At 39.2% G+C, this 72,089-nt stretch overlaps 3 protein-coding genes and 2 long non-coding RNA genes across 8 annotated transcripts in view; 4 read left to right on the forward strand and 1 right to left on the reverse strand.

Annotated features, from left to right (window-relative positions):
- LOC149397907 (auxin-responsive protein IAA31-like) overlaps positions 1-1,582 on the forward strand; it is a 1,907-nt gene extending 325 nt beyond the window's left edge. Inside the window, exons 2-4 of the mRNA XM_089615043.1 lie at positions 607-851; positions 950-1,031; positions 1,359-1,582. Coding sequence (XP_089471169.1) covers positions 607-851; positions 950-1,031; positions 1,359-1,410 — 379 coding nt within the window. The 3' untranslated portion in view covers positions 1,411-1,582. The remainder of the gene's footprint in view (positions 1-606; positions 852-949; positions 1,032-1,358) is intronic.
- Positions 1,583-18,551: 16,969 nt separating this feature from the next.
- On the forward strand, positions 18,552-21,993 carry LOC149397908 (uncharacterized). 2 transcript variants are annotated; one of them, XR_016297134.1, is made up of 3 exons: positions 18,739-19,313; positions 20,630-20,760; positions 21,774-21,993. It is a non-coding gene; the product is annotated as an uncharacterized LOC149397908 (long non-coding RNA). The 2 variants fall into 2 exon arrangements; XR_016297135.1 differs by lacking the exons at positions 20,630-20,760; positions 21,774-21,993 and adding an exon at positions 19,589-20,307 and having other exon boundaries at positions 18,552-19,313.
- Positions 21,994-23,761: 1,768 nt separating this feature from the next.
- On the forward strand, positions 23,762-27,449 carry LOC149397909 (uncharacterized). 2 transcript variants are annotated; one of them, XR_016297236.1, is made up of 3 exons: positions 24,195-24,769; positions 26,086-26,216; positions 27,230-27,449. It is a non-coding gene; the product is annotated as an uncharacterized LOC149397909 (long non-coding RNA). The 2 variants fall into 2 exon arrangements; XR_016297237.1 differs by lacking the exons at positions 26,086-26,216; positions 27,230-27,449 and adding an exon at positions 25,045-25,763 and having other exon boundaries at positions 23,762-24,769.
- Positions 27,450-43,477: 16,028 nt separating this feature from the next.
- Positions 43,478-45,015, reverse strand: LOC149397910 (ABC transporter I family member 10-like). The gene is made up of 4 exons (XM_089615465.1): positions 44,723-45,015; positions 44,564-44,650; positions 44,051-44,176; positions 43,478-43,923 (listed from the first exon to the last, which is right to left on the reverse strand). The coding sequence occupies exons 1-4, from the start codon at positions 44,765-44,767 to the stop codon at positions 43,675-43,677; spliced, it is 507 nt and encodes a 168-aa protein (XP_089471591.1). The 5' UTR covers positions 44,768-45,015; the 3' UTR covers positions 43,478-43,674.
- A 759-nt stretch (positions 45,016-45,774) lies between these two features.
- On the forward strand, positions 45,775-49,871 carry LOC149397911 (beta-1,4-N-acetylglucosaminyltransferase family protein). Of its 2 annotated transcripts, none has more exons than XM_089615042.1 (4): positions 45,775-45,925; positions 47,653-48,408; positions 49,130-49,483; positions 49,667-49,871. In XM_089615042.1, exons 2-3 carry the CDS (start codon positions 47,669-47,671, stop codon positions 49,479-49,481), a joined length of 1,092 nt encoding a protein of 363 aa, XP_089471168.1. In that variant the 5' UTR covers positions 45,775-45,925; positions 47,653-47,668; the 3' UTR covers positions 49,482-49,483; positions 49,667-49,871. The 2 variants fall into 2 exon arrangements, with proteins under 2 accessions (XP_089471168.1, XP_089471167.1); XM_089615041.1 differs by lacking the exon at positions 45,775-45,925 and adding an exon at positions 45,932-46,535.
- The last annotated feature ends 22,218 nt before the right edge of the window (positions 49,872-72,089 follow it).

A 72,089-nucleotide genomic window follows, 5' to 3' on the forward strand; every position in this document is an offset into this window, starting at 1 on the left:
TAAATATATATATTCAATGACACATGTTAGTATCAGTATACGTATATATAGTACTGTTTTTTTTTATCTCTTTTAGTTTTAGCTGCTCCCTCAAATTATTTTCTTTATTTCTTACTTGTTTTAGTATTGATTTTAGAGACTCTAAATAGTTTTATTTTTGTAACGGAATCATTACTCTCATGTTGTATGGTTATAAATACAGAATATGCCAAAAGTTTATTAGTATCAGGCAGCGTATAATACTATTTTCTATTTCTTTTTTCTTTATGATTCATTTAGCTGCCCCTCAAATTATTTTATTTCTTTCTCTATATTTTTTATTATTGATTTTAGTGGCTCTTCTTAATAGTCTTATTTTTGTAACAAAACCACTCTTATGTTTTATGGTCATAAAATTACATCAACAAAATTCTAGAAAGTGTTTTGAAAATCGTTTGTATAAAATAAAAAAATAAAAAAATAATAAAAACAGGTTTTTTCAAAATATTTTTTTTTAAATATTTTTACCGTAATTTTTATTTACAATTTGGAGAGATGGCCCTTAGTTTGGTCTTTAGCTCGTCCCCGTTTATAAGTAATTTAATATATCTTTTATTTGTGTTTCAGAAATGAAAGGGAAGAGAAGTTGGATGGGATTGTGGGATGGCCACCGATAAAGCAGCGGAGCAAGAGAGATTGCTGTGGCGGAAATCGGACGGTGGAGAATGGATGTGGGTGCGGAGAGAGGGTTTCGAGGTTCATGTATGTGAAAGTCAAGATGGAAGGTGTGGGAATAGCTAGAAAAGTTGACCTTGCTCTTCATGCTTCCTTTGACACTCTTGTCACCACCTTGATGAATATGTTTGGCAAATGTGAGTTTTATTTTTAATATTTCAAACTTAATATATTAATCAAACTATATGTACATGTTATAATATTTATGATTTTTGGGGGATTGTTTGGTTGGCAGGTCATGGAGGTTCAGAAAATTATAAGCTAACTTATCAAGATAGGGAAGGAGATTGGTTACTTGCCCATGATGTGTCTTGGAGGTAATAATATAGTATTGTATTTAATTTACTCACCTTGTTTTTTATGGGAGTAAAAAGGTAAGATTATTCTAGTGATAGATGTATAATGATTTTTTCTTGCTTAAATTTGAGGGGTATTTTGATATGTCTTTTAATTAGTTTTCGCAAAATAATGAAACTAGAAAACATAGAAGATATAGGCTGCAGAGAAACTAGGATGCTTGTACATTATTTTGTTCAAAACACTTTGTAATAGGGTTGAATTGAACTATTTAGAAAATTAATTTTTTATTTTATTTTTATTTATGCTATTCATTTTTCTCACTTGATTTCCTTTTTATTTTGCAGAACCTTTATAAGAACGGTGCAACGTTTAAAATTGCTGAAAAGGAGCCATTAGTAGAAAGCATTGATGTTTTTGCTCGTTTCTATGGCAGAACAAGTCTTAATCAAATTTTAATTTTTTTTTGGGAAAGTATATGTAGACTAGGCCATGTAATAGTCTTTTTAATAGATTAACTGAGACGAGATTAGTACTGTTATTAGACTCGTTTATAAAGCCTTTCTTATAATTTTTTTAAAAAAAAAAAATAAAAAAAAAAAAAAAAAAAAAAAAAAAAAAAAATCTCCCACGTGCTATGTATATATACGTAACTGTATTTCTAAGAAGCCACTAGTTCTTATTGTTCACTCGAACAATATGATAATAAGTGCGAAATCTTAATAATGAGTTATGAAAGCTGGCAATACTAACAAATTAACACTACATGGAATTTTTTGCATAGTAGTTCAGCTGAAAGATGATATTTCGCTGCATCCAAATCGTATGTGACTAAAATATGATATTAGTTTTGTCACGCCCCGGTAAAATGGGGTGTGATTATTGAATAAAATTAAACACTAATAAATTTTACATAATTATCCCGCGGTGCATACTCAGTTATTTACTTTACAAGTCCAAAGATAAAAGAAAGAAAACGAAAATAACCTACCTCGAGATTAAACGTCTATATCCCTCGTCCACGAGACGTTCGCTCGCTCCGTTTACCCGAACGTTCACTAAAACCGAGAATCCAGACGTTCACTTACACCGTGAACCCTCTAAACGACTTTCAGTCTCGAGTCCTATCACGATAAATCAAACCGATACTGAATCAGAATCCTATGAGTAATCCACAATACTCAAACTCAAACATACGATTTAAAAATCGTAAGACCCAAAAACATTTCTAACTATAAAATCCAAAACTCGCATTCCTTGAACGAGTCTAATTTCATTTCCATAATGAAATCTGAAAATAATTCTAGCGAAACAAGTATCATTCTTTTCTTTTCCAAATTCAGAACTGTCAATAACTTATCTCAAGTATATATTATTTTCAAAATGAAAATTGTTGTCGCTGTTTTTCGGACAACTATTTAGGAGCCAAAGACGGTTAGACCCAAGGCCGGACCAAGTGGTCTCGTCTTGACTCGAGCGTGTCAGACTTGGTATCCCAAGTCGTCCCTTAGCTGTGGATGTCCCTCGAGTTCGTCAGAGTACCTGAAAAGGAGTAGAGAACACGTGAACTACAAAGGGGAAACAGGGGGGGTGCCCCTGTTTACCTCTCCGACGCTCAACATTAGTGGGATTGAGGTGGAGTATAGAGGTTTTAGGGGTGTTTAGAGGCCAAAGCTTGAGAGAAACGAGCGAGGTACGAGTTCGGCAGCGTTTCAGTACTCAAGAATGGGTTCTAAACACCCCTAAAACCTCTATACTCCACCTCAATCCCACTAATGTTGAGCGTCGGAGAGGTAAACAAGGGCACCCCCCTGTTTCCCCTTTGTAGTTCACGTGTTCTCTACTCCTTTTCAGGTACTCTGACGAACTCGAGGGACATCCACAGCTAAGGGACGACTTGGGATACCAAGTCCGACACGCTCGAGTCAAGACGAGACCACTTGGTCCGGCCTTGGGTCTAACCGTCTTTGGCTCCTAAATAGTTGTCCGAAAAACAGCGACAACATTTTGGCGCTAGAAGGAGGGGATCTCTCGACCTTGGCAACACATCCCCTCTACCAGTCTTCTTCTCACTTCTACGGCTCTCGAGAGATGAGTCGTAGCCCCGCCACCTCCGTGGGCGCCCGAGCGACTAGCTCGAGGCGCGACCTCCAAAGCTCCGCACACCGCCTCGCAGGGCAACCTCATGATAATGAGAGCCAGCCCCGAGACCCGGCGAATGACCCCGAGGTTGCAGTCCGAGAGGACACGGCTCGAAGGCTCGCCGAGCTCCTAGACCGCCCCGGCGTCACCGGCGCGCTCATCGCCGACCTCCTCGACTCCAATAAGGTCAATGACGTCAACCACGAGACCAACCTCGACCACGCTATTCACGAAAGTGGACACGCGCGCACGCTTCCAAGGGGACACCCTCGGGCGGCCGCGTCGAAGCATCAACCTTTTGGTGAGCACCCACACGCGCCCTCGAGGGGACACCCTCGGGCGATCACGTCAAGGCGTCAAAACTCGCGCAATACGCGAGGACGCTCGGTCTCGAGGTCCCGGAAGGGACGCTCCAAGCTCACCGTCCGCGTCCAAAACCCTTGTGAAGGTGACAACGTCGATGGTCTCGGCCTCCGCCAAAGGCGACGCCTGAGTGATGCGCCCTTAACAAGGGTGATAGGGACGGCCTCCGGAGACTTGAGAGACCGCCTCAACTCTCAAAGAGAGGATCCCGAGTTCGACTTGAGAGAAAAACTCGACGCTCAACGTGAGACCGCGATCGTCTTGGGGCAGCGACCACCCAACATTGATCAAGCACCCAACCAAAAGCGCGCAGCCGTGGGTGTGAAACCGGCCGTTGGTCCCGAGTCACGAAGGAAAAGGCGCCGGAAGGGTCAAGTCCCTAACGACCACCCTTCTCCAGCCCCGAAGCAAACCTTCGTCCCGCTCGACGCAACGCCCGACCGGATCCTGTGCTTACGCCGCAATGAGCTGGGAAGCCCCACCCCACTCACAAAGGACCCCGCGAAGCGAGATCGAAGTCGTTTCTGCGAATACCACAAAGATCACGGGCACGTGACGATTGAATGCAAGCAGCTTAAGAAGCGAATTGATTCCCTAATTCGAGGTGGGGATTCCAAGGAATTCGTCGCGTCTGCTAGCAAGCCATGAGTATCGTTACTTCGACCCTTAAATTCACGCCCGAGCTCGATCGGCTTCGTGGTCACTTTCATTTCGAAAATGTAATTTCCTTTTTTCAAAGAAGGCCAAGTGCCATGACAAACTGTAACGACCCCCTTATTGCAATAAAGAGTTATTTCACACATGAAAAAATGTAGCGCATACTTTTGTATACCTCTAACGCAAGAGTTTCTTGGCCTTCGTCTCACAAACGCAAGAAACTTGGGGGGCTAACAGGGATCAATGATCAACAAAAATAACTCAACAACAACAAAAAAAAGAGAAAATATATATATAATAATAAAGTCTCGAGGGGTCGATGGTTAAGCCGGAGGTCACAAAGAAAGGCTTCTCACGTGACTCCTCGAGATGAGTTCATTCCTCGAGTCGAGCTTCGAGTCCGCGAGTCGATCGATACTCCTCGCGACGACTCTTTACGAAACTCCTCGTGCGGGCTCCACATGTCTCCTCGAGATGCGTTCATTCCTCGAGTCGAGTTCGAGTCCACGAGTCGACTAATGCTCCTCATGCCGACTCCTCACGCAACTCCTCGTGCAGGCTCTACGTGAGCCCTCGAGTCGAGTTCGAGTCCACGAGTCGACCAATACTCCTCGTGCCGACTCGTCACATGTCCCCTCGGGATGAATTCATTCCTCGAGTCGAGCTTCGAGTCCGCGAGTCGATCGATACTCCTCGCGACGACTCTTTACGAAACTCCTCGTGCAGGCTCTACATGAGTCCTCGAGTCGAGCTTCGAGTCCGCGAGTCGATCGATACTCCTCGTGACGACTCTTCACGAAACTCCTCGTGCAGGCTCTACGTGAGCCCTCGAGTCGAGTTCGAGTCCGCGAGTCGACCAATGCTCCTCGTGCCGATCCTTACGAATTTTCGGGATTTCGAGCTCGTCAGCGCACCTCGCCCTGGCCGAGCTCATCAGCTCGCCTCGCCTGGCCGAGCTCATCAGCTCGCCTCGCCTGGCCGAGCTCATCAGCTCGCCTCGCCCTGGCCGAGCTCATCAGCTCGCCTCGCCTGGCCGAGCTCGCCAGCTCGTCGCCTTGCCTTGGCCGAGCTCGTGAGCTCGCCCCACCTGGCCGAGCTCATCAGCTCGCCTCGCCCGGCCGAGCTCATCAGCTCGCCTCGTCCGGCCGAGCTCATCTGTTCGCCTCGACTGGCCGAGCTCATCAGCTCACCTCGCCCTGGCCGAGCTCGTCAGCTCACTTCGCCCCGGCCAAGCTCGTCAGCTCGCCTCGCCTGGCCGAGCTCGTCAATTCGCCTGGTTAATTTCGCCTGGCCAAGCTCGTCTGGTCGAGCTCGTCACCTCGTCTGGTTGAGTTCGTTGCCTCGCCTGGTCGAGCTCGGCACTTCGTCTAGACGAGCTGGAGCGACTTCGTCGTTCGTCCAAACATCTTTGGATTCGGTTCATCAGTTCGCCCAACCGTGTTGGGCTAACTCTCTCAAAAACAAAAAATAGATAAAAGCATAGTAAAGTCCCAAGGGGCCTGTGGTTAGGCCGGAGGTCCCAAAGAGAGACAACCGTCACATATTTCCTCGAGACGAACTTGTTCTTCGAGTTGGGTTTGAGTCCACGAGTCGACTAATACTCCTCGTGCCGACTCATCACAGATCCCCTCGAGACGAGTTCATTCCTCGAGTCGAGTTTGAGTCCACGAGTCGACTAATACTCCTCGTACCGACTCTTCACATATCTCCTCGAGACGAGTTCATTCCTCGAGTCGAGTTTGAGTCCACGAGTCGACTAATACTCCTCGTGCCGACTCTTCACATATCTCCTCGAGACAAGTTCATTCCTCGAGTCGAGTTTGAGTCCACGAGTCGACTAATACTCCTCGTGCCGACTCTTCACATATCTCCTCGAGACGAGTTCATTCCTCGAGTCGAGTTTGAGTCCACGAGTCGACTAATACTCCTCGTACCGAATCTTCACATATCTCCTCGAGACGAGTTCATTCCTCGAGTCGAGTTTGAGTCCACGAGTCGACTAATACTCCTCGTGCCGACTCTTCACGTATCTCCTCGAGATGAGTTCATTCCTCGAGTCGAGTTTGAGTCCACGAGTCGACTAATACTCCTCGTGCCGACTCTTCACACATCTCCTCGAGACGAGTTCATTCCTCGAGTCGAGTTTGAGTCCACGAATCGACTAATACTCCTCGTGCCGACTCTTCACACATCTCCTCGAGACGAGTTCATTCCTCGAGTCGAGTTTGAGTCCACGAGTCGACTAATACTCCTCGTGCCGACTCTTCACATGTCTCCTCGAGATGGATTCATTCCTCGAGTCAAGACTCCGAGTCCGCGAGTCGACCGATGCTCCTCGCGCCGACTCTTCACGAAACTCCTCGTGCAGGATCTGCGAGAGTCCTCGAGTTGAGCCCGAGTCCACAAGCCAACTAACCACTCCTCGTGCAGGCTCAACAAGAGCCCTCGAGTTGAGTCCCATGTCCACAAGTCAACTAACTATTCCTCGTGCAGGCTCTACATGAGCCCTCGAGTTGAGTCTTGAGTTCGCGCTCGCCGCCCAGCTCGTCGGCCGATAGGCAACGAGTTACAAATGGGTTCAAGGCTTGCGTCCGCAGGGCGTATCTGGTCTAGCCAGCGTCCACGGGAAACCTCGCCACACAAATGTGGCATCGCGCTCGGCGCCCAGCTCGTCGGTCGATAGGCAACGAGTTACAAATGGGTTCAAGGTCTGCGTCCGCAGGGCGTATCTGGTCTAGCCAGGGTCCACGGGAAACCTCGCCACACAAATGTGGCATCGCGCTCACCGCCCAGCTCGTCGGCCGATAGGCAACGAGTTACAAATGGGTTCAAGGTCTGCGTCCACACAACAAAGACGTGCAAATTGATTACGCCTTCGGTGGCAAATCGAGGACATAAGACGAGCACAATACAACAAAGACGCGCAAATCGATCATGCCTTCGTTGGCAAATCGAGAAAACAAGACGCGCATAACACGACAAAGACGTGCAAAACGATCGCGCCTTCGTTGGCAAGTCGAGAAAATAGGCCACATACAATAAAGCCCTGCTAATCGATCATGCCCTCACGGGTAGATCGAGAAAATAAGCCGCACACGGTCAACCCGAAAACCCGAGAGCGTTCGTCCTGCATCCGTATAAAAACGTAGATTTTGAGTTTCCACTCGATCTACGCTCGACCAGAAACTCGGGGGGCTAATGTTGTCGGCCCGTCTCGGACCGACGAGGAAAAAGACATCGCTTCGACCCGTGCGACCGGCGCGAGGCCTTTGACGACGGAGCCTTGCCTCAGCCCTTGGCCGGCCCAAACCAATGGCCGGCCCAAGTTCCAGCCGGCCAATGGCCGGCCATATGCTCAGCCGGCCCATGGCCGGCCCAAGGGTCTCACTCGGCCATTGGCCGAGGCAAAGCTTCAGCCGGCCAATGGCCGGCCCAGTTCACTCGGCCATTGGCCGAGGCAAAGCTTCAGTCGGCCAATGGCCGGCCCAGTTCACTCGGCCATTGGCCGAGGCAAAGCTTCAGTCGGCCAATGGCCGGCCCAGTTCACTCGGCCATTGGCCGAGGCAAAGCTTCAGTCGGCCAATGGCCGACCCAACATGCCCACTCGGCCATTGGCCGGCCCAACCCTTCAGCCGGCCAATGGCCGACCCAACCTTGCTCCAGGGCCGGCCTTGCCTAGAGCCGGCCTTCCTCCAGCGCCGGCCTTGCTCCAGAGCCGGCCTTGCCTGGAGCCGGCCTTCCTCCAGCGCCGGCCTTGCTCCAGAGCCGGCCTTCCTCCAGCGCCGGCCTTGCTCCAGAGCCGGCCTTGCCTAGAGCCGGCCTTCCTCCAGTGCCGGCCTTGCCCAGAGCCGGCCTCCCAGCTCCAAGGCCGAGTCAGAGCCGGCCATGGCCGAGTCAGAGCCGGCCATGGCCTCCGCGGCCGAGTCAGAGCCGGCCATGGACGAGTCAGAGCCGGCCATGGCCTCCACGGCCGAGTCAGAGGCGGCCATGGCCGGGTCAGAGGCGGCCTTCGGCCAAGGGGATGCCCAAAATGCCCCTTGGTCGCCTATAAATACCAAGGCACCCCCCTTAGTCCAGGTAATCCATTCTTGAGCACTGAAACGCTGCCGAACTCGTACCTCGCTCGTTTCTCTCAGGCTTTAGCCTCTAAACACCCCTAAAACCTCTATACTCCACCTCAATCCCACTAATGTTGAGCGTCGGAGAGGTAAACAGGGGCACCCCCCCCCCCCTGTTTCCCCTTTGTAGTTCACGTGTTCTCTACTCCTTTTCAGGTACTCTGACGAACTCAAGGGACATCCACAGCTAAGGGACGACTCGGGATACCGGGTCCGACACGCTCGAGTCAAGACGAGACCACTTGGTCCGGCCTTGGGTCTAACCGTCTTTGGCTCCTAAATAGTTGTCCGAAAAACAGCGACAACAAAAATGGTTGCGAACGTGCCATGAAACCTAACCCGTTTTTAGAAAATGTGGCGGAACTTCAACTCGGGATATCCGATTATGAAGTTGAGAATACTTTTGATATTATACATATATCCCGTATTTGCGAAATAAAATGTTTTGTATCTCCTGATAGAGCCGGAAACGTATATATATGAAGCGGAGAGTGCAATCGTATATATATAAGGGTGTGGAGAGTGCACCATTCTGATCAGAGGACTATCACGGGTTATGTTGACAGGGGCTAAGGAAATAATATACGTTTAAATGGGCGTAGATGCACATTTAAATCCATTTGCATTTCTTGCATTTACATTTCAAGCATCAGCATTCCGTCATTTACATTTTTGTCATTTACATTCATGCAATTTACTTTCCTGCAAGTTATACTTGTACGTGTATGGTGATTTACACGAATAAGAATATTATTATACTTGTACGTGTATGGTGATTTACGCTTGACAAGAATATTATTATTATAAAGTAAGTATTATTTTCGAAAATATTTTTACTCAAACCATTACTATAGCACCTACTGAGCCTCAGGCTCATCCCTATTTCTTCAAATTTTTCTTATAATTAGGAAGTGAGAAGGAGAAGGGTTAGGAAGACCTCGGGGTTAAGTGTGGTCGAGAGTTTGAAGGTTTTCGCTGGATAGACTATCAAGTATCGAAGGTTGGTTTTATTTCCGTTTTCTTTCTTTTATCTTTAGACTTGTAAAGTAAATAACTGAGTATGCACCGTGGGATATTTATGTAAAGTTTATTAGCGTTTAATTTTATCTAATAATCACACCCCATTTCCCCGGGGCGTGACAAGTTTCCTTTTCTAAATATAAAAATTTATATATTAAAAAATGTAAGCCCACCAACAAAAAAATTATGCAGTATCTTATAATCTAAAATACTATTTATTAAATCGAAAATATTTTATCCCCAACCTAATACTTAATTTTGAAAACCAAAACACATATTTATCGTCTACCAATTATTTTCATAATTGCAGAAGTTTTTTTGTATTTATTACATTATAGTGCTTATATATTTTACTTGTGTATTTTATATCAAATCTTAATTTCATTTTTCATATATATTTCACAAAAAATTATGATGATTTTGTTAACTTTCAAACAAATATATGACCTACACAAATTTTTGTATATAATATATTACAATTAGAATGTATATGCCGTGTAGTTTATTTTCTAGTTTATTTGCAATGGATATTTAACTATTTACTTAATTAATTTTTATGTAATTTTTCTCTATCATATTAAATTTAATTTGTATAACATAAATAGAAATAAATAATATAATTCGGAATATATTATTTTTTTACGGTACATTAGGTATATAGCTATATTTACACTTTCACATTGCTATATAGCCAACCTATCGTAAATTCTAGGAAAATGGTCATCTCCATGTATTTACACGTGTAAATTAACGTAAATACTCCAACTTTTTATTTTAATTAAAAGGCAAACCAGAAATGCAACGTCATGTTTGTGATCATTTACTTAATATTTACGAAATGATGGCTATATAGGAATGTGAATGATTAAATATGGCTAGTTACCTAATTATTTGTTTTTTGTTTAATTGATACAGTTATAGCTAAAACTATTTTTTTTTTAAGATTTTGTGAAATCTTATTTTGTTTTTGGATTTTTTTAAGCAATCTTACTTTTTAATTTTTTAAATTTTAAAAAAATTGATTTTATTTTAAAAATATTTTTTATTGGATTATGTTTTCAAAACTGTTATTTAAAGAAGAGTATTATACCACAACCTTGATCTTCCCAATAGTTTTTTTTTATACCAAAATTCAATAGTCTATATTAATCCAAAAGTATGACTACTCATTTTGTGTATCCATTTCTTCTCTTTCTCTCTCTCTCTCTCTCTCTCTCTCTCTCTCTCTCTCTCATGCGTGGCTGATTTTTTTTGTATTTAAGTTTCTAAATCCTCACGGTGTTTACTTTCGTTCTCATAGAAACGTTTGAAGAATTTTTTTTTCATTTGAAGACTCTGAGAACTTGTTTGAAGATTTATTGACATTTTGTCAATTTATTGACATGGATGACAATAAATCTTCAAAGATTCTATTAATTTGTTTGAAGATTATAAGTATTATGGGTGTCTTGAAGATTTATTGACATCCATGTCAATAAATTGACAAAATGTCAATAAATCTTGAAACGAATTTCTTGATTTTTCAAATGAAAAAAAAAAAAAAATCTTCAAACGGCTCTATGTGAACAAAAGAGAAAGCTATGAGGGTTCAATAACTCAAAATCAAAAAATCAACCACGCATAAGAGAGAGAGAGAGAGAGAGAGAGAGAGAGAGTATAAAATAGATAGTCATAACTTTGGATAAAATAGACATTGAATTTTGGCCCAAAATTATTGGGAAGATCATAAAAAAAAAATTATAAATAAATAAATAAAAACAGGTTTTTAGACCAAAAGTCAAGCAGCATATGTGACCTAGTGTTGAAAAGGCCATACGACCATGACAATAGAGGAGCTGGGCCTTGAGTCCAGCAAGTGACAATTTGTCACAAGGCCTCACGGTCATGAAGGAACAACAACCCCTTGTGGGCTGGTGGATGATCGGGCTGAGCCTGAGTCAATAGGCGGGTCGGGCCTACGGAGTATTCTGGGCTGGGCCTAGATTATTTTGTGCCCAGGTCCATATAGCATAAAAAGTTAATGTTAGAAATTAGTTATGAGAAATTGACCATTCTACTAGCATTTAATAACTCATTTCTCATTTTCTACCAAAATCATATTTTGGACAAATCTACTAGAAAATCTTGGAGAGAGAATACTTTTGATCCATTTTTACCTTCTTTTTTTCTTAATTTTATTTTCTCTGAGTTTCGTCAATATTTTTTTTTAAGTCTGGGTTTGTTTGACGATTTGTTGACATATATATGTCAACAACTGTCATGATTTGTTGACATATATATGTCAACAAATAACAGTACTAGAAAGCTTGTTGATTTGTTGACATAGATGTCAACAAATGACATAATTTGTTGACATAAATGTCAACAATCGAAAAAATTTGTTGAAATACATGTCAACAATCAACATGAATTATTGACATAATTATTGATAATCGACATGATTTGTTGACATAGAGGACACAATTTCTTCACTATTTATGCTAAAAAAAATCGAAGCTAAAAAATAAAATGGATCAAGCATTTCATCAAACACTAAATTGATTCAAAATGTAAATGATTCAAGCATTTCATCAAATACCTAAAAATTGAAATGTATGTTTGTTCTTCATTACATCATTCTTACGTATATCTTTTTTTATACGCTCGACTCTCGATTTCCCTGCAACATCATTTTTTTCTGCAAAAGAATATAAATTTTATACCAATTTATTCTCAAAATAATCCTACTTCTGAGCTTACATATGGTTGGTCTTTCACTTATTCCTTGAAAAAAAAAGAACTCTAAGAACCTAAATTTAGTGAAACAACAATGAAAAACACACGGCGGCGATGTTATATCTCAGTCCCTATATGCTCGGACATAAATAAAATGATACAATCACAACCTATTTTTTCATTTAACTTCAAGATTTTGAAAGTCTGATAGTATAATTATAACATTTAAAATAAAAATGAATTTAATAATTATAGCCAATAAATTTTCTCTTCTCCATATCATCGAGCCTCATACCATGACCAATCCAAATTAAATTGCTAATTTTTTCATCACTAGGAGTTTCTCTTTCTCTAGCCATGCTCAACAAGCACGTACAACATTACCAATCCGAATAACAACACAAAAGTTTCAACTGTTCTAATAACACACCATATACTCTATGCAATCACAATTGCATGCAATCATCCCACAAAAAATTGCACAATAATCTCCAACTAAGTCCCCCCGGTGCCGATCGTCCCGCTCTCCGTCGTCACCTCCAAGATCATATCGTACACCCTCAGAAGCGCCTCCTTAGCCTTACCTTCGTTGTGAACTTGCCGGAACCTCCGGTGCCAAACACGGCGTCTGCCATCAGAGAAGCAAGAATTAGTGTCCGAGCTCGCCGAGAGCCAATCGCCAAATAGCATCAGTCGATCATGTACAAGCTGTATCACCATGTCCCGACCGACCACAACGAAAGCAATAAGCCCCAAACTTTTAGTTTTTGGTGTACAGGTAAGGTCGGAGAAAAAAAAAAAAAAAGAGGGGAGAGAGAGATAGAGAGGAAGAAGAGATCGTGTGGGTTTGGGTGATGAGTGGGAAGGAAAGGAAAAAAAAAGAAAAAGAAGGGAAAATGTATTTGTACACATTACGATCATTAGTATTTTTGTTCAAATTATGATTTTGGTGAAAAATGATAATTGTGTTACGAAATAATAGTAGTTTAGTCATTTTCTCATTGATTATTTATTTTCTAATGGGTGAATTAGAAAGCGAGTTATGTACTCCTATAATAAAGTTAGTGGAATAATATAATTTGGGCTTTAAAATTATAGAGCATTTAGATGAGCCTTACATTTTGTAAGATTGTTTTAATTTGTTTAACGCATGCACAACAATATCGTACTCATTTAACATGTCAATTGGATTGAGTTTATTTAATAAAGATCAAATTGTTTGGATCTTATCCTTATGTCAATTGGATTGAATAATTTATTTTTAATTTACTCTCTATAATGCAATTGAATATCATATAGCCATTAATGTGTAATTCATGACGTTCGTATGAATGATTTTTTTTATTTACTCGTTAAGCTTTATTATGTAATCTTAGAAATTGTTTTGTGGGGTTTATGCTTTATCGAGGGTACTCAACTGAAATCATTTACTAATTTATTAGAATAGATTTTAATAAATGAGAATAGACTTAGTCAACAAGGCGATACGAGGCTAAACGGTCAAGTACTTAAGAGGGCCTAGTGCCCCTCATGCACTACTAGAAGTCTATTTTGAAGGGATACTAGTAGGTTTCATAAACACTAGATGTCATAATGATAACCTAATCTAAGACATTTAAAATTAGGTTTTTAATACTTAGAATCACTTAAGGATGTGTAATGAGATTAGCATATTGTCCAAACGTGAATAATCTAGTTGTAAAAGGTAAGAACTAGTGAAAATTAAAATGCTAAGGAATAGTGAGTTTTGGTCTCCAACATTGTTTTGGCACTGTGAGGATGAAAGAGCCGTCTCGCATCAAAAACTCTTCTTAGGCATGTTATCTATGATATTGCATATGGAAGAATTTGCTCTAATTGCAATATTTTGCCGCAATTAATCTAGCTATAAGTTCTTGGAAACGGTACGCAGGGTTTAGAAAAACATTGATCATAACTAGTTATGGCGGAATATAATTTTTTTTCTTATTTCTCAAAAGCCAAATTTAAGATAAACCTACACATGATGCATATGAGATTAGGAAAAGAAATAACCTTTTTATCAATTTTGATTTTCACTTGATGGTTATGAATCTCCATCTCTCCACATGCCTCCTTGATGATGATGAAGAGCAACCATAAAAATAATCTTCAATACTACTCTATGAAACCGTGTATACAATGTGTATAGACACAAGTGAATTAAAATTACTCAAATCGGATTTCAAGCCACAAGAACTACTTGGAATGTCTTGGTTTGATTTCATGAAATCAAGACCAAGTGCCCAAGAGATAGAGGAGGAGAGAATATTTTGAAAAAAAGAAGATAATTTTCTCTTCTGTTTTTAGGTGTGTTTGGCGGAGTGTAATGGAAGGGCTATTTATAGCCTTCTAATATGTGAGTGTGAAGTCACCAAACCACTACAAATGTGGCCCATGACTTCCTCAGCTCAATGCACATTCTCTCCCACTCTCTAAGTATGTTTCATGGCCATTAACCCACTTCTTTGACCCAAAGATATTTCCTTTATCTTTTTAAGAAAAATAACAAAATGACATGTGTACATGGTCAAGTCATCTTGACTATAATAGGGGTTCACGTCCAAGACTAATCCATGTCATCAATTCAGCAACCAATAACAATTGTTCATGTCATCAATTCCCTTAAATTAGTGTAACATTAATAAGAAAATGACATGTAAAAAAAAATAGTAATTTTGCCTTAAACTTCTAATAATGCCACCACTATAAACCCAATTTATAAACTATGGTATTTTGTGTTTATCATCTTATGATAAACATCAAAATCTATTTTGACAATTTAGCAATATTTAGCGAAAAACTAATTTTCACTTAAAGTGACATTTCCAAATGCATTTCAACAAATGTACTTGATTCAACATTTTAATCTTATTACACTAGTAAATTTAACTAGTATAATTTCTAAAGCATGTTTTAGAGACCTTATAGACCCATTTGAGTAAAGTTTAAGGGTGATTCATTTTGCACAGAAGTTCTCTAACTTTTCTCAATGTTTAATCCTAGTGTCAATTGAGTCTACTAAATAATTGACACTGAAAATCTATTTTATCATATATCCTAGTTTTCTACTTTTCGCATTATAACTTAACTCTATCGGCTCCATTGAATAGCTTACATGTTTATCCTTCATGAATGTCACTAACTAGATGAGAATTACAAATTGCCATTTGACACTTTCTAGTTATTGATTCCTTCAATCTTTTGTTAATTGTGCATAAGCATAAGCAATCTTAGTGAGATGAGCAACCATCTCACAATGCTTGATTCAATGAGTAAACTCAATTGAATACTGGGCCCATTTTATTTATCCACACTCCCATCAACAAAGCATGAACTGAGGTATATTGCAATATTTCACATGAATTCCATATCTTTGAGGCTCATGATCTCATTCTAAGCCATCTCACTGATTTTGCAAATCTAAAGTTCTTATAGAAATATATTCATCATAGGCTCATCAAATAAGAATGACTAGTCACAAGTGACTATGTCTCATTTCAGGATTTAGTAACCAAGTATGTATTCATGCATAGTGATCCTACGAGTAATACTTAAATGACTTTAGCATATACTCTTAGAATACACGGTCTTATTCAATATCTCTATAAGATATCTAGGAAGAATTATAGGGTCCTCGACCCTCTATGTCTCATAATTATACATCACAAGTTATCCTAACAACAAGTAATAGGATCAAATGCCCTTTTGATCCATAGATTTTGACTGACTGTTTGGAATAACTATAAGAAGATCTTGTTATGCAAAATTGTTTTGACTCTTCTTTTGTTGCTAGTTATTTCTTGGGCAATATTTAATTGTCCTAATTCATTCTTATGACAACGAATGTGTGTTCGTGGTAAATTAATTTACCCAGAGATTACTTTGACCTACATTTAAGAAGGAGTTATAACTCTTAGAGTAAATATACAATTTGGTATCTACTTGTTGGTATAAATGAGAACATAAGGTAGGGGTTTGTGAGTATGACTACCCTGTGGTGGTCACCATTTTGCCCTATTTTTTTTCGAAATGTTTGGTCAAGTCGCGAAATGAGCAATAAATGTTGGGTCAAGTCACAAAGTGAACAATAACATTGTTCATTCGATCAAAAGCTTCGATATTTAGTAGCATATCGACAAAATGAGCTATGTGCGATAACTAGGGGTGAAACTAAATCGGTTCGGTTCGGTTTTTGACATTTTTAGTATCCGAATCCGAATTTTCGGTTTTTAATAATTCGGTCCAGTATCCGATCCAATTTAGTCTAATACTGAAATTCGGTTATCCGAATATTCGGTTATCTGGTTTCTTAAATCCAGTATCCAGTCCAGTATCCAATTTTTAAAATTCGGTAATCCAATTTGTAAAATTCCATATCCATTTTTATAAAATGGATATCCAGTTTCTTAAATCCAAATCCGGTTTGTAAAAATTCAAAAAACGAGTACAAATGACTCTTATAAAGCTCCAAAATGACAATACATAATTTAAAACTGAGTAAAAAAATTAAAATTCAAAAGGATACTCGTCTCCAACTACATGTAAATGTAAATATCATAATATAAAAATTAAAATTACAACCCTAATGACCATAATAAACCATATACAATTGAATTTGTATGTTACCTTTATAGACCACATAATCAAGTTGTAGTAGCAGTAGGAGTTGATATATGAGAATTGTTTGTTCTTCTATGACAACTTGACCATCATATGTTAATAATAATGACATAAATTTAAAATAAATTTGTTTTAATAAACAAACAACAAATGAATATGTCAAATAAAATATCAAATTAATTATCTTACCCGAAACAACTTGCTTAGAATCATTTAGTGCTTCCACTTCATCTATGTATTCTCGCAATACAACAGGATCAAGTCTTTTTTTTAATATATATTTATTTTTAATTAAAAAATCGGTTAAATAACCGATATCCAGATTTTCTCAAAATCGAATCCGATATCCGGTCCAGTTTTGTTAACCGGATCGGTTATCCGAATCCGATTTTTGGTTAGCTGACGTGGCTCCAAATTTCGGTTTCGGTTCGGTTTGGATATCGGTTTTATCCGATTTTCGATTCGGTTTTGTACAGCCCTAGCGATAACAGCTTATTAATCTTGAATAGTTTCAGCTTTTAAACTAAGAACATGAGTAAATCAACAAAGTGAAACATTCATTTTGTCTTCAAAGTCCGTCTTATGATTATAAAGTTTTTGCCCTAAAATAACTGACAATATGAGAAGAGTCAAATTCATATCAGCATAACAAAGTCTTTTAATGGTTATTCGAACAATAAGATTCATAATCTTAGGATTAAATGGGCATTTGGAGTGTTTCAATATAAACATGGGCTCTATAGCGCTAACTAGCCAATAACAAACTTAAATTTTACTAAATAGCCAATGTTTTGTTAATTTGTAAAATAACTATAAACATAAATTAACGATTTATTACGCTTTTCACCATCAAGAACCTTGTTGACAAGCGTTTCTTTACCAAAGAACCTGATAAACCTAAGAGATTCTCCCAACTAAAAGAGGGATGACGGTCATCGATGTCCTCTATGATCTTCCTAATAACGAACTTTGATTATGGCATAACCACTCGCATACATTTGTTGAAGATCTAATTGGATCTGAAAACAATATCAATATATATATATATATATATATATATATATCAATATCAATATATATATATATATATATATATATATATCACTGTTGTATACGTGAAGATTATCATCAACATATGATGACTCAAATACAAAATAATAAAGAACAATAAAGAGTTCTTACCTACCAGTAGGTTGAAATAAGAAAAATGAGATTTGTAAGTAACTAGCCTTTTTATGGAGGGGAGCTTAAAATAATAGCCCAATTATTCAATTATTTAGGAAAATAGCCAACACTAATTAGAGTTTCCAAAATCGCCCTTTTCTCCCAATTCACCTCTCATTCATATCACTCGTCACATTCCCTAAATTGATTAAATCTGGTGAAGAAGAAGAGAAACGACGACATATCTCAAGCGAGCTCGAGCTTCCTGGATGAGATTTTGGAGAGAGTTCTGGCTATGGTGAAGAGTGATAAGTGAGATTCATTCACACTTATCTATGACTCTTAGATAAGAATCGGAACTTGTTCTTAGTGTTTTTGATGTTATTTTGTAGTTTTTATTGCATTTTCAGGTTTGAGAGAGTATGAGAAGGTTGTGGTGCGAAAACGGGCTGAATCGGAGCTAAATCGAGCAAGTTATGGTCATTGGAAGTCAAGTCAACAAAAGTCAACGACGGTCAATGGAGTCAACGTTTCTCGAGAGGCGCGCCGCGCCCTGGTGCCAAAATTTACACCCGAGAGCTCGAGCGGGCAACGCGCAAGAGAGGTGCGGCGCGCCTTCATAAATTCACGGGTGGCGCGCCACGCCTGTAAGGACAAGTTTCTGCGTCACTCGTATTTGGAAATTTGGAAGTAAATAACGAGTTTCCGTTGTTACAACTAAATTCTCGAGTGAATTATACTTCAATGGATTTATCGAATTAATTTTAAATATATTAAGGTTATGGAAATCTCGGAATAAACAAAGGAATTATCGAGTTTAACTCGATTAATAAATTAATTCCGAGGAAACATTCCGGAAATTAATTTAAGAAATAAATTCTCAAGGATGAGAATTAATTCCGAGAAATCTTAAATATATTTTAATTAATCGAGAACGAACGAGAAAATTCTCGGTTCAAATCATATAATTATAATCCGTTCGGTGATGGATTTAATTAAATAATTATATGAAAAGGACGTGGTTGTAACAATTTTAAGGGACCCATTTGAAAGAAAACAAAGAAAATAGGTTGGTTTGTAATTAATGGGATAAGGATGAGCATTGCCATGTCATCAATCAAAGATTTGGATAATATCAAGTGATGTTTATCACTTAGCCGAATAAAATCAAACCCACCGGCCCAAGGAAGAGAAAAGACACGGGAAAAAAAAAAGAAAGAAGAAGGAGAAGAGAACCAGAGGGGGAGAGAGAGAGCCGAGAGAAGGGAGAGCAAGGGAGAGAGAGCGGTCGAGCGAGCGAGAGAGAGAAAGAGATTGAGGGAGTGAGCTCGCGGAGGAGGAGATCGGCCGACAGCAAGCCACCGAGCCCGAGCGCCACCCACACGCGGCCGAGAAGGAACTAGCGCCGCCGCGAGCAAGCCGAGGACGCCGGAGCAGAGAAACTCGTCGGAGAAGAAGGAGAGAGGGACGGCGACAGAGAAGGTAAGCTCGATTTTGAACTTCTCTTCCTCTACTGCTCGGATTTGAGAAGAAATTATATATCTAGGGTTTGGAGATTTGGGGGTTTTTGTTTGGATTTGGAATTGTTTCAGCCGTGTGATATTGTTGTTGTTCGTGTGAACGCTTGGCCGTGGGTATTGTTTGGCTTGATGAGATTGTGTGGTTCATTTTGGTCTGTTTTGGCCGGATAGTGTTTGGCTGGTTTAATGTTTTTCTGGATTTGTTGGTATGGTAGTTAAGTCTTGTTTTGTTGCGAGTGTGTTGTCGAGTGAGGCTCGATTTTAGGTAGGCTGCACAGGTCTCGGGGCAGCGGTTCGGGACGGCGAGGGCGCTGTCCAAGGGTTGACGGAGCTGCTGCGCGAGCGACGACGGAGCGGGGCTGGTCAGCGTGGTTCGTTGGCTCGGTGTGGACGAGCTGTTGAGCCAGGGACGGCAGCGACGCTGTGGCGGCTCTCGGGGGCTGTTTACGGCAATCTCTGCCTAGAGTTAGCGAGTCGAAATTCCTTGAGTTCCGACTCGAGTCTAGAACGTAATTAAGTAGTTTTTCTTTTCAAAATGGTTTATGAAGTTGTAATTTATATGCGCGAGTTGCTTCGAGTTAGCGCCTGAGTAGATTTTATTTGTAGTATTGTTATGTTTTATAGTCGAGCTCGTTTTATGTAAGTCGTTAAGAAAAAATAATTAATATGTATCATTATTAAACTCGTTGATTATTCACGTAATTATTTAGTATATTTATCTTAATTATGTATTAAAAATCGAGTTCGACTATAAGCTCGACTCTTTTAATTTTGAAAAAGAATATCAACGAGAAATGTTTTATTTACGTTCTCAAACATTATAACTTGTCAATAAAAAGAGACAAGTCATAAAATATTTTCTAAACCACATTTGAGAAGTGTCGGTTTGAGTTATTTTCATATAACTTACGTATTCTATAGATTGTTAGTAAGAGTTTCTTTATACGTTCTTTTCTTTTAGTTTCGACCTTCGGGAACCTATCCTAAGCAATGGGCTTTGTCCCGTCAAAAGAATAGGTGGTCGAATAGCGGGGCGTTTCTTAGCCTAGATCAGAGAAGTTGTTAAGGCCTTGCTTTTAGGCGTCGATTCTTTTCTGTATCTCTGTTTTGCCTCCGTGAATTCTCTGTTCTTCGTGTTTGTAACGCTCTGAGTAGCGTGACTAGGAGAACGTTTTGAATACGTTCCTTATGAGCTTTCTTTTAGTAGAAGTGTGTACGTTAGTAGATCCATGGACGAGATACTGAGTATGTTCGATGTTCGATCTTTCTCTTCCATAGATAAGTCCAGATTGCTATAAGGATTAGCAGCGAGCAGGAAGGAGCTCACGAGAACTGGGTTGTACGTGAAGTTACGAAGAACCCTTTTATCTGGAAGAGAAGATCTCAGGATTCGAAAGAATCATACCCGGGTAAGTGGATTATAGGCACCTACAATATCAAGAAATATTATATATATCATTATATATACATATATTGTACGTGCATTTTCTATATGCTTTCTAGTAAGCAAGAGTAAGATAAACCAAAAGACAATTCACTATCAAGATTAAGGGCTTTAAGCCACTAACGAATTGGGAAACGGAATTAGTCCGGCTAACTAAAAATGGCTAGAGGATCTAGGAACCCGAGCCTTTGTTACGTGTTTAGTTAGTTTTCCTTCCAAGAGATCCAGTCCTAGTAAACTGGGTTATGAGAGACTCTAGTTAAGACTCGTATTCAAAAGCGAGGATATTATGATAGGATCTTTGGGAGTCGCATCTCAAGATCTTATAAGTCACGAGTTAATAAGCGAAAAGAATATATGTTAAGATCGGGATTGAACCCGAACTAAGCAGTCTCTCATGTTAAGTTAATTAAAGAGAAAACACAGAATGGTACCGCCTCCGACATATACCCCTTGTTAGCAGGTACCTATTATGCTTCGTGCTGGTACCACATGGGGATTAGGCAGGAGACTGTGCACCCTCCTGTCTGGCGCCAATAAGACATGTGTCGTGCGGATATCATTAAGGGATCCCGAGCAGGAAATGTATTGTATGATGGGAATTGCCGGGACCTAAGCTGGCATATTCTCAAGTAAGAGGAGTTACCGGGACCTAAGCTGGTAATTCCATAGTTATGATTAAAGCAAGTATGTTATGATGTGAATCACCGGGACCTAAGCTGGTGAATTCTTAAGTAAGAGGGATCTCTCGGGACCTAAGCTGAGGGATTCCTAAGCAGGATGAATCTATCGGGACCTAAGCCGATTGATTCTCAAGTAAGGTGGATTTATCGGGACCTAAGCCGATACTTCCGCAAGTTATGAAAAGATATGATCTCATGTTATGTATTGTTTATGTGTTATGTGCATTGTGCATTAGATATGTAGATATCCGCTTACTGAGTCTTTCGACTCACAGTTATTATCTTGATATTGTAGATAAAGGAAAGGCCAAAGAAGACTGAGCAGAGCATCAGCGAAACCGGTAAGTAAGTAGGCGTGTGTATGTACGGCTGCCGACCTGTGGCTAAGTCAAGGGCGAATGAGTCTATTTTGTTTTTAAAAGACGAGTCTTTTGTTTGTAAAGTTTTAAATAGTATGTTTTAAGAAAAACGAAAAATTCGCCCATATTTTTTAGACGTTTATGTAAATATTTTATAAGTTTTTCTAGAAAATGTTTTCTGGAAGCGCTTCCACCAAAGTTTTTATGAATTTTATTTATGTCAAGTAAGATACGGAGATCTCTGCCGCGGCTCGCGGGCGAGCTAAGGCTCGCGGGTCGTGACAGAATTTTTGGTATCAGAGCCCAGGTTGAGCCGTTTCTGTAGACTTGTGGTCGTACATACACTAACTTACTTACTTATAAGTCAGCTGATGTTTAAGATAGCCTTATCTATAATATCTTGTTGAGTCTTTGTGAAAGATAGTGGTTATATTAGGATAACCGTGTACTTACCCATTCCTACTTATAGGTGAAGTAGAGATTAAGAATGGGACCTAAGAAGCAAACGCAGACGAATCTTTCACAAGAAATGACTGAGATTAGCAGGGCTTTAGAGCGCCAAGCAGAAGATGCTCGTCGAAGGGATGCTCAAATAGAAGAGCAGAACAGGTTGATCACGCAACTTATTGCACGAATGAATGAGCAGCAACCTCCACAGGGACAACAAGACCCTGAACCCCAGGCGCATCGACCAGAACAACCTGGAGGACAAGGTGAGCACGTGCCAAATATGAATAGGAATCCAGATGGTCAGAATGTACAAGCGCCACCACAAGCTCAAGCTATGGCGCCAGATGAGGTTCCGCTGTTCCAGATTCCGATAATGGCACCGACTGTCGGGGAGCCTGTATATGAGCGTTTTCGTAAGCAGAAACCACCGACTTTCAATGGAGATGCTGATCCTTCCCTTGCGGAAAATTGGATTAAAAGGATCCAACAGATCTTCACGTACATGCAACTTACAGATGCTGAGAGGGTTGCATGTGCTGTGAACCAGCTGGAACTTGAAGCTCGAAGTTGGTGGGAAGTAATCGCACTCTATGATGATGTTTCTCATATTACATGGAATCGTTTTATCAACCTATTTTATGAGAAGTACCTGGGTGAAGCTAATCTCTCGGGTAAGGTACGAGAGTTTATGGATCTTAAGCAAGGGAAGCTCTCTGTAGCTGAGTATATAGCCAAGTTTGATGAGCTTGCAAAGTTTTCGCCCTCTATGGTACCGACGGATCAGTCGCGCAAGATGAAGTTTATGCATGGACTCAATGTGGAAATTGTGCGTCAGGTTGATAGTGGCGACGTTGGGCCACGAACTTATGCGAATGCCGTTCAAAGAGCATTAAGGATTGACGGTTGGCGTATAGCACAAGTCAATCCAGCTAGCGAGTCAATGACCATCCTACAGGAATCTGTAGCAGAAGTCGAGAAGAAGAACTTCACCGACAAGAAGAAAAAGAGTTGGGATAGAAACTTCAGGTCTAGGGCGCAGGGAAATGAAGGAAGCTACAGAGGAAATCAAAGCGAGAACAAGTACAAGAGGCCAAGGGTTAATGATTTCCCTACGTGCAACAAGTGCGGCAGAAAGCACTCAGGCGAGTGTCGCATAGGAACCTCAAGCTGCTACCGGTGTGGCTTAGAAGGTCATTTTGCACGGGATTGTCACGTTTCAGAAGAGAAGATCGCTTACCTGAAGAATCAACCTAAGGCCAAAGCTCGCGTCTTTAGCATCTATGGAGATGAAGTAAAGGAGTCATCGTCTGGAAGAACCGGTTAGATTCCTATCCTTTACTCTTCAGTTATGCATTCCTGTATGTGGGAACTATGCATGTTCGTCTGTTGTGTCCTAGTCAAGTTCTTGATCTTGGTAGATGATGGAATAGATTCCTGGTTAGTTATATCTAACAGTTAGGAAGTGACTATCTTAAGACTAGAATCAATCTGCTGTTCATTAAGCGATGACATGTTTAGAGGAAGGTATATCCTCTCTTCTTTTCTGAGGATGGAAAATTATCTGGAAACTCAATAGTGTGATGCAGAAAGAGTACCCTGCTTTGCTTTAAGTTTCGAGGACGAAACTAACTTAAGGGGGTAGGGATTGTAAGGACAAGTTTCTGCGTCACTCGTATTTGGAAATTTGGAAGTAAATAACGAGTTTCCGTTGTTACAACTAAATTCTCGAGTGAATTATACTTCAATGGATTTATCGAATTAATTTTAAATATATTAAGGTTATGGAAATCTCGGAATAAACAAAGGAATTATCGAGTTTAACTCGATTAATAAATTAATTCCGAGGAAACATTCCGGAAATTAATTTAAGAAATAAATTCTCAAGGATGAGAATTAATTCCGAGAAATCTTAAATATATTTTAATTAATCGAGAACGAACGAGAAAATTCTCGGTTCAAATCATATAATTATAATCCGTTCGGTGATGGATTTAATTAAATAATTATATGAAAAGGACGTGGTTGTAACAATTTTAAGGGACCCATTTGAAAGAAAACAAAGAAAATAGGTTGGTTTGTAATTAATGGGATAAGGATGAGCATTGCCATGTCATCAATCAAAGATTTGGATAATATCAAGTGATGTTTATCACTTAGCCGAATAAAATCAAACCCACCGGCCCAAGGAAGAGAAAAGACACGGGAAAAAAAAAAGAAAGAAGAAGGAGAAGAGAACCAGAGGGGGAGAGAGAGAGCCGAGAGAAGGGAGAGCAAGGGAGAGAGAGCGGTCGAGCGAGCGAGAGAGAGAAAGAGATTGAGGGAGTGAGCTCGCGGAGGAGGAGATCGGCCGACAGCAAGCCACCGAGCCCGAGCGCCACCCACACGCGGCCGAGAAGGAACTAGCGCCGCCGCGAGCAAGCCGAGGACGCCGGAGCAGAGAAACTCGTCGGAGAAGAAGGAGAGAGGGACGGCGACAGAGAAGGTAAGCTCGATTTTGAACTTCTCTTCCTCTACTGCTCGGATTTGAGAAGAAATTATATATCTAGGGTTTGGAGATTTGGGGGTTTTTGTTTGGATTTGGAATTGTTTCAGCCGTGTGATATTGTTGTTGTTCGTGTGAACGCTTGGCCGTGGGTATTGTTTGGCTTGATGAGATTGTGTGGTTCATTTTGGTCTGTTTTGGCCGGATAGTGTTTGGCTGGTTTAATGTTTTTCTGGATTTGTTGGTATGGTAGTTAAGTCTTGTTTTGTTGCGAGTGTGTTGTCGAGTGAGGCTCGATTTTAGGTAGGCTGCACAGGTCTCGGGGCAGCGGTTCGGGACGGCGAGGGCGCTGTCCAAGGGTTGACGGAGCTGCTGCGCGAGCGACGACGGAGCGGGGCTGGTCAGCGTGGTTCGTTGGCTCGGTGTGGACGAGCTGTTGAGCCAGGGACGGCAGCGACGCTGTGGCGGCTCTCGGGGGCTGTTTACGGCAATCTCTGCCTAGAGTTAGCGAGTCGAAATTCCTTGAGTTCCGACTCGAGTCTAGAACGTAATTAAGTAGTTTTTCTTTTCAAAATGGTTTATGAAGTTGTAATTTATATGCGCGAGTTGCTTCGAGTTAGCGCCTGAGTAGATTTTATTTGTAGTATTGTTATGTTTTATAGTCGAGCTCGTTTTATGTAAGTCGTTAAGAAAAAATAATTAATATGTATCATTATTAAACTCGTTGATTATTCACGTAATTATTTAGTATATTTATCTTAATTATGTATTAAAAATCGAGTTCGACTATAAGCTCGACTCTTTTAATTTTGAAAAAGAATATCAACGAGAAATGTTTTATTTACGTTCTCAAACATTATAACTTGTCAATAAAAAGAGACAAGTCATAAAATATTTTCTAAACCACATTTGAGAAGTGTCGGTTTGAGTTATTTTCATATAACTTACGTATTCTATAGATTGTTAGTAAGAGTTTCTTTATACGTTCTTTTCTTTTAGTTTCGACCTTCGGGAACCTATCCTAAGCAATGGGCTTTGTCCCGTCAAAAGAATAGGTGGTCGAATAGCGGGGCGTTTCTTAGCCTAGATCAGAGAAGTTGTTAAGGCCTTGCTTTTAGGCGTCGATTCTTTTCTGTATCTCTGTTTTGCCTCCGTGAATTCTCTGTTCTTCGTGTTTGTAACGCTCTGAGTAGCGTGACTAGGAGAACGTTTTGAATACGTTCCTTATGAGCTTTCTTTTAGTAGAAGTGTGTACGTTAGTAGATCCATGGACGAGATACTGAGTATGTTCGATGTTCGATCTTTCTCTTCCATAGATAAGTCCAGATTGCTATAAGGATTAGCAGCGAGCAGGAAGGAGCTCACGAGAACTGGGTTGTACGTGAAGTTACGAAGAACCCTTTTATCTGGAAGAGAAGATCTCAGGATTCGAAAGAATCATACCCGGGTAAGTGGATTATAGGCACCTACAATATCAAGAAATATTATATATATCATTATATATACATATATTGTACGTGCATTTTCTATATGCTTTCTAGTAAGCAAGAGTAAGATAAACCAAAAGACAATTCACTATCAAGATTAAGGGCTTTAAGCCACTAACGAATTGGGAAACGGAATTAGTCCGGCTAACTAAAAATGGCTAGAGGATCTAGGAACCCGAGCCTTTGTTACGTGTTTAGTTAGTTTTCCTTCCAAGAGATCCAGTCCTAGTAAACTGGGTTATGAGAGACTCTAGTTAAGACTCGTATTCAAAAGCGAGGATATTATGATAGGATCTTTGGGAGTCGCATCTCAAGATCTTATAAGTCACGAGTTAATAAGCGAAAAGAATATATGTTAAGATCGGGATTGAACCCGAACTAAGCAGTCTCTCATGTTAAGTTAATTAAAGAGAAAACACAGAATGGTACCGCCTCCGACATATACCCCTTGTTAGCAGGTACCTATTATGCTTCGTGCTGGTACCACATGGGGATTAGGCAGGAGACTGTGCACCCTCCTGTCTGGCGCCAATAAGACATGTGTCGTGCGGATATCATTAAGGGATCCCGAGCAGGAAATGTATTGTATGATGGGAATTGCCGGGACCTAAGCTGGCATATTCTCAAGTAAGAGGAGTTACCGGGACCTAAGCTGGTAATTCCATAGTTATGATTAAAGCAAGTATGTTATGATGTGAATCACCGGGACCTAAGCTGGTGAATTCTTAAGTAAGAGGGATCTCTCGGGACCTAAGCTGAGGGATTCCTAAGCAGGATGAATCTATCGGGACCTAAGCCGATTGATTCTCAAGTAAGGTGGATTTATCGGGACCTAAGCCGATACTTCCGCAAGTTATGAAAAGATATGATCTCATGTTATGTATTGTTTATGTGTTATGTGCATTGTGCATTAGATATGTAGATATCCGCTTACTGAGTCTTTCGACTCACAGTTATTATCTTGATATTGTAGATAAAGGAAAGGCCAAAGAAGACTGAGCAGAGCATCAGCGAAACCGGTAAGTAAGTAGGCGTGTGTATGTACGGCTGCCGACCTGTGGCTAAGTCAAGGGCGAATGAGTCTATTTTGTTTTTAAAAGACGAGTCTTTTGTTTGTAAAGTTTTAAATAGTATGTTTTAAGAAAAACGAAAAATTCGCCCATATTTTTTAGACGTTTATGTAAATATTTTATAAGTTTTTCTAGAAAATGTTTTCTGGAAGCGCTTCCACCAAAGTTTTTATGAATTTTATTTATGTCAAGTAAGATACGGAGATCTCTGCCGCGGCTCGCGGGCGAGCTAAGGCTCGCGGGTCGTGACAACGCCGTTATGTGGCGCACCGCGCCTTCAGAAAATTCACGAGTGGCGCGCCGCGCCGTTATGTGGCGCACCGCGCCAGATGCATTTTCAGCATTTTTTGGAGCTCGTCTTTTAGATCATTTTTGGCCCTTGGATCCCATCCAAGGGTCCATATTTGCTCCGAAAACCTTTCCTAAACCCTCATATACACTTATTCAAAGAGGAAAAAAAAAAGCTTGAGGATAGAACATTTTTAGTTTTTGTTTTGAAACCTTGAGAGAGAAAGTGAGAGAGAGAAAGCTAGGGTTTGACACTCATTTTGTTCTTGAGCTTGGGAGTGAAGAAGAAGAAGGAGAAGTGACAACCTCCATCATCCTCATCACCTCCATTTGTTCACCCTTAACTCTATCTCTTTTATTTATTGTCCATTTATTGCTTTGAACATCATTTATTGCTTGCAATCTATTTCTATTGAGTTTTGGTGATTACTTTAGTCTCTTGAACATTGAATATTTGTGTTTTGAATTTATTGTTTTGGTTGAGTGGATTTTTGGAGTTGGTGGTAGTATATTAATGAGAGCTTAAGTGTTTGTTTATTTTAGCACTCAATGTCTACTTATTTTATTGCTTTAATTCTTTTGTTAATTTCTATTTTGTTTTGTTTATTCATAATCATGAGTAGCTAAGTAGATATAGGGGTGCGATGTAGTTGAGTAGTTGAGTTGGTTGGTCAATCCTTTAGATTAGATTTTGTGCTTCATGGTTGGGTTGAGAGTGAAATATTATGGGTATGGGTTGTGTGTTAACGCTAATTAGAGTAGCTAACTAATTAGTGAACCTTAGACGAGTTTAGAAACCGAGAGGTAATAAACGAGTGAGCTCTACCCGTCCCATCATTAACCTTCCTAGAGCTATAGAAAGACTAGGGGGTAGATGTAGTTGATTGAAATCCCGGGCTAAATGCGGTTTTGTGTTTTAGTAGGACCCAAACCGAGAGGTGTAAGTTCGACACGTAGCTAGATTCCTAAAGACTCGAGAGAGATTAGTGAATGTTATAGGAGGGATTGAGACTAAGTTTTTACAACTCTAAACCCAAGCTTAGAATCGTACCAAGACCGACCGACTCGATGAAATAACGAAATCGTGCCCCTTCCTTTTAACTTGTGCTTAAATAGTGTTTTCACTCTTGTTTACATTTCATCTTGTTCTCAAAACAATCAAAAACCCCATTTTTCATTTTCCATAACTCGAAAAAGAAAGCTAGTGAGTTTGCTTCGGAAATAGTCTAGAGTCCTTGTGGGATCGATATCCGTGCTTTTGCACTCTATTACTTGACGACACGTTCGCTTGCGTCGTGTAGAATTTTTCTTTAGTTAAGAAAATTCCCATCAAAGAGCCACAAGGAGCGAAGCTCGGTCTCGCTCGTCTGCAGCGACTGGTACATCTCCGAGCGGTGTTCTCGGAGCCGAGTTTTCATCAGAAACTGCTACTTCATCACGCCGTAGATTGTCACAGTTACTATGAGAGAGAGAGAGAGAGAGAGAGAGAGAATCGGAGTCGTCTCCTAGGGTGATTTTGATTCGCATACTTATAGTTTCCTTTAACTTAAATCTTCTTTTCGTCGTTCATTGACTCGCATTGTTCGTATCTGATCGAGAAATCTGCGAAGTTCCGGATATTGGATCTCTTGTCGTTGATCAGCAAAGAGCTCGCTGAGATCAACATCCAAATCAAAGACATTTTTTGAGCCTTGTCGTAAGAAATCTGTAGCCGATTATGATACCAATCTCATTGAATTCTGTTTTTTTTTGTTGATGCGTGGATTTATATACAGATTCGCAAGATTTATCAACGCATTGACTAGCGACGATACGGCGCCGGCACAGAGGACCATTGCGGCGTTGGCCGGGTTTGATATGAGTGCGTGGATTGCCACATCGACGTTTTTTCTTGCGCATGGTATCCAGAATCGGAGAAGCTCGGCGAGCGCGGGCGGCAGTGTTCTCCGATGAGGCGACGATGTAGAATGCAGTGGCAGCGGCAATCTGTTTCGACTCTGGTGATCGGCCACAGTCGAGGAGCGAGAGAATCGGGTCGAGCCTGCCGTTCTCGACGATCAGGATTTCCCGATCGGGTCTTTGGAGAGTCTCAACAGCGCCACCGCAGTGTTTTCTTCGTCTCTGTCTCCGGTGGCGAGAAAGAGGAGGTTTATCAGAAAAGCCACCGCACCGGTGTCGACGAGGATCGATCGGAGTAGCGCGCTGGATTTCGTGGCGAAACGGATTTTGAGGGTGGCTTTGTTCTTGCTGAGTTCGAGCTGAATACAAGTTGTCAGACGAGGAATAAGACAAGGAGGTTTGCTGCTCCACGGCTGTGGACTTGAGTTTGGGTTTTTCGAGTTGGTTTCGGAGTTCAAAGAATTTTTAACTGTGAATACATTGTCAATGTAAATAATATTAACTTGCAAACGAACCTCAAAGAAGTTGAAAGAAATTTTTTACTATGAAAGTTAATATTATATACGTTGGCAGTTAATAATATTAATTGTTAACGTTATTGTTATTAATCATATAATTAATTGATTAGACAAGAATGTAGAAATTACTTTTGAAGCTTAGCCTCAGTTAATATTATTTACTATGATAATTAATAATATTAACCGTTAAAGTTAGTGGTATTAATTATTTGATTATGTTTTTATTACCATTAATCATATTTACTGTTGTTTTTGTTTTCGTTAATAAGATTAAATATTGTTATTGTTACGGTTAATAAGATTAACTGTTGCTCTTGTTACAGTTAATAAGATTTTAGTTGTTCTTGTTACGGTTAATAAGATTTACTATTGTTCTTGGTACGATTAATAAGATTTACTATTATTCTTGTTACGGTGAATAAGATTTACTGTGTTCGTGTTACCGTTAATAAGATTTACTATTATTCTTGTTACTGTCAATGAGATTTACTATTTTTCTTGTTACCGTTAATATTATTTACTCCAACAGTTAATAATATTTTTGGAATATTTGAATGTTATTATAACAAATTGGCTACTTTCCTAAATATTTTAATAATTGAGCTATAATTTTAAAGTAATGAGGCTGTTTGAGCTAGTTATTTAGTCCGTCCTAAGAAAAAAGTAGGAATGGAGAAGAATGAGCAACCAAATATGGGAAAAGATTCGCTTAAATCCAAATATTTTATAGATACTAACTACTTGCTAAATAAGGGAATTAAAAATATAAATACCAAGCTCTTGTGTTGACGAATGCGTTCGAGGACTTCTTCTTTGGTGAGAGCTTTCGAGGATTTCAAATAAAGCTGCCTTGTGACCATCGCTACTTCGACAAGATCTCTGTCATCTTTTGAGTCACTCACCATTTGAGCCCTCTTTTGTGCATCCATGGGATTCTCTGGAGCTTAAGAGAATGTCAAGAAAAAACAAGGTGTACTGGGAAATAATCCACTGAGCTTTTCTTACTCTGGGACATCCAGGTCCTTAGGTCACTGTGTACCTTGCCCTCTATGGGTCCTAAACGCAATCTGCCCAGCAACCCTTTTGACGATGACGAGGATGAAGAAATGGAAGAGGTGGTGGCACAAACCTCCTCGTTGCTGGCGTCAGAACTCACCATCGACAAGCCGCCAAATCTGCCCCCAGAAAAAGGCTCCGACCAGGTCCTCCTTGGGAGGATCATCTCCAGGAAACCCTGCGGCCGTAGCACCATCTCAGCCGTCCTAAACCGAGCTTGGAAAACAACGGAAACCTGGTCAATATCGGAAATACGCCCCGGTCTTTTCAGACTCCAGTTCAAACTAAGAAAGGACCTTGAGGACATACTAAACAGGGGACCCTGGACGGTCAAGGGTACCCAATTCATCCTTCAGCCTTGGCCGGAAAACCTCACTCTAGACGAAGTGAAATTCCGACTCTGTCCTTTTTGGATCCGCCTCTCTGGGCTCCCACCAGCGATGAATCACGCTCATTGCCTCCGACGTATCGCAGCCACTTTTGGAGAGATTCTGGACTGCAGGGAGAGCAGAGGAGGCCGTTTTAACCAATCAGTCCGATTCAAAGTCTCCGTCCCGATCAGGAAACCCCTCCGAGCTGGTTTTTTCCTCGACCGTGATAACCTCCCCCCCACCTGGATCCAAGCCAAGTATGAAGGCCTTGGGCTCTTCTGCTTCCGCTGCGGGATGCTCGGTCACAACCAAAATGACTGCACAAGAGTCAGTGATATTTTAATTGAGAAGGAAGGATTCCCACAACTTCCCATGTACGGTGAATGGCTGTCTTCCTACTCTCCGATCGCCTCTTGCTTCTCCAACGGCGGTAGGGTCCAAAGCTCTCGAAACCCTCCCTCAACGGTCGGTAACAGGGCTGAGGAACCCCAAGGCCATCGGAACCCCCCCTCAACGGTCGGAAACCGGATAGAAGTGGAAACTTCCCCAAAAAAACCCGTGGATCCCACGCGCGAGGCCAGCGTTGCAGCGAAAGGACATCTTGAGCAGCGCGCCTCGTCTCAGAATGACAGACCCCCGCCGAAGACACCACTTCCCGCAGTCGAGGAGAACACCTGCAACACCATTTCCTCTTCTGGGAAAGAAGCTAGTGGATCTCCCCAGACAAATAGAAAGGTGGGTAACCCTAAAACCCCTTTGAAACGCAGCAGACAAGCTTTATCCAAGTCAGCCCTACCCCCCCTAAATGGGCCGCCCAAACCACTTAACCCAAGCCCATCTCACCCCACAAAATCCCCCCCTCCCTCATCTGGGCCGGCCACTCACACAAGCCCAACCCTTCCCAAATCCTCTTCTTCTCTTACCCCTGGGACAAATCATAAGGAACCCAAAGCCAAAGATATATCCCAGCTCTCAGAAACCTTGCAACGCACTTTTAACGATTTTATCTCCCCTGACAAAACCAAAAAACACCCAGAAACCACCCCAAAGCCAAAAAACACCAACCCACCACAACCCAACACCAGCTCCCCCCTCTCGGCTTCCCGGAAACGTCGTCGCACCACCCCTATCCAGACCCCGCTGATCGGGTATGAGGTTCCACCTCCTTCAACAACCGGCTCTCCACCGGTTCTGGCTATTTCTCATGAGGAAGATTTGGCCGAACCACCAAAACACATTATATCGGCGCCCCTCGTGTCCCGGGGCGACCGGTCACAATGATTGGTGTTTTTTGGAACGTCTTCGGGCTCGGTAGCCCGGAGACGATGAACGCCCTGCACTTCCACATTCATAAATTTAAACCGGACTTCATCTTCTTATCTGAAACAAAATCCACGAAAGCATACACGGAAAGTCTCAGACAGAAGTTGGGGTTCGGCTCTTGTTTCAGCGTGGGGTGCGAGGGCAGGAGCGGTGGTATTGCTCTATTTTGGAAAGATAATATCAATCTTAGCATTGGCTCGTACTCGAGGGGACACATCGATGCTTTGATTACGGATGAGAATGGGTTAAGTTGGTATATCACTGGGATTTACGGCAACCCAAACCCGTCCCACCGGAAATTCACATGGGATCTCCTTTCCCGTATCCACAAGCTCCATAATGGCCCGTGGATTTGCGGAGGGGATTTCAACGAACTGCTTTACAACTTCGAGAAAAAGGGAGGCTGCTGGAAAAACCCGGGCCAAATGGCAGCTTTCAGAAAAGCTCTCGATGATTGCCAATTGGAAGACCTGGGCTACAATGGTGATCCCTTCACCTGGCGCCGAGAAACTCTAGACGGAAACGTTACACTTGAACGTTTAGACCGTTGCGTAGCTAACGAGGAGTGGGCGACTCTTTTTCCAAATGCTTCAGTCACCCATCTCGACCTTTGGGCCTCTGATCACCGCCCCATTCTCCTCTCCACGGAGGGACACTCTCAGCAGCCTCCCCGAGGCCAGCGGCGTTTTGTTTTCGAGAAGGCCTGGTGCGAAGACGACGAATGCAAGGCGATCATCATCAATCACTGGAGAGCCTCTTCGCCTATTGCCCTAAAACGCTGCGCCTCGGCGCTATACTCATGGGGTCGGAAGAAGTACCGAGCTATGACTTCCGACATCGAGAAGCACAAGGCCACTCTTAGTCACCTAAACGCATCCACTTCCCTCTACGACTCCTCGGCGATCCGAAGTGAAGAAAAAGCTCTAAATTCTCTTCTTGCAAAGGAGGAGATCTATTGGCGACAAAGAAGTAGAGTGTCGTGGCTTCGGGAAGGAGACCGCAATACCAAATTCTTCCACCGGAAAGCTACGCAGCGCCGGAAAAAAAACAAAATTGGAGGGCTCTACGATGCCGCTCAACGTTGGACAGACGATCCCGTAGGTGTGGAAGGTATAATCTCGAGCTTTTTCGACAATATTTTCTCGTCGTCTAACCCGTCTTCGAGAGACATTGCTCGTATTACTCATTGTCTAGATCCTTGTATCACGGCGGAGACAAACACCTGGCTGACCTCGGCTTTCACAAGCGATGATGTTCGGACAGCCTTTCGAGACATTGACCCCAACAAGGCCCCCGGGAAAGACGGATTCCCCGGGCTATTTTTTCACAAATACTGGGAAGTTGTGGGCAACAGTGTGACCGAGATTTGCCTCGGGGTCCTCAACGACAAAAAAGATCTTGGGTCCCTCAACGAAACTCTTATCGCTTTGATTCCGAAGACCAAAAACCCGACGAGGATTCAAGAGTTCCGACCGATAATCTTATGCAACGTCATCTACAAGGCTATCTCCAAGTGCATCACCACCCGTCTAAAAGCTACGATGGAAAGCGTCATATCCGAAAACCAAAGCGCGTTTGTCGGAGGTCGGCAAATCTTCGACAATGTGGCAATCGGCATTGAGGGGGCCCACACTATGAAACGAGGACGGTTCGGGAACGGCAAATGCGGAGCTCTCAAACTCGATATGTCGAAGGCTTTTGATCGAGTTGAGTGGAACTTCCTCGAGGCGGTCATGCTCCGCGTAGGCTATGCTCCCTCGTGGGTGGAACTTGTCATGAGATGTGTGAAATCCGTTCACTTCTCTTTCATAATCAACGGAGAAGTGAAAGGAAGTATCACTCCGCATAGAGGGCTGCGACAAGGGGATCCTCTATCCCCCTTCCTATACCTCCTATGCTCCGAAGGTCTCTCCGCCCTTCTCCGCCGCGCCGAATCTCAAGGCACCATTCATGGAATTCGTTTCGGAGACCGGGGCCTTCAAGTCTCACACCTTTTCTTTGCGGACGACAGTTTGGTGTTTTTCCGGGCTACGGAGGAAGAGGGAAGAGAAGTTCGGGCTTGCCTTGACTCTTACGCTCGGGCTTCCGGTCAACTCATCAATTATGGGAAATCGGAGATTACCTTTCGAAAAACGGTGAAGACAAACCAAGGCGACAAGGTTGTGAGAGTGCTTGGAGTAAACATCATAGGAAGTCACGACAAGTACCTAGGCCTCCCTCTATCCATCGGCCGAAACAAAGCGGAAGTTTTTAGCTATATCCGCGAGCGGGTTTGGAATAAAATCAAAGGTTGGAAGGGTAATTTCTTTTCCACGGCCGGCAAAGAAGTACTCATCAAATCTATCATTCAAGCATTGCCTAGCTACGTCATGCATTGCTTCAAACTTCCGAAGCGCCTCATCCACGATCTCCACTCGCTTACGGCAAACTTTTGGTGGGGTTCCGAAGAGAAAAAGAAAAAAACCCATTGGGGACGGTGGGAGAAAATGTGCGAGAGGAAATCCCACGGAGGCATGGGATTCCGGAACTTGGAATGGGCCAATCAATCCCTCCTCGCAAAAACCGGTTGGAGACTTCTCCGTAATCCTACATCTCTAGCAACCCGGGTCCTCAAAGAGAGTTACTTCCCGAACTCCTCTTTCCTTGAGGCTGCGAGCTCTCGATACGCCTCCGGGTTTTGGAATGGGGTTCTTTGGGGCCGGGAACTCCTAGAGAAAGGCACTCGCTGGAGGATTGGAACCGGAGCCGACGTCAACGTTTGTAGCGATCGCTGGCTGCCTAGAGCAGGGAATTTTCGAATCCGCCACACCGGTTCAATCCCTCACGGGACCAAGGTCGCCGACTTGGCCCTCCCTAACGGGGAATGGAACCGCACGCTCCTCCATGCCTACCTCTGCCCCGACGACGCGGAGGCTGTCCTTCGGCTCCCGGGAGTCTCCAACTCGGTCACGGATACACTCTGTTGGCACCACACCAACGACGGAGAATATTCAGCCAAGAGTGGCTACTGGATTGCTGCTGCCTCCCATCCTACTACGGAGTCCTCCTCACACCAAGCAACGGGCCAATGGTGGAAAACTCTTTGGCAGCGTCGGATCCCCCCAAAGGTACGATCTTTTCTTTGGCGAACCTGCAGAAGCTGGATTCCCACATCCCGGAACCTCGTCACGAGAGGTATGCCGATAGACCCTCGCTGCTCGCGCTGTTCAGGTGGCCCCGAGACTTCCTTCCATGCCCTTTGGGAATGCAAAGAGAGTAAGAAGCTATGGAAGTTCGCTGGCTGGTGGCCGATGATCAAGGACAGCTACCACGGCGACATGATAGCCTTCTTGATCCAAATCAAGGAACGTCTCAACAGCCAAGACTTCGACTTGTTCCTTATGCTCGCTTGGTCGGCGTGGAACCGGCGAAACGAAGAGATCCATAATAGCAGAGTCACCTCCATTGAGGCCTCCTTCAACTACGCCATCGGCCTCTTGGAGGACTACCGTGAGCACTCGTCATCAGGGTCTCCTCAACTCTCCCCGACCTTAGACCGACCCAAAAAATGGCCGCCTCCGAGCCACAACATCATAGCGCTGTCCACCGACGCGGCCTTCTCCTCCGACGGGAGCCGGTGCGGCCTCGGTGGAGTTTTCCGTACCGCCACTGGAGTCGTTCGAGGGTCCTTCATCGCGCCTGGCAACGCCGCTCTCACCCCTACTCTGGCAGAAGCCCTAGCCATCAGCCGGGGAATCTCCGTGGCGAGCTCCCTTGGAATTACAGCCCTCACCGTCCAGACCGACTGCGCAATGCTTCCCACGCTGCTCCGCTCCAGCACCCTGCCAACGACAGATATTGGCCGAGTGCTTGAAGACATCAGGGTGGCCACTGCGAGTTTTGACTTCTTCCTGGTTCAGTATATACCCAGAACTTGTAATTTGGCCGCTCATTATCTTGCTAAGTTTGCTCTTAATTTCGGTGCCTTTTCCTTTTGGCCAAACTCTGTACCCCCATGCCTGATGGATATTATTTTGGCTGACATGCCTTCAATGAATTAGTCCTCAGGACTTTCTTTCAAAAAAAAAAAAAAAAAATATAAATACCGTAATAACTATACACGGGACAATATTTGTTTAAAAAAAAAAAAAGATTCAAAGTTGACTAGTGTGTAGTTTTAAACACGTGAGTTAAGAAGGTTATTATGGACAAACTAATTTTGTTAAAAGTGCCAGTATGCAGTTTTTGGTTATATATTAAAAAAAAACTTCAAACAATGTTTGGTATGGCCTAATTTCTCTATAAACATTATGTACATTTTTTTTTATAGAGTCTGGACGTTTTTCTTTTCCAATATAAAGCCTTTTTTTAATATCAAGCTCGTTTTTTTTTTTTTTTTTTTTTTTAATCTAGAGCCTTGCTTGCTTTCAATATACAAACGTTTTATTGCCATATGTTTTCAATATATATTGAACGTTTTATTGCTTTCATTAAAGCATTTGTTCCATCACTCTATTTGAGAATAAAAAATAGAGAAGTTTAGCAATTAATTGACGTTGGAAAAAGCAAAAAAGAAAACAGCAATAAATGATATTAGGTTAAGTCGATTAATTGTAATTAATTGAATTGATTTTTTTTTTTTTTATGTTAACAATTAACCTTTGACCATGTATTAAGGTTAGTAGTTAGTGGAAGTTAATCAAATTTTCAGCTTTAGCGAGGAGAAGATGGTAGTAATTTCTTGTTGTCAAGTAATTTCTTTAATATATAGTACTTGGTACTATTGCGTTATCATTTTCTGGGAATGCTATACAGATATCTCATTTGATATCAAAGATGTCATTTCCAAAAATACATTATATGTTCAACAAATAATTAGGTAATTTGTTATATTTACACTTTCACATTGCTATATAGCTACTCTTTCGTAAATACTAAGTAAATGACCACAAATATTTTGTGACATTCTTTGTTTGCCATTTCATTGAAATAAAATGGTAGGGTATTTACGTCAATTTAGACGTGTAAATACATGGGCGTAACCATTTACCTAGTATTTACGAAAGATGGTCTGTATAACAATGTGAAAATGTTAATATGACTATATACTTAATGGACCATATTTTCAAACCTTTCATAATTTTATTTATTTATTTTTATTTTCAGACAATTTTGCCTTTTATTCTAAGTAAAATTATAAACGAGAAATAAAAAGCTAAATGAAACTGTAAAGTAAACATGGGGTTCGAGTCGACAATCGCGTTTGTGAACAGAAAGAAGAACACGAAGAAGAACTAACATATTGCATTTCACACCATGCACACAACGACGACCACCACTCGCCTCCAAGTTCAAGCCCCGCCCGTAGATCACTGCCTAGGCGACATCGCTCCTTATTTAACTAAATTATTTCCTTGCTATGCTTTGTTTAATGATGTGGTTTCATAACTAGCGACACATGGCTCACTATCAAGGTTTGAGTTACGCGATAAACCGGACCGGACGATTTAGTTTTTTTTGGGAAAATTGCCGATTCTCGCATTGAAAAAACAATTTTCGCATACTAATTTTTAAAAAAAGGTATCTTGCTAATTAAAGTGGACCGCGTGCATGGCAACATGTCCAAAAGAGTGAGACATCCCAATTGTATAGTTGTTTCTATTATATCTATTATTTCCTACTCTCTTCTCTTGTCCATATGGAACCTTTTAGTAATTTCAAGAATTATCTCAATTCAACTAAGGACAAAAGATAACGTATTTATCACATACTATTTATTAATAGTTAATATATATATAGAAATATTGAACTAGGGATGAAATAGTTTGGTTCGGTTCGATTTTTAACAAAATTTTGGACCAAAATCGAATATTCGATTTTCAAAATCCGAAACCCAAACCAGGCAGTTTGAGCTAAAATCCAATTTTTGGTTATATGATTTATTTAGTCCGGTTTTGGTTTTATTCGGTTATTATCTGATATATATATATATATATATATATATATATATATATATATATAATAATAATAATAATAAATTAAATTTCACAAAGTACTCATTGGTATTGGTATAATGGATGACATTGTTTCCACACACGTCCAAGTTTCGAATCCCATGTATGCAGGCTCATTAGAGATTTTAAAAGCGCGAAGTAATTTTAATAACAAAAATTAATGCTGGAGGCACAAATTAAACATACGCCAAGGAGATACTATTGACATAGTTGTACGAGTAATATTCGGTTTGAAATCTTGTTTTAGTTCACCGAACCAAATTTTATTCACATATGACATAGTTGTAAAATTTGGGTCATCTGTTCAAATATTCGATTTTTTTTTATTCAGCCTTATTAGCAGACGTACACCTCAGCTGTGCAGAGATGGCGTTGGTTAGAAAATCAGTTATGTATGAAATCTGTTGTAACAACCTCACATGATAATATATATATACAATCAAGCCACTGATCAGTTGAGAGAGCTTGACAGTTTTTCCCAAACAGACTTTCCCTTCATTGAACCTCTCTGAGTATTCTCAACTGTTTTCATGGTATCAGAGCGTTCAAGCTCATCCATGGCTTCTCCACTCGATCAAACTCATTCTTCCGCACAAAACTCCATTAGATCTACATCCATAACCTTCAATCCATCTCATCATCCAATTTCGGTCAAGCTTGATAAAGAAAACTACCTAATCTGGCATCAGCAAATCAACGCCGCAGTTCGAGGAAACGGACTCGAAGGCTTTCTCAATGGAACAATCGAGTGTCCACCGGAAAGGATACGCGATGAACCAGATAATCCTCAGATTCTCAGGCGCTCTGTGAATCCAGAGTATGTCACATGGAGTTGCCAAGATCAATTGCTCGTGTGCTGGCTTATCTTGTCCATGGCGGTTGTAGTTCTTCCCCAAATGATCGGTTGCAACACCGCATCGGAGATTTGGAACGCTGTTCAACAGCTATACGCAACTCAGTCAAAGGCGAAAGTGATCCAGTACAAATTGAAGCTTCAAACTCAAAAGAAAGGTGACCTTTCAATGAGTTATTACCTTCTGAAAATGAAGTCGTATGCAGATTGTCTCAATGAGATTGGAGTCAAGATCTCTGAAGAAGATCTAATTCTGCATATTCTCACTGATTCGGAAGCGATTACGACTCATTCGTAGTCTCGGTTACATCAAGGACAGATTCGTATAACATTCGAGACATGGCAGCTTGGCTCACCGCTCACGAGTCAAGGCTTGATCAGCATCATGTCAGCAATAGCACTCCATCAGCTAATTTCGCTCAGAATCGATCCGAAAATCAGTCGAAAAACTCTGGCAACAACAGTCGTGGCCGAGGAAATCGAGGCCGTGGAAGAGGACGTTCCAACAACAACAACAATCGTGTTCAGTGTCAGGTGTGTGGAAAAATGGGACATATGGCACTAAAATGTTATCACCGGTTCGATCAGAGTATACTACAAGGAAATTTCGGCTTCAACAATGGAAATGGAACACCACAGAACAACAACAGTGGATCTTGTTGGAAATTGAGTAACATTAAATAGGTGCTTTGATTAGCTCAATTTAATTTGTTCACTAAAAGACAAAATAGTGTGTTGTTGATTGATAAAGTGAGTTTGTGTGTGGGAAAGAGTCCCACATGGAACAAATACAGGTGAATGAGGAAGTGACGAGGTCGACTAGGCGAGCTCGACGAAGTCTTTTCAGCTCGACTGCGGCGAGGTCGACTGAACGAAATGACGAAGTCATTTCAGCTCGACTAGGGCGAGGTCGACTGGATGAAATGACGAAGTCATTTCAGCCTGAGGGCGAGGTCGACTAGACGACCTCCTGGTGAGCTCGACCTCCTGGCGAGCTCGACCTCCAAGCGAAACGGCACGGTCCGCGGGCTTCTCGCGGCGATTCTCGCCAACGGTCGCGCCTCCTCATTTAGCAGTTATTTATGGTTACCGTTCGAACTAACGGTCACGTCGCTTCGAAACGAGCTATCGTTTGGCCAACGGTCGTGTCGTTTGCGACTATAACCGTAGTTCGACCGAAACAGTGCGTTTGTTCGTCGAACCTCTTCGCGAACAGGTACGATTGCTTATATAATCCGACTTCGGATTCAGTAATCTACACAGGTTTTCGAATCAACTTTCTCTCTTCTCGAAACACTTATCCAGAAACACAGTTCTTGCATATTTTCGGATTTTCACTCTGTCTTGGTGCAGTCCGAACTAGACTTGTCGTATCCTGCGGTATTCTTGTACAGAAACCTTAAGACAATTTGGGGTACTCGAAATACTATAAGGAAAGCGTTCCTATGCGTGATTCAAGCCTCGAAGTCTTCAATTTCGAAGAATTATCCAACAGATCTTGCTCTGCGAATCTAGCTTCTTCTTCCCAATTCTTCAACAACAACACCACCAACAGTGCAAATGTGGCCTCTTCTTCTTCTCAATACTGCAACAACAACAATTTCTCGAGTGCACCAGATGCAAATTGGTTTCCTGACTCTGGAGCCACAAATCACATCACCAATGACCTGTCCAACCTGGCTTTGAGCTCTCCTTACCACGGAAATGACACGCTTTACATCAGTAATGGAGCAGGTTTGAAAATTCTTCATGTTGGATCAAGTTTTTATTGTGTTAAGATTGATAATAAATACAAGATGCTGATTTTGAAGAAAATGTTACACATTCCTAGGATAGCTACAAATTTACTTAGTATATCTCAGTTTGCAAGAGATAACCAAGTTTATTTGAGTTTCATCCTGGATATTGTGTTGTCAAGGATCTGGCTTCACACAAGGTTCTACTTCAAGGGAGTGTTAGGAACGGACTCTACGTGTTCGACAATTTTACAAGTTAGCTCTCAAGGAAGCATAAAGATTCTACAAGTTTTTCTTCAGCAGCTACAACAGGGAATACAGCTGCTCTTCTTTCAAATAAGCACTCCACAGATAAGCCTTCCCCGACTATCCAGCCGTGGCACAGAAGATTGTGTCATCCTTCATTATATATTGTGAAGTCTGTTCTAGCTACTTGCAATGTCAGATTTGAAACTCATGGTGATATGTTTTGTGAAGCTTACTATCTTGGAAAAAGTCATAAAATGAAGTTTGCTAGTTCTGAAACAGAGTACAATCATCCTCTTGAGCTAATTACATCAGATGTATAGGGTCCTTCCCCTGTTTTGTCCAGAAATGGTTTCAGATATTATGTGCATTTATTGATGCACACACCAGATTTGTGAGGATTTATTTTCTCAAGGCAAAATCTGAAGTGTTCAACATTTTCACACAGTTCAAAGCTCAAGTTGAGAATCAATTCAACAGTAAAATCAAGATGTTTCAGAGTGATTGGGGAGGGGAATATAGAGTGCTGACAAAGTTTTTGAAAGAGAATGGCATTCTACACAGGAATTCATGTCCAATGGTCCATGAGGAGAATGGCATGGCTGAGCGGAAGCACAAGCATATTGTCGATACAGGATTGTCTCTTGTAGCACAGGCTAGTCTACCACAAAGTTTTTGGTGTGATGCATTTGCTGTTGCAGTTCACACTATCAACAGACTACCAACTAGAGTCCTCAACAACATCTCGCCATGGGAGGCAGTGTATCACATCAAGCCTGACTACTCTCACATGAAGGTATTTGGATGCCTCTGCTTCCCTTATCTACGGCCCTACAATCCGCATAAGTTTCAGTACAGATCACAAGCGTGCACATTCATTGGCTATAGTGGCAAACACAAAGGGTACGTGTGCTTATCCAAGTCTAGGAGAACTTACATTTGTAGGGTGGCATTTGATGAAAATAGCTTTCCCTATGCCTCTGATCATGTACACCTAACCAAAAATACACCTACATTAGCTCATTTTCCCTCATCAGCAATACCCCTTACACAAATAGCCTCACCACAACAAATACCCCTTACACAAACAGCCTCTCCACAACAAATACCTCTTACACAAACAGCATCTCCACAACAAATACCTCTTACACAAACAGCCTCTCCACAACAAATACCTCTTACACAAACAGCCTCTCCACAACCTTTAAGTGATTCAAAAATGACTAACTCTACCTCTCAAACTCCAGAATTAAACACCAATAATGACCTTGCTCACTTCACATGATAATATATATATACAATCAAGCCACTGATCAGTTGAGAGAGCTTGATAGTTTTTCCCAAACAGACTTTCCCTTCATTGAACCTCTCTGAGTATTCTCAACTGTTTTCAAGCCTTAATGAGTAACATTATAAGTTTTGTTATATAAAATTAAAAATAGAAACTTTCAAATGAAAATTACGAATGACAAAGTTTCAAATGAAATTTACGAATTATTTGTTGGTTATTGGATATTTAAACTAAAAATTTAATATAACCCATAAGTCATATACCTATATCTATGTACCCGGATAGAAAAAGTTTACGTTATTTACTGGATAGACAAAAACAATACTTTTATAAAGAACAAAAGCTAAATGTCTTCTTAACTAGAAATACCTTTTTTTTCAAAAAAATTAGATAAATAATCGGCTAAAATAAATTACTATATAACCAATGTTTCGTTAGTTTTAAGTAAATACCCAAAAAATGACGTGTCTTTAATAAGTAGAAATGATTATTTACCTAGGTCTATAAATATATAAAATCAGCTATTTAGTATTTATATAAAATTTACCTAATGAACCGTTTTTTTTACTTAAAAAAAAGAATTAATGACATTTTTGACCCCTCGTCTTGGACCTCTTTAACACCTTGGTCCCTGATTAAAAAAACTTGCAATCTTGGCCCATTATGATAGTCACTTTTTCACTCTCAGTCCTTCTGTTAAAAAAACCGTCAAAACAGATGAAAAATGGATCATGTGCTTATCATGTGCTTTTTAAACGAGGACAAAATCGTAATTTAATAATAAATTAAAAAACAAATCATATTACAATTAAAATTAATAAAATAAAAAATAAATAAAAAATAAACCATCACATTATCCTCTTCGACAGCGAGCGGTGGTTCGAAATCCTCGTCCTCGGCTCTGTCGCTTTCGTCTAAAAAAGTTGTAAGCTCGTCCAACAAGAGGACTTTACACGCTTCGGCTAGGGCTCCAGCTATGGCGACCCTCTGCTTCTGACCCCCGCTGAGAGTTTGAACCGACCACTGATAAAACAGTAACGAAAATTAAATGCCAACGCATGTCCTTGAGCGAGCAAGAAAAAAAGGAAAAAATAAAATAAATACAAAAAATTAGTTGACCCGTTTTGCGTGTCTCTGTAATTCTACATACCTGCTGGTAGCTAAGCATGCCAACGGATTCGAGAGACCTCGAAACACGAGACTTGACTTCGTCGCGAGTGAGATTGAACTTTCCGAGCCCGAACGCCACATCTGATTCTACTGTTGGCATCACTACCTGCCATTAAATAAAAAAATAAAAAAAAGGTTTTGAGTTACTCCGAGTGAACTGCATAGTTTGGACTCAATTGAACAAACCCAAAAAGATTCATATCGAAATCACTCCTTGATGGCAACATAGAAATCATGGTCTAACTAAATTCTTGAGGAGAATAACATAAGTTTCTTTTTCTTTTTTAGTATCTGATCAGCTATATTGGACATGTAGAATCCGGGTAATACAACACCGAATTGACCCAAAACTTGCTCATTTCATTTGAAGCAATAACAGTGATAAAAATTTCATAAATTTTTGTGTTCCTCGGAGCGAATCTCATCAGATTTCCTATCTTTTTTTTTCTTTTACTAACTGACAATGTCAAAGAACAAATAGCACATAACAAACCTGATGATCTGGATTTTGGAATACATAGCTCTTAGGTTTCTTTACAAAGACTGTTCCTTTTGTTGGTCTCAAAAGACCCGCCAAAATCTGCTCAGTACAACAAACAAATTAAGTAAAGAACATTTGGGAAAAGCTGAGATTTTGTTTATCAGCGTGTACCTTGAGAAACGTAGATTTACCACATCCGTTGGGGCCGAGAAGCATCCAAAGCTGTCCAGAGGGAATTCGAAGAGAGCAGTCTTTGAGAATCGCTGGGGAAAGGGTCGATAGTTTTCAGGCGAGGGGAGGCGTGCGAGTGCCAGGCGCGGCGGCACTCGCTGGTCGGAAACTGCCTGTCGTGCGGCCGCATCGTGTGCGAGCAGGAAGGGGAGAGGCCCTGCCGCTTCTGCGGGGCCCTCGTGCTCTGCGACGGCAGCGACTACGCCGGCCTCGACCTCGGCGGCGCCGTCCCCGCCTCCTTCATCCTCTCCGGTGGCGCTCCCTCATCCTCTCCGCCTCCTTCCTCCACCTCCGCCGCCGCCGGAACCTCCTCCGCCACTCCCTCCTCGCCCTCTCCGCCTCCCTCTCCTTCCCCGCCAAAGACAAACCGCGAGAGTGGAACCTCTCCGCCTTCCTCGCCGCCGCCCCGCCGCACGCCCAGATTTGCGCTGTCGGACCCACCATCTTCGCCGTGTACGCTGGGTCGATGGACCTGTTCGACGTGGAGGCCGGCGCGTGGCTCCGGAGCCGGTGCGTTCCCGACGGCGGGTGCGTGGTGGCGGCGTGCTCCGCGGCGGGGAGGGTGTACGTGCTGGCGAGCCACGCGGTGGAGCTGTCGTTCTGGAGCTTCGACGGTCGCAATTCTTAAATTAAATTACTCTGAAATTCTTAAATTAAATGAAATGAAATGAAATATAGGTGAGACATAATTACCCTCCACAATTCGCACGCGTGACTTGCACGTGATGAGTATCCGCCAATTTTAACAGAAAAATTAATAGAAGTACCAAATATGAAAATTGGCTGATCATAATGGACCAAGATTGTAGGTTTTTTTAATTAGAGACCAAGGTGTTAAAGAGGTCCAAGACGAGGGGCCAAAAATGTCATTAATTCTAAAAAAAAAATGTACCTGGCGTGACGCGTCCTCATATCGTATAAGCCAACGGACAACGAAAATCCAATTACAATCATCCACGTGTTGAATTCACAGCAGCATAATTACACACGATCTATTTCGCTTTACTTTTTTTTTTGAACTCCCCGAAGTTTACTCCAGAGCTTCAGCTGTATAATCTCCGGCTTTCTCTCTCTACCTTTCTCTCTCTAGAGTCTGCGAGGAACGTCGTTGGAGCTTTGAAAATTGAGGGACAATAAATTCAGGCTAAGATCAAACCATTTTCAGATAGTTTCTCTTATTATGTTTTCATTTGTTATTTCCTTTTGATTTTGATCTTCTATTTATTGCTCACGAACTTAGATTTTCACCTTAGCTAGGATTTTAAATTCGAGAACATATATAGTTTTCGACTTTTGAGGTATTGGATCGACTCTGAACAGCATAATTTATTTCCATTTTTGCTCGAATGTGGTTTTTTTATTTATTTTTTATTTTTTTTATGTATATATTATTTATCATAGATATGTGTTTTAATTAACCTGAAAATTGTTGCCATAGTTGATGTGTTCGTGATTGCGTTTATTAATTCTTTGTTCGAAATACTTGAATCGATGTGAATAAAATACTAATAAAAAATTGATGTCAATCTAAATATCGTTGATTCAGAGCAAAAAAAAAAATCTAAATATCGTTGACTTTTTTCTCAAATCATCTTCTTCCTCACCATTTCTCATCGCTATCTCGACCCTCTCCGATCTCTCCAGTGTCTTTCTCATCCCACCTCACTCAATCTCCCCGACCAACTCTTTCTTTCTCGCTTGAAGTTTCTCCGTCGACCTCTTCCAATATGAATCGCTCTTGTGAAAATTCAAGGTATTCTCTAACCAAGGCTATAAAATGAGCTAATTAATTATTGGTTTGGTCAAAAGAACATAGGAAATTCTAGGGTTCTATAAAAAAAAAAAAAAAAAAAAAAACCCAAATTTACAGATTTGGTATTAACGTGATTATGTCAAAGTTTTGGCTTGTTTAACGAAGGTTTGCTTTCTATTGTAATATTCCATGTAGAGTTTTCTTTTTTTGGAGATCTTATTGAGAAAACAATAATCATATATACATGTACATATTCAGATTAAAAAAACATCATACATATGCATATGTATAACTATTAGAACTGTTAGATATTATTCAATTCATGATTGGGGTTCATAGATTCGATTTTGGGGTAAAAACTGGTATCTCTTAGGAAGGTAATAAATATCCTTAATGAATCTGATTCCCGTATTTTGTTGTATAGACTTATAGCTAACCCTTCAATTTATTTCCTTGAAGAAAAACCAAAAGTAACTTGACCCTGAAGATTTTGTATATGCGCTTTGCTTTCTTGCTGAGAAATCTTTTATGCCCACATGTTCATTCATGTAACTGTTAGATATAACTCAATTACATGGTTGGGTTCATAGATTACATAATTATATAGTCATGAAACTATAAGGATATAGATCTGATTTGGGGGAAATTTTTTTTGGCATCTCTTAGGAAGTATTAAATATCCTTAATGAATCTGATTCCGGCCTTTTTAGCCAATCCTTCAATTTTTTAACTTGAAAAAAAAAGGAATTAATGTATGGTATAATTTGACCCTGAAGATTTTGTATCTGTGCTTTGCTTTCTTGCTGAGAAATCATGTATGCCTACATGTTCATTAATATAACTGTTAGATATTATTCAATTATATGATTGGGTTCATAGATTACATAATTATATAGTCATGAAGCTGTAATGACATAGATTTGATTTGGGGAAAAAATATTAATGGCATTAAAAAAAGTATCTTTGATGAATCTGATTTTGGTCTTTTTTAGCCAACCCTTGAATTTATTTCCTTGAAGTAAAACCAAAAGGAATTAATGTATGGTATAACTGTTTTTCTATCCATGTATGGTATAAGTTGACCCTGGAAAATTTTGTATCTGTGCTTTGCTTTCAGGCATGGGAGCTAGTCCATGAGCGTCTTGGTCACGGCCCGGCCCAGCCGCGCGGGCCCGAGGCGGGGCCCACGGAGGTTCCTCATCCTCGCCCTCGCGCTGATCTTCTTGGCGGGGCTGGCTCTGAACCACGGCCGGAAGATCACGTACCTACTCCGTCCCCTGTGGGACACCCCGCCGGAGCCGTTCGTGGTCCTCCCCCACTTCTACGCGGAGAACGTGACGACGGAGCGACTCTGCCGGCTCCACGGGTGGGCCCCGCGGCCCGAGCCCCGAAAAGTCTTCGACGCGATCATCTTCAGCAACGAGCTCGACCTCCTCGAGATCCGCTGGCGCGAGCTCGGACCCCACGTCTCGGCGTTCTTGATCGTCGAGTCCAACGCGACTTTCACCGGCTCCGCGAAGCCGCTCCACTTCGCCGAGAATCGCCGGAGGTTCGCGTTCGCGGAGGGGAAGACCCGTTACGCGGTGGCGCCCGGGCGGCGCGGGCCCCGCGAGGACCCGTTCGAGGTGGAGCGGCGGCAGAGGATGGCCATGGACGATTTGCTCCGGCGGTCCGGGGTCGCGTACGGAGACTTGGTGATCATGTCGGACGCGGACGAGATTCCGAGCCCGGCGGCGGTGAGGCTGCTCCGGTGGTGCGACGGGCCGCCCAACCCGGTCCATCTCGAGCTCCGGGAGTATCTCTATTCCTTCGAGTTCCCGGCGGGCCACGGGAGCTGGCGGGCCTCGGCCCACATATACGGCCCAAGGACGCGGTAAGTATTCATTAACTCTGGATTTTTCTCACTGCAGAAAATAAAAAATGTTTTTTTTTTTTTTTTTTTGGTGTGAAATGTTTGATTTATGTGCATATAAAGTACTCTTAAGAAAAATAGTCTTAGACATTTCACATTTTTATCTTTCCTCCCCAAAAAAACTACTGTTAGAAACGTTTTTTAAATGTGCATTTTGTTCAGTGTAGAAAAAAAAAATTAGGATAAACATTTTTTTTTTCGCAAAATTTGAAATGATGTTTTGTCTGCATAAAAAGTATGGACTACTCGTTAAGAAATCCTAAAAATGTTGTTTTTATAAAAACTTAAAAACATTTTTATCCTCTGTATAACTTCGGATAAAATGTGCATTTTGAGTAGTTGAGTAAGGAACATTTTGTGAGTAAACGACAAACATGCGTTTAGTTTTAGAAATGTTGATCTATCTGCATGAAAAAAATACACAAAAAAAATTTATAAAATTTTACATTTTTATCCTTTGTCACCAAAAAAACTACTGTTCTGCTCCAGTTCCCTTATTTTATGCACTTTTACACTTGCATAGTGTTTAATCTATATGAAGCAATATTCCTAGCTTTTAATTCCTATTTAATCACAATATATTAGTACCTTCTTTATTACTTTGTTCATTCATAGCAGTTGTTACTTTAGTATTATTCTTCTAAATTCTCATAATTAATTGGTATTTCCGAATCGGGAAAAGGTATCGGCACTCGCGGCAGTCGGACACGATCCTCTCGGACGCGGGGTGGCACTGCAGCTTCTGCTTCCGGAACATCGCTGATGTGGCGTTCAAGATGACGGCGTACAGCCACGCGGACCGAGTGCGGCGACGGGACTTCTTGGACGTGAATAGGATCCAACGGCTCGTGTGCGAGGGGCGAGACCTCTTCGACATGCTTCCGGAAGAGTACACCTTCAGAGACCTCGTCAAGAAGATGGGCCCGATCCCCCGCTCCGCGTCCGCCGTGCACCTGCCCTCTTATTTGATACGAAACGCCGAGAAGTTCAAGTTCCTCTTGCCCGGTGGCTGTCTTCGCACGCCCGAGCTCTAAGGGTATATATCTATATATGATTATACATATTGAAGGGTCTATTAGGTATATGGTCATATTTACGAGTTTACATTGCAATACAGCCAACGTTTTGTAAATCTTAGGATAAGTAGCCATGTACGTTTATTTGCATGTGTAAATTGACGTAAAATCTTCTTTTTATTTTTTATTTTTTTTTATTTCAGGGAAAGGGTAAATCAGGAATGTCACGTCATCGTTCATCGTCCTGGCTATTTACGTAAGATTTACGATATGGTTTGTTACTTTTTTTATTTATTTTTTTTAAGAGCATTTTTGGATTCCTGGATATATTGATATACTCCCCCGAAAAAGCACTCAAAATTTTTTTTTTGGCCAGTAGATTCTTTTGCCCATTTCAAACATCTAATAATGATAGAAATAAAATAAAATAGTAGAAATTAGACTCAGTTTGTCGCTTCAACTTTATTTATATTTGTGTAAGTGTATATAATCAATTACGTGTTAATTTAAGTTAATATTTACGACTTAGCTGTTAGTATTTACCATTTGAAAGGGACAAGGGTTAATCATTTACGATTTCTTGATATTTTGTTAATTATGAGATAAATAATATAAAATACTACTTTTGAAATAATTTGTTCTCTATATTTAAATGTAGCTGATATATTTAAAACTATCATAAAATTTTATATTTATAGTAAATCTGTACTTCTCTTCTGTCTTCTTGAAGATGTAGGAAGATCCGTTTTTTTTTTTTTTTTGAAAATGAGGAAGATCCGTTTTAGGAGGTTGAGATTTTAACATTATGTTTGATATGGTAGAATGGTAGACATACACTTTTTAATTGTTGGAGGGTATATATATAGACAGAACAAAATAGGCTAGATAAATGACATTCTCTAAAAAAAAATAATAATAATAATAATAATGTGGAGACAACAACTTTTTGTACCGGATAGAAAACTAAAAGAAATATTTTTCCATAAACAGTTTAGAAGTTGATTGTTCTTTTAGAAGATAAAATATGGGTAAAATGGTAAATAAATAAGCTTAATTTGATTGTTTATCTACTATACTGCTTCAAAGTTACTTCCTATTGCTACTATTTTTAAATTAGAAACTTGTACACATATTCTAAATCACAACAAAAATATTTATCAATCACACATAAAATCTTCATTTTATCAATTTCTTATCTCATTTGACAGCACCAAACTGGTCTGAGCTAATACATATAAATGAAGAATGTTGAAGCGACTTACCAAAGACTTCATAATAAAATGTTCTTGGATCACAAATGAAAGATTATGGACGTGTATGTCGATAAAATGCTGGAGCAAACAAACTTGTAGATAAACTTGTCCAAAATGTTCAGATGAATCTAAACTTGCTCGAGACCTATCGAATGAATGCGCTTTTAGAGAGACCTCAAGAAAATTCCTCATTTACGTTGTAAACCAAAGAGGAATCGAGGCTAACCCTTATACGATACAAGCAGCTTCATTTAAAGATCGACGGAAAAATGCCTCTGATACTTCAATATCTAAGGGGGCCAAGTGCTTCGAGTGAATATGAGCCTATGAGGAAGACGCCCCTCTTAGTTAAGCCAAATCCAACGCCCATCTTAACTAAGCCAATTTAGGGGGAAAAACCCTTGGTATACCCGGGAGTATCCAGATTGGCAATCAACTCAGTCCTTGTTCGAGAAGAAGAAGTCTTTCAAAAACACGATCTATGCGAGAAAAAGGCTCCTCAATGTGGAAACGCGATATCCCGAGCTTGAGAAATTTACCCTCATCCTAGTTTTCACCTTGAGGAAACTAAGCTCCACATCTTAGCCCATGCCATCGAGGTATACAATTATCCCTTAAAGCACGTATTGTGTAAACTCGAATATTTAGGACAACTAATCAAATGGTCAATTGAGCTCACTCTGTTTGACTGTTATATCTAAATATCATGGGTGAAAACTATCACCTAATTTTATGATCGAATCATGTTGAATAATTAAGAAAACACAAATAAATAGCGGAAGCGTATCTTATGAATCCATAATGATTGGTCTTCTAGATCAACACATATATACCTCAGAGAACCCTTTGTTTCTCTTTCGTTCACTCTTGAGACTAGATATCAGAAAATGACAAGTCGTACTTGTGACCTAGGGTCCAGCCGTATTTATAAGCAACCATTAGACTAACCTAGCGGGCTTCCTATTTCAGTCCATCACAAAAATAGAAATCATAGTGGTGTACACATTAAACGTTCGCAACCTGTTAGATATATTAATGCTCAATATCCGTAAATCATAATAGATCACTTTTAACGGACTATATTTATTGGCAGTCTATAATACATAATTATTTAACATATAAACTCAATGTCGGATTAAGGATCCAACATTGACATATCCTAAAAATCCCAAGTAGCTATCAAAAGGCCAAAGCTAGCCGACTTCGTCATTGAGTTTAGCAACTAATAACGAACTAAGATTTTCCTGTCAATTGTTTCAAGGAAACGGAAGTTGCTCTCAATATCTAGGTAATATGTTTTCATTTATTTATACATTATTTATTAACTAGCTAAAAATTTGAGAATGAAATATAATGTCATGACCAAAACAAGAGTATAATTATGGAATTTTGACTGATTCTTGAGGTTGTTTTGGTTGATATTTGGAAAATCTATTCCTATGATCAGTTGGTGCTCCTTATTTAAAAATGCTTTGGCTACACCACCAATTTTGTGTCCTATAGAAAGGTAATTGAATATTGACATGAATGATTTTATTTGTATTTCATAAGATAGTATCTGATCACGTTAATTGATATTTTTGAACCCCAAGCAGAGTGGCATCAGAGATACATTCAAAATGCGGGGTTTGCAATGCAAGGCCTTGCAATTTGTAGGTCAACTTCTGCTGCGGTCACCACGGCGGCTCATACTTGACGCGGAGCCATAGATTTAGGAGTCGCCATTGATCTAGCCCGTGTCGACCTCAGATAGCACTTCAGATATGGATTTCGCCGTCAACCTATGCAGTCAACGAAATTCCAACCATCATGTCTTGAAAAGTCACAATTTTGACATTAGAAGCTACGAATGTCACTTCTAATATTTGTCCGCGCTTTAGAAATGTCGCTTCCTGATTGCCGAAATTTCTTGCTCCTTATTTTTTTTTGCCAAATTTTCATTTTTTTTTTATCAAAACAACGTCATTTTGTGAAATTTATAAGCGACATTAGAAGTGACTTGTCGCTTCCACCGCGCAGAAATTTTGACTTATTGTTTTCTCCGTCAAAATTTTCAATTTTTAACAAAATGTCATCGTTTTGGGTGACCTTAAAATTAGAAGCGACAAACGCTTCTAATCTAGGTCGGACTGGTATAAATTCGCATCTTCTTCTTCTTCTTCTTCTCCGACTCAGTACCCAAATCTCTCTCTCTCTCTCTCTCTCTCTCTCTCTCTCTCTCTCTCTTTTTCCGATTTTCTCACCTTGGAAGCTCCGACCACCACCACCACCACCACCACACCACACCACATACTCACTCTCTCTTTCTTGAAGCTACGCCGCCTCTCCGTCCCTCTGTCTCTTCGAGTTTCTCACCACTCCGGCCAACACCACCACCACCACCAGGCCTCCACCGAGCCTTCACCATCACGCCTTCGGTGAAGCTCCGCGGCCACCATACCATCACCGAGTTTCCACCACACCACCACCGAGCGACTTGCAAACCACCACCGGCCTCCACCACCACCGGCCAACACCACCACCACCATGCCTCTACCACCACCGAGAAGTGGCTCCGCCGCAACTCGACCGCCTCCGACTCTATATGTACCGTGCACTCTAGATCCCTCATCATTGAAGGTTTGGATAATGGTTGCTTCATCGAGAGAGAGAGAGAGAGAGAGAGAGAGAGAGAGAGAGATACAAAATAACAGGTCATAATTTTGGATTAATTTGAACATATTGAATTTTGATCCAAAAATATTGAGGAATATATAATTTTGGATTAATCCCTAATGTTATTTAATATTTTGGAACCCAGCGGAGTGGTATTAGAGATACCAAAACGTGGGGTTTGCAAAGCAAGGCCTTGCAATTTGGTTGGCATTAGAAATAGGTTATGCCTGCATGGTGTTTACTACATCACATAAAAAAACATATAATAAATCAATTACATTCAGGCAATAATTAATCAATCCATGTGATACGTTTTCTAATTATAAAAATTGATTAGTACGGATAGAAATGTACATCCTAAGCACTCTATATATATATATATATATATATATATATATATATATATATATATATATATATATCCAACCACTCTATATTAAAGCTAAACTAAAATTAATAATTATAATAAAAAAATGAATATGAGCTTTATCCATTTGGGGATGACAATTTCATTAAAATTTAATTTGAAAATAATTTGATAAAGACTATTCCACGAGAAGGATAAATTTAAAAAGAAAACGAGTTTTGAAATACAAGAAGAATGGGCAATATAGACTTACTATATGATATATATATATATATATATATATATATATATATATATATATTTTGCATATTTTTTTAATAAAAATATTTTCCCCATTTATATTGCAAAATTATGTTAGCTAAAGAGTATTTTTACATTGTCTAAAACATTTTCGTTGAATAATTACATTTAATTTTAAAATAATTACATACTTTAGTTATTCAATAGAATTTATTTACAATCATTACCATTATAGGGCAATTAGTCCAATAGTCCATCTTTCTTTGTAAAAGTAACCAAAGTTTTTATATTATTATAAAAAAAAACTATCAGCCTACAGTAAATTAAATTAACTAAAGAGTTAATTAATTAACTCTTCTTAGTTAATTTACTTTACTGCTTAATTCTTATTAGTTAATTTAATTTATTGCGACCTGGTGAACTATGTTTTTTTTAGCAAAATGACTCTTGGTGTAGAATCTTAAAAAGAGTAGTGAAATGATTAATTGTAATAAATTCTTGTATTATTATTAATGATCTTCTACGATCGAAAATATTATATTATTTTTAAAATTCATATTTCATGACGGGCAACAAGAGTCGTAAGATCTAATATTCATGAAAACTATTGACATGGTCGTGGATATCGTCGAGATCAACGATTACCATAATCATACGAATATTATTAGATTTATTGCTATGAGGTGGGCTAAATCTCTCGTTGGGAACGATTTTAGGACAAAGAACAAATATTTCTAAGCTGTTGTTTGTAGAAAGGAAAAGCTGCTAATTGGATTGTCCTTAATAATTTCCGGGCATAACTTATCCCCTTTCTCAGACTCGTCCCCTGCTATTTATACTATAAACACAAACGTTTACCTCATGTAATGAGACCTATATGTTAATATTTATGTATTAAATACATAATAAATAACAAATCCTATTTATTTTATCGGTTTCATTATTTATAATAGATAAATTGCTTAATTTGCCACCAATTTCATAATATTTTCTCATTTTCCACCAAAACGTTAATTTTTCCCAAAATGGCACCATCGATGTCAACAATGTTGACATCTATGTTTACTCTTCACTATTAGATGTCAACATTGTTGACATAGATGTCAACATTGTAGACATAGATGGTGACATTTTGGGAAAAATTAGCATTTTTGTGAAAAATTGGAAAATGTTATAAAATTGGTGGCAAATTAGACAATTTCTCTTTATAATATGCTTCATCGAGCTGAGTGATCTCTCCAGCTGTTCTGATACGTCTCTCTTCTTTGTCAAGATTACGTCTTCAGTAGCCAGCACAATTTTCACATTCTAGTTTGTTTGTAATTATGATTGTTAATGAAGAAAGTTACATGTCGGCTGAAATAATAAGTTGACGTAAATTTAGATTAAGTCTGTTAGTTTTGGGAAGCAATTAAAGAGTGTAACTAAAATGTTACAATCTGAAAGAAGTTTTATCCTTGGTGCTATGAACAATAATAATTATATATCTTTTGTTCAATCTTTTGTACACTGATTAAATGCCGGTATACTAGTGTAAGATACGTAGATTTCAGTCCCTAATAATAACTTATCCATTATATCCATCTTCTAGGTTTTGAATGATAAGAGAGAAAAATAGGCTCGTATTGAATTAAGGCTAAAGCTAGCACTTATTACCATATGGTTCATCTTCATCTTAACTGTTATGATTTTCTTATCCACTCAACAGGGCCGGCTTTTGCCCTTGACGAGCTTAGGCCCACGCCCGAGGTCCCAAAATTTTAAAAATAATAAAAGCTAAAAAATTTCCATCTCATAATATTAAAGGCCCATAATTTGAACGAATATGTAAATATTAAGAGAAATTGCTTAATTTATTACCAATTTCATAACATTTTCCCACTTTCCATCAAAATGCTAATTTTTTCCAAAATGCCACAATCTATGTCAACAATGTTGACATCTATGTCAAGAATATTGACATCTGATAGTGAAGGACAAACATAGATGTCAACATTGTTGACATAGAAGTGACATTTTGGGAAAAATTAAACTTTTGGTGGAAAGTGAGTCAACATTGTTGACATAGAAGTGACATTTTGGGAAAAATTAAACTTTTGGTGGAAAGTGAGAAAATGTTATGAAATTGGTGACAAATCAGACAATTTCTCAAATATTAACTCATTTCTTTATAAATGCAATTTTTAAGAGGCCTAATTCTTAAATTTTAACCAAAGCTTCCAATTGTGTTGCGCCACCATGCCACCCAATAGCACCCTTATTATATCAGAACTGTTATTAATTATTATGATAAATGATAAATAAAGAAAAATGTATCTCAATTTGCATATAGCATAGGGAAAGATATCAGTCCATGATAGAGTTCCAACGGAAAAAGATAAGAGGCATGATACAACGTTTAATATGTTATGATTTATAAGGAATCCTTTTAAAAACTACATTTAAAAAAAAAAAAATATATGATTTTCCCCCTCCACTTTCATCCACAAGATATATGCAATAATCAATTCAACCCATGCCTTCCAGTGGTTCTCTCTCTTCTTTTTGCTAGTTCTAGTGTTTATTATTCTTGTCGTTCTTGGATTTCTTTCTGCTCTTTCTACGACGAGTAGTCTTTCTCTTGATATTTCTGACATTGTTGATATCTTTCATTAATGCGGTATCTTATCCGAGAATGCATCTATTTATGACAAACGGGATAAGTTATATTTATTTATATTTATGTATTATTATCACTGGATTGAGATGCAATAATGAAGTTAAAAAAAATTGCTCAACGCCTTCTACATTATTAAGTACACAAGTGGACAAGTTGGCAACAAACAGTGGTAGATATACGTGGCTTGCGCCAACTACTATATAATATGTATATAGAACTCAAATAAGATTAAAATACTATTAATAAAAGTTTAAATAAATAAATAAATATGATTTTTAAAGAGGTAATTGGTCGAGTGTCGAAATAACCTTATTTTACGTATGAATTATTTTTTAGTTTATATTTTGACTCTAGATATATATATATTTAGAAAAAGTTTAACAAGAATTAATGGTTTGAACTTAAACTCTCTAGTATCCACTTTTATGCACAATCCATAGTTTTTTTTTTAATTTTTTTAAAAATAATGCACGATCCACTGATAGATTTGAAATACACATAAAAAGTTCAAATATGTTTTTTCCTAACATGGTTACAATGTATCTTCTTACTTCCTATAAAAAAAAAGCTATTTGTATTGCTTCTTATATTGTTCTAAATTGTATTTTTTTTTCTTAAATCAAAATAATAAAAGAGAAATTTCATTTTGTAAACCTAAGAAATAATATAATTAAATATAAACTTGTTACATTCAGACTATCTAAAACTACATTTTTTGACAAAAATACCCCTGATTAATTTTTCCACTTGTCTAACTCTCTATCTTTCTCGGTAATTCAGTATATGAAATGAATTAATAATAGTAAACCAAAAGAAATCAAGGATGATGCTCAAATAAGATTAAAATACAATTAATAAAAAGTTTAAATAAATAAATAAATATGATTTTTAAAGAGGTAAATATATAGCCGTGTTCTTATTAGTATTCCAATAAAATGATGATAGTATACGCTACCTATACTGTAGCTACTATCGTCGTCTACTGTATTTGCTTCTTGTATTTCGTGTGAACCTTTCGTCGTTCATGTATGTTTCTCCTTCTGCATGTCTAGCTTCAATAAAACCTTTCTGTTGTGTTATTTGTCTTCCTCTCTGCCTCCGATCCAAATAATTATTTTATAAATGTTGTGGTAACTAGAGACTCGGTACGAAATTTGTTTTGCTCACGATCAGAAGAGGTAAAACGAGAAATCACATACAATATTATGTCACTTTGAACAAAGTTTACAATATTATATGTCACTTTTTTTAATTGTATGACCAGGGAGTGTATGCCTCCACTGAAGTTTTGATAATTGTAATTTTTCCCAAATTTTTATTAATTTTTCATTTTTACCTCAAAATTGTATAATGTTTTCATATACGCCCTTTCTGAATTTTAATTTTTCAAATTAGCCCCCTGGCTCTGCCACAGTTTGTCAATAGATTTTCATATGGAACGCCATCATACTTTTTAGTACATTTGTGGTAGAAATATCATCATACATAATACAAGCTTACGTAATTGAAGTTACATTATTATAATTTATTAGTAACTAGTAAGTTGTAACCTCAATATGGGCAGCGTTAGATATAATTTAGAAGGATCTTTGGCAGTAACAAGGACAACATGGCAGATAATAACTAAAATTTAATTATTTTTTTATTTTTTTATTTTTATTTTGTAGTATTATTGCGGAATTTGTGGGTATGGCGCAAGATATTATGTTTCCTGTATGTCTTAATTTACAGATATAAACCTCATCTGCTTCGAGGAATTTATTAGTTAAGGAAAAATATTTTGTTCTCTATGGTATTTTTTTCACACCCTAATAATAATGTCCCTAATAGTGATCTGGTTGTGTGGCACAAAATGGGTACGCATGCATGTATTAGCTCAAGTAGTATCAAAACAACTTATAAACACGCTACAACAAACCATGGCAACAACCACAATTTTTATTCTCGGGAATAGCTATGACCAATCGTGGATAAATAGCAGCGATTTTTTATGCTACATCCCCGACTTATCGTGATTATTGCTATTTTTCATCTTTTTATTAAAGCGCGCTTATTCTCGTGCTCATTATTTGGGATTTTAGTATAGTCACGACTGTTGTCGATCGCGGCTAAATACTCTACAGCCCCGAAAGTTGCTGCGAAAAGTCGTGACATTGTCGAAATCAACCGCGACAACAACCACAACTAATTGAGGCAGATTTGTCACAGTTGATTATAGCCACGACAAGTCGTGACATTATTGATAAACAGTAACGGAGCAACAGCCACGACAAAAAAGTCGTGGCTGTTGTCGCGACTGAAATACCAACAGTCACGATTTTCTGGCAACAACCACGATTTTTGTCGTGGTCAGTATTTTTTGTAGTGACATTTAAAAACTTAAAATTTGTTTGTAATTCCAAAATGTTTCATTAAAACACAATCATAATTTTAACAACATGAAATTATTTATAACTTATATTTGGTTCTTATGGTTAATTATTCTTGTCGTTCTTGGATTTCTTTTTGCTCTTTCTACGATGAGTCTTTCTCTTGATATTTCTGGCATTGTTGATATTATCCTTAATGCGGTATCTTATCCGAGAATGCATCTATTTATGACAAACGGGATAAGTTTTTTTTTTTATATTTAAGTCGTGGCTGTTGTCGCGACTGAAATACCAACAGTCACGATTTTCCTGGCAACAACCACGATTTTTGTCACGGTCAGTATTTTTTGTAGTGACATTTAAAAACTTATAATTTGTTTGTAATTCCAAAATGTTTCATTAAAACACAATCATAATTTTAACAACATGAAATTATTTATAACTTATATTTGGTTCTTTATGGTTAATTATTCTTGTCGTTCTTGGATTTCTTTTTGCTCTTTCTACGATGAGTCTTTCTCTTGATATTTCTGGCATTGTTGATATTATCATTAATGCGGTATCTTATCCGAGAATGCATCTATTTATGACAAACGGGATAAGTTTTTTTTTTTTTTTTTTTATTTATTTATTATTATCACTGGATTGAGATGCAATAATGAAGTTAAAAAAAAGTGCTCAACGCCTTCTACATTATTAAGTACACAAGTGGATAAGTTGGCAACAAACAGTGGTAGATATACGCGGCATGCGCCAACTATTATGTGTATAGAATTCAAATTAGATTAAAATACTATTAATAAAAGTTTAAATAAATAAATAAATATGAGTCGAGTGTCGAAATAACCTTATTTTACATATGAATTATTTTTTAGTTTATATTTTGACTCTTGATATATATGTTTTTTTAGAAAATGTTTAACAAGAATTAATGGTTTGAACTTTAAAAACTCTCTAGTATCCACTTTTATGCACAATCCATAGTCTTTTTTTTTTTTTAATTTTTTTTTAAATAATGCACGATCCAGTGATAGATTTGAAATACACATAAAAAGTTCAAATATGTTTTTTCCTAACATGGTTACAATGTATCTTCTTACTTCATATAAAAAAAGCTATTTGTATTGCTTCTTATAATGTTCTAAATTGTATTTTTTTTTTCTTAAATCAAAATAATAAAAGAGAAATTTCCATTTTGTAAACCTAAGAAATAATATAATTAAATATAAAGTTGTTACATTCAGACTATCTAAAATTACATTTTTTGACAAAAATACCCCGATTAATTTTTCTACTTCTCTAACTCTCTATCTTTCTCGATAATTCAGTATATGAAATGAATTAATAATAGTAAACCAAAAGAAATCAAGGGATGATGATATACTTTTACAGAAAGAGAAGCCATGCTAGATGTTGCTCATTAGTTTTGTGACACATGAGGCATAATCTTAAAAAAAAAAAAGAAATTTTAATGATCAATTATAATCCTACTTCACTCATTCGCAAGACTTATTATGTATGGGTGTCCAAAAAACAATTATAATAATGCAATAATCAGTTCAATCATGTGATAAGTTCTAAATTTTTTTTTTGGTAGTGTTAAAAAGTCTTTCCACCTGATTAGGACTAATTTCCATTTAAAACAAAATTTGAAAAATGTATGATAGAGACTACTAAGCTAGAAAGAAAGAAAAATAGAAAAAAAAGTTTTTTATTTTAACTTTTAAAAGAATTAGGCTAATAGAGAAAGAGCCAATAATAGATGACTGTGTGAGTGAAAGCTCCTTGACAGCTCTATATGTATTATAAATGTTCATCGTGCTCAAGCATAGATACTATTTTATATAATGATAATCTGTGGGCACATTTCGCATAGATTGCTGTAGAACATGATTGTCCAGGGAAACCAACTTGGCATCAATAATATCACATTATATTATTTGAATATTGAAGCAAAGATATATAATTTCACATTATTATTTGTGTAAGAGCATTTATATGATTTGAATGAAGCAAAAATAGATGTATATCAAGTTGGGATTGAATATTGATGATAAACAAGTGGCCTTGCAATATTTGGTTTGGTATTACTACATCACATACGCACAAAAAAAAAAAAAAAACAATGATAATAATAATAATAATAATACTCAATATATGTACACCTCTAATATTTTATATTATCTGTGTGTGCATATTTCGTCGGTGCCCAAGAAATACATGAATCACGCAGGATTGATTTATCAATCGTCGACAAGGTCTTGCAAGTTGCAGTTTGGTAGGTAGGCATTATAAATAGGGCAGGAGTGCATGGTGTCACTCACTACATCACATGCATGCAAAAATAGATACTACTAGAATTAAACAGTAATAATAATAATATGAAGAGCTTTGGCAAGATGGCGATACTGATGGTGGCTCTCATGGCGTTGATGGCCTCGTTGTCGTCGGGAGAGCAGAACAGCGACGGACTGAACTTCGGGAACAGAAAGCTTATTCTGATGATGCTGTCGAGCCCGCAGCCCAACTGTGTGGGGCTAGGCCAAACTTGCGGAGCACTTGACTGGTGTTGCGATCCATACTGGTGCAACGGCGCTTTCAGCGGAACGTGCCAGCCCTGCAGGCGCAGAGGAGAAGTTTGCGGCCCTGGACTTGGGACATGTTGCTCTGGCTCTTATTGCCTTGGTATACCTATCGGAACTTGCGTATAATAAGTACGTAGATATCTCTACGCACATATTCTCTACAATACGCCTATATATATATATTATATATATAGCCGTGTTCTTATTAGTATTCCAATAAAATGATGATAGTATATGCTACCTATAGTCTAGCTACTATCGTTGTCTACTGTTTGCTTCTTGTATTATGTCTGAATCCTTTCGTCGTCCATGTATGTTCCTCTTTCTGTGTTGCTTGAATAAACTACTTGTGTTGTGTTATTTGTCTTCCTATCTCTGCCTCCATATAATTATATACATACATGAAGTAATAGAGACTCCGTACTACATATGCTTCTTTCATGAAAAAAAAAGACGAAACCTCTATTTTATCTTATTCATTCGATTCATCAATTTCGGCATCAGTTCACAAAATGAGCCGACACTGCACTTTTCTTGTTATTAGAGTTATATTTTACTCGATTGTTATGATTGAATTTGTGACTCACCCAGTGGCGGATCCACGTTGAAGGCCCAAGAGGCCTGGCCCCCCCCCCCCCCCCAAAAAAAAATTCAAGCTTAAAATTTTTTTTTTTTCTTCTTCGGCCAAAATTCAGTTTTGCCCCCCCCCCCCCCCCCCCCCTTCCGAGTCTGGATCCGTCACTGGACCCACCTTTCATCTTTTTTTTAAGACGCTTTGATTTTTTCGTTGAGTTTAATTTTTGTAATTTAAATCTCTTTTATTATTATCAATATCTTCATGTCAGGAGCCTATTTATTAAAAAAAAAAAAGAAGAAGAAGTTAGAACTACATTTTATAGAACGTTGGTTTTACATTATGTAGCCAATGAGATGATGGTAAGAAAACCACCTTATTTTGTACTAGTTTTTTTATTTTTTTTATTTTTTTTATTAATGGGTTATTTTAAGAAATATTATACGAACCAAAGGCACGTGAAACGTTGAAATTCCAAACTAACCCATATTTATAGATTTTTGTTTAAATAACCAATTTTGATGATGTGGCAATTAAACAAAATATTTGCTTCCACTTTTGCCCTTTTAAAAATTTTCAAAATAAAAAATAATTAATAAAAAATCAAACAAGTCCTATGCAATTTAACAAACAGATAAATGTTTGAGATTAACACGTGTAGTAAGCGAAACCCTAGCCATACGACTCTCCTAAAACTAATTGGTCTCCTTAAAAAACTCTCTCCACTGCTCCACTCCACTTGGATCCTCCTCCAGCAGATAAATCTTCCCCAGCCCCGCGAAGAGATCATTTTCAGAGTGATCAGGATCCTAAAGTAAGTGAGAGAAATCCACCTTGGGATCATCAGTTGAGAGGGAGAATTGATTTTCCATCTTGCACACGTGTTGAGAGAGACGGAAAAGTGGAGAAGAGCACGTGCAAAGAAGGGTCCCCAAAAGTAGGAATCCTATTTTCCTCGAAGACTAAACTTCATCGCACGGGCCCCTCGAGCAACGAACTTGGAGAACTAATGTTGTCGGTCGTTCTTAAAAATCTTGAAACATTAAATTAAGCGCGACTTGCGTCGAATTCCGAATCCTAAGGCCCAACGGGCCAGGCCACTAAAAATCCAATCAAGGCCCAAAAGAAGCCAATGCCCACTCAAAACGGCCTACGGTCCAAGCACGCGCTCATCCACGAAGTAGAGCACACACGCGCAACGCGCAGTGAAGCGCGCGCCGGACTACCCCTTCAGCACGCCGTGCCAGTGCACCGAGGATTTATCCTCGCATGCTCCTACAAAATCACATAGCACGCGCTCCAAAAATTGAGCCCGCGCGGTGCGCAACAACCTCGGCGTGCCAGTGCGCAGTCGCGCACGCGGAGCCTTTTGCGCCCGCACTCACCAAATCACGCCGCGGGCTCCATGCCAAACGACCAGAGGCTATCCTCCAGCCTCCCAAGTACTATAAATACCCCTCCTCAGAGAGGGCAAGATACACACTTTTATTATCTCAAGATTACTAGATTTTAGAGATTTGAAAGTTGTCGAGAATCCTCCGCACTCCGTTTCATCTGTCGAGCATATAATCTTTCTAAATATAACACTTGTATTTTCTATAGTTAAGCTTTGCCTTAATTAAATTGTGAATATTGATTTGCCTATTTCATTATTTAAATTTTAAAAATCTTAGTATAATATGTATTAAATTTCACTTAGAGAAACCATTCCATAATATTTATAAATTGTTTTGAGTAATTGACTATCTTCGTTTTGGGGCTTTCTCATTTGTGTTTCATGTGATCCTCTTTCTTTTTCAAAATTTGTCGTTGTAATCTTATGGGTTTCTATGATTAGAATTTATGAGATGCAAGCTATATTAATGAGACAGAATTGACATATATAAAACCACCATAAACCACGAGAATCTTTAAAGAATTTTTAGGTACTAACAATGAATATGCATATGTCAATTATAACTTATAAAAAAAAAACCATAAACCAAAACCGCTATTTGCAAAAAAAAAAAAAAAAAAAAAAAAAAAAAAAATCGTGTATAGAGAACAAACGGACAAAGTCTACATACTCGACTTGCTCTTGTTTTACTATCTTCAGAAATCTAGAAAATACATTCAAAGAGACAGAGAAATAACAACATAAGTCATAAGAGAATGAAGAAAAAGTCGCTCTCAACGTGTTGAAAAGGAATATTTATAAGGGAACATGCTCCGTTTAAATACTTACAATTTTGTCACACACATTATGTATAACCAAGGCCGGCCCTGGGCTAAGGCGAGCTAGGCCCAGACCTAGGGCCCCATATGTGGATGGGCCTCAAAAATTTATACTTTTTGCTTATTTTTAAGAAAATTTACATTTTTTACCTTAAAAATTTACACTTTTGGCCCATTTTTTAAAAAAATTACATTTTTTACCCTGAAAATTTAAATTTTTATTAGTATTTTAAGGCCCCAAAATATTGATTCGCCTAGGGCCCCCGATGAGTTTGGGCCGGCCCTATGTATAACTTAAATCATTTCAGCTCGCCGAACTCGCCAAACTTGTTCAAAGTTCAAATATGGTCGGAACCTAACTTCGCCCACCTGACACCAAGTTGCTTCGGAACCTGTAGATTAAAGACGCCATTTATATTAATATATTTTGGCTCCTAAAATGCACTTTATAAACCATTAGACTTTTAAAGAACTTTAGACAATGAAAATGAATAATTCATGTCTATTAAATCTTATAAACAACCATAAACCAAATTTATATCGCAGATTTCCAAAATTATGTAATTTTGAGTTTCGAAATTTGTTGAGGGTTTTTCAGACAGTTGAGTTTGAATTTGAAAATACTGAGGAAATGAAAATTAAATCCTTCCTTTTTTTTTTTTTTTTGGTATTGTCAGGATAGAGAGAAAATTAAAGAGACAGAAAAATATGAGAGCAAATGTATTACTAATAATGAGATTCCAATTGCCATGAGAAATTGTATGGAAAAGAAAATTCATCCAAATTTCTAATTGTGAAGCTCCGTGTTTGTATCTATTGTCTTCTTTCATTTTTATTTTCCATGACTTTCAAATTACATATAATTTTATTTTTCTCCTCTTATTTTTCCCATGACTTTTAAACGAAGCCTAAAGTTGGAGAATTTGATCCAAGTGCTTTCAGACTTTGACTACTGGAATTACTTAATATGTACAATTGTCTCAGAAACAGCTACAACAGTTAATACGACAATTACTAAATTTAATGAGATATCAACAAGAATGGAATACGTGGGGAATAATAAATGAACACATGAATTGGTGATCCAATCTGAAAAGTCGTGCCTACGTTTGGGGGGCATTTTTCCAATATAAAACAATTTTATACGATAAGTGGTACAATATGATTTTACGCTCAACGACTCTTTCGTTAGTTATCTAACCTACGTCTATCTTCTCCAACTGCATCTTAGGCTCCCCTTAAGTTAGAGATCTCCTCTCTTCCACTCCAATCTCTCCCGAAAATAAGATCTGCATGTTTTCCGTTCTCAAAAAGTAATAAAAAAATGTATGCGTCTTATACGCACAAGGCGTCCGTAGACGCCCTAAGATAGAGAAACAAAGTAAGAAAACCTCCGACAACACTTTCAAGGCTCTCAAATAAATCAGAAAACTACCCAAATAAATAATTTTCCCAAATAAAAACTAAGAACGCGTACTGGGGTTTTTAACATGAAAACCAATATACATAGCAACGAATTAGATATTTCAAAGTCGACTTCCAGCTTGTGGGTCCTAAAATCATGCTGAAAATCTAAAACATAATTTTATTTGAAAAGTCAATAAAAGACGTTGACCATATCTGTAGCACGATATGTAGCAACAACATCTGCAACACTTCGGAAAACTTTCACAACTATACCACGATCAAATCGAATAATATATCCTCTCAATACATACTTATTTTACGGAATTGACGTCGCCAAGAAATACGACAACTATTTTCAGGATTAGATATTTATGATTTTTTCAATTTTTTAATGTTAAACAAGTAGAGAATTAATGAGTGTCCTTAAAAACAATCGATTATAATAATAATGTATGACACCAATTGTATGAATAGCATTTAAAGTAATATTTTTAAAATAGGTTGATATAAATAGTATGGCGTGACATAAAATGAGGAAATGAATTACTGCAAAGAGGTTTTTCGATGGAAGATACGAAACATAATATTTATCAACATCAAAACTGATCTATGGATCCTAACTTCATCAACCTTCAAATCCATTAGCTGCAAAACCTGAAGGCTCGCATTTACATATCCCACTTTCTCTTGGAGACCAAAATATGGAATATACAGATGTAAAACGAACTCAAGCCATTCCCTTAAGTCTTAGAGATGAAAATGACCAACTAAATTGGCATTTCACACGATAGACGGAAACTATCAAGTTATATGTTCGATAGTCATAAAGCAAAAGAAGCATCCACATCGGGCTCTATATCAAATCAACTTTGTGGGAAAACATTATGGCATATTCAAGGTATAATATATTATAAGATTTTTTTTTTCTTTTTTGGTATTTCATTTGAAAATATGAACCATATTTCTTTTCACTGTATATATATCCCCTGATCAGTGCTACATAATTTTTTTTTCCTATTCACAATGTTATATTTTTTTTTTGGTATCTATAAAACAATTCTTCGGTTTCCTTATTGTTTGGATTAAAGACCTAAGAGCATATGAAAATGTTATTGTCAGTTATGTTTAATAATTGATGGCCATGGCACTAATATTATTGGAATCTAGAATTGAAGCAATATATTTTGTGCCGAAATAGTACAGTTTAGTTTTTTTTTACACCCAATTTTGAATTAGTATATTGCTGCTTCTGTGAATCAGTCTCCAATAAAGTGAAATCTTTTATTTGACGAGCACACTACGACACTTTATCCACTGCCACTAGACTTTATAGATGCAAAATCTCGGAATTAACAAAATGCAATATATGTTCTGGACCTTAGGAATCAGTAAGCCTTATTTTTGTTCACAGCAAATTCGCAAAGGAAATTTGAAGGAACTCTACTATTAAGTTAAGTTTCAAATCTCTTCGTAATCTCAGCTTTGCCGAGATCTTACACTTAATCCAATATTTTTTTTTAAGTAAAAACGACTTTTCTTTATTCTTTTGTATCTCGTGGTCTACTTGGAATGCTAAAAACAATAAGCTTTTTGAAAATATTAATAAGGATCCATACTAGATTACCTCGTGGACATCGAATTTATTTTGTGAATTTCAGTTTGTCGAAACTAGAGAGTCATCTACCCGTAGTTTGTGAGTAGTAGAACCCAGAAGGAACGCTTCAAAGCAATATTAATGCCACCAAGTGACGAGCACTACAAGCTCAAAGTCGATGTGCCAATTCCAATATATTCAAATTGCATACGTGTCAGAGCCATCATTTGCAACTCTTCTTGTTCGGTAATGGATGCTTAACTCAAAACCTTCCAGGCAAATTCAGGATCAAAGAAGATGAAGCTCTTGCTCTCCGCCATGACTTATCTTGGGATTTGGAAGTATTCATTTTGCGGAGTCAGATACCAAGACATTGGTAAAATCTCTTGAGAAACACTTCATTTCAAAAATGAGTTTGGTTGCATTTTGTCACATGTATCTAGTTTATTGAATATATGACAAAATTTGGAAAATAAATATGACAAAAAATTGGTTATTTCGCTAATCCTATTTTAAGACATATTAGGAAAGTCCTTTGATGACCAAAATAGTTGTCAAAAGGGCGGGCAAGCTTTGTTTGAGATTTATACACGGACAAGACACGCAAGTGTGTTCTTCTGGAGATACGAAGTTATGGAGTTGTTGGCTCATAGTTGTAGCCCTGGACTTCACACCACACGAACAATGCTCAATCCTTCTCTCTCTCCCCATCATCACACTCTCAGGTCTCTCTCTCTCTCTCTCTCTCTCTCTCTCTCTCTCTCTCTCTTAACCTCAAATCTCAATCGATGCCTTTCTAGGTAGATACGCTGTTCTCGGAGCTGGCTCCGCTGGTCTCTCAGTCGCTTGGCATTTACTCGACGTATCTCTCTCTCTCTCTCTCTCTCTCTCTCATTTCTATTAAACCCTGGGAGAGATTAACATTATAATTTTATCTTCTGTTGTTGATTGAGTATAGGAAAGTCCAAAGGGTTTGAATATGCGTATAGATATATATGATGAGAATGGGGTCGGAGGAGGTGCTTCGGGAATTTCCAGAGGCTTACTTCATCCTTATTCTCCCAAAGGTTCCTCTTTTTTGTTGTTGATTATTAAGAATTTGAGCTTCTTTCTCCTTTGAGTTTCCATTGTAATCTTTTGGCGATGTTTTTGCAGCGAAGCTGTGGCGAGGAAGTGAGTGTTGGAATGAGTGTATGAAGCTTTTGAGTATAGCAGAAGCTACGGGTATGGCTTTTTCCGGAGATTCCAGTTCCGACCCATGTGGCTGTATTTTTGGAGAAGGTCTTTCACTTTATTTTTTTAATTTTTATTTTATAGAACTTTCGATATTTTTTTGAAATGTGGTTTCATTTTGTGCCCGTAATGAATTTCTATAGTAATTTTTCGCTTTATTTAGTATGGGAATTCCTAATTTTGCAATGCTTGTTATTCACAATGCTTAACGGGTCTATAAAATGACCCACGAACTAGTCTCTCATGATTTCCTCAAGAGTCGAGTGGTGGTAGTTATAGTTTTTGGTTTAATTGAAACGGTTCTCTATTTGTGATGAAATGTGTTCGGCTCAGGGGGATCTTGGGACCAGCAGTGAGCGAAAAGAACTTGCTGCTTTTAGCCGATGTAATTATTATCTCTGAACTTTATCCACAATAAAGCACAAGGGCTTGATTGCTGTTTTTTTTATATTTCTGGAAACATGTAATTTTTGGCGCATCTTCTTGGTGTATCAGGAAGTCCCACATCGATTGAGGATGTATCCTTTGTACTTCTTATAAAAGTTATGGATTATTCCTCTTATTGCCAATTGGTTTTAAGATGAAACCTCATGATACTTTAACATGGTATCAGAGCCAAACTCATTCTCGATGTTGGGCTATCCATTTCTACAAACTTCATGCACCAATTGTTCAATCTTGGGCGTTAGGGGGTGTATCAGGTAGTCTCACATCGACTGAGGATGTACCATTTGTGCTCCTTATAAAGGTCATGAGTTACTCCTCCTATTGCCAATTGGTTTTAAGATGAAACCTCATGATACTTTAACATGGTATCAGAGTCAAACTCATTCTCGATGTTGGGCCACCTGTTTCTACAAACTTCACACACTTGTTCAATCCTGGACGTGAGAGGGGTGTATCAGGAAGTCCCACATCGACTGAGGATGCATCCTTTGTGCTCCTTATAAAGGTCATGGGTTACTCCTCATATTGCCAGTTGGTTTTAAGATGGAACCTCATGATACTTTAACATGGTATCAGAGCAAAACTCATTCTCGATGTTGGGCCACCCGTTTCACAAACTACACGCATCAGTTGTTCAATCCTGGGCGTGAGAGAGGTGTATCAAGAAGTCCCGCATCGATTGAGGATGTATCCTTTGTGCTCCTTATAAAGGTCATGGGTTACTCCTTCTATTGCCAATTGGTTTTAAGATGGAATCTTCACACTTCTAATGTGGAATCAAAGCGGGGCCTTATTTCGATTGTGGGACCACCTGTGAATGTTCCTTCTCACAAGCTTCACGCTCCAGTTGTCCATCCTGGGCATGAGGGGGGTGTATTAGAATGTCTCACATCGATTGGGTACTTGAGCAATGTGCTCAATATAAGTGTTTGACATCCCTCTACTCTTGAGCTAGATTTTGTCTGAGTTAGGCCCACACTTCTAATAGGTTGTCGATCTTTTTGGAGGGATAATTGGAGAGTTAACTAAGTTAGTTAATATGTCTGTTCCAGTCTTATGGTGCAGAGGGAGAGATTTCTTTACCACGAATTGTCGGTCAATTGGATGTAATAACCCACTTAGCTATCAATAATAGTGCAATTTGTGTTCATAATAGTGCAATTTGTGCAATTTTGATTATTTATAGAGCTTCTGTTCGGCCAAAGGCCCAATAAATGATCCGGTCCAGCTCAAAGAGAAAAGATCCGAGCCCAGTTCACAGAGAAGTCATCTAGTTCGCCCGTACTGACGAAGTCGTGGTCAACCCGCAATCTCGCCGATAAGATCGGATCTAAGACTTGACCAGTCTGCGACGTGGCAAGGATGAGCTGATTAACACTTGTCCAAGAGATGATTCTTTCTTCGCATATAAATAACAACTATTGTATTCATTTTCGCGCACACAAGCTTTCACCCTGTCTCGCATTTTTATTCAAATCCTTTCAGTCTTTTGTTGAGTTTGCATGATTGAGCTTGGCACTTTGTCATGTGTACTCGTTCAATATTAATAAACATCCATTTCTTTTATATTTTGTATCATTATTTCTTTTTAATTAAAATCGAGTTTTATTTTGTTTCTTATACGAAGTCTTCTGAGACCTATTGTAATTGTATCATATTTGGTCCCATCAACTTTGTCACCAGTAACAAGTTGGTCCCTGAACAAAAAAATCTGCAATTTAACCCGTTCGTCATTGTAATTGTATCATATTTGGTCCTTATGTTACTTATATTTCCAAAATAAACGAGATTCGATCGTGTGTTTATCATGTGTTGAAAAATAATGTTATATTGGTTATAACAAGAGAGATTAATTCGAGAGAGATCCATTTCGAGAAGATTAACTACTTACCAATGGTGGCGACAACGGCTTCATGAAAACCAAACCGCCTCAGAAACACTGCCGAATGGATTTGAATGTTGCGAATTCACGTTATTTCCAATATTTTTTTAATTTTTTCCAACACATGATAGACACATGATCGAATTTTGTTTATTTTGGCGATATAAGTAACATAAAGACCAAATATGATACAACTACAATGACGAAGGGGTAAAACGACATATTTTTTTGTTCAGGGACCAACTTCTTACTAGTGACAAAGTTGAGGGGCCAAAAATATCATTTTTCCTATTAAATAAAACAAATATATCGTATAATTATCTGTGATTGTTGACGATCTCGAAATCGACATCAACAATTTGGCGCCGTCTTTGGGACACTTCGAAAAGACCAACATCGAAAGAAACAACTCTAAAAAAAATATCATGTCTTCCACCCCGACTCATTACTATCCTGGATATGCTGAATAAGAAGTTGGAAAATCAGGAAGAAACCAACCGAGCTCTCAACGCTCGGCTGGACTCCCTCACGATCCCTCTAAACACTCCGGATCCACGATCTGGATCAGGCGAAATGACCCTGATTTCGGCTCGGAATGCGACGTCAGCTGCACAGAAGGGATGAGAACTTCCTCCAGGCATACAACTGGACTTTACTGAGATTCAGGTCTCCCGAGGGTTAGACAAGACCCCTTGTCCGAGCTCCCAGCTCGGTGGGACTTCAGACGAGGCTACCCCGGAGGCTTGAAATGATCCGATCGGGCTGCCCCCGCCCCCGTCGGCAGGAACACTCTTCGGGTCCTTCCCAACGAACTCCGGACCTCATCCCTCGGTGACCTCACAAACATTCATCGCCCAAATCCCAGGTGAACTGAATCAGACCACGACAGATCCGGTCGAAGTCACAACCATCACACCACTGCGCATGGGACTTCGCTGTTCTCAGAATGGCGAACCCAGCATGACTGAGTTTGAGAAATTTAAGGATTCTATGGAAGCCGAGCTGAGGGCTGTCCATTCAAAGTCTCATAGTGCCACCAGTTCGGCCCCTGAAATAGACCAACTCGTCGCCGAAACAGGAAGGACTCCGTTCGCTAAAAACATTACCGACGTGTTCATTGGCGACGCCGGAAAAGTTTGTCACCCGC

This window comes from Urtica dioica, chromosome 5 (genome assembly GCF_054948205.1).
Source record: "Urtica dioica subsp. dioica isolate 48M chromosome 5, U.dioica_male_clone48M_v1_H2, whole genome shotgun sequence".
Classification (NCBI taxonomy): domain Eukaryota; kingdom Viridiplantae; phylum Streptophyta; class Magnoliopsida; order Rosales; family Urticaceae; genus Urtica; species Urtica dioica.

What these genes read in the sequence shown, in the direction of transcription:
- LOC149397911 (XM_089615042.1), top strand. Translation starts at nt 47,669, where the DNA reads ATGAGCGTCTTGGTCACGGCCCGGCCCAGCCGCGCGGGCCCGAGGCGG. An exon ending in ATATACGGCCCAAGGACGCG is followed by an intron (nt 48,409 to 49,129) that starts GTAAGTATTCAT and finishes AATCGGGAAAAG; the next exon opens with GTATCGGCACTCGCGGCAGT.
- LOC149397910 (XM_089615465.1), bottom strand. Translation starts at nt 44,767, where the DNA reads ATGCTTCTCGGCCCCAACGGATGTGGTAAATCTACGTTTCTCAAG. An exon ending in TCCAAAATCCAGATCATCAG is followed by an intron (nt 44,177 to 44,563) that starts GTTTGTTATGTG and finishes ATTTAATGGCAG; the next exon opens with GTAGTGATGCCAACAGTAGA. An exon ending in GCATGCTTAGCTACCAGCAG is followed by an intron (nt 43,924 to 44,050) that starts GTATGTAGAATT and finishes CTGTTTTATCAG; the next exon opens with TGGTCGGTTCAAACTCTCAG.